Raw genomic sequence first — 72,089 nt, forward strand, 5'->3', positions numbered from 1 at the left:
TAAAGTTTATAACTACTAAGGCTTATTATATATAAGTAGTAGTAGTAATAAAGTGCACAACTTTATATTAAGGCTTATTATAACTTATTATAAGTTAAAAAGAACTAATCTAGCACTTTAAAACTTTTCTTAAATATGTAACAGCGTAGGCAAGACAATGGGTCTAAATGCAGTAGGAATCCACTTAGAGGCATATAGAAGTGCGTGGGGACTCTAAACCTAGGAATGCTATTAACACCTATAGGCGTTGTACAAAAGAATATTAGAAAACTACTAAGCTAGCTATAAAGGCAAAGTGCAACTAAATACATAAGAGAATAGGGGTAACTGTAGAGGACTAGGTTAAGTTATAGTTAGGGCGAATACAGGGACCCTTTAAATAGAGTCTAAGCAACCTAAGATAAAATAATTTATAGAATTATTACACTACTCCCCCTTTTATAGGCTAATAGTCCTTATCTATAGTGTTTAAAAAGTATTTAAAACTACTTTAAAACTAATTTAGATAAGATATAATAAGTATAACTATCTTAACTAAAATTTTCTATTACTAAGAAATAAACTAAAAACTTAATACTAATATAATGCCTTTATTATAATGTTTTTATTTAGTAGTAACTAGGAGTATAGTTGTTGTTAATATAGTAAATTTATTATTTATAGTAATAAGTGTTTACTTACTTTACTTATATAGTTTAGTTAATGTTATTAGTTTTTTCTTTAGCTATTATCTAAATCTCTACTTTATAGGTATTATTATGCACTTAACATTCTATAGCTTAGTCTACTAACTAATTATAGTATTAAAGAAAATTACTATACTGCTCTACCTCTTTTCTAAAGCCTTTTTAAAAGTGTTTTAAGTTATTTACTTTTAGGCTGCCTACGCTCTTACTTACAGCCTTTAAGTTAAGTTTTCTTATTAGTTCTTTAAATTAAAAAAATATAAATATTAACGTACCTAACAGGTTGGCCGGCCACACAGGTTAGCCAGCTACTTTTGCTAAGCCCCTACTAAACTCTACCTATCTACATAATGCCTTAACAACAACACTAGATTAAATCTTCTAAAAAACGTTAGATATAGCTTGCTTTTTAGGCTTTTAAATAAGACTTAAAACTCTCTTTACAACGCGCTACAGCTATCTATAATGTCTCTTACACAACACTAAGCAATTAACGCGCTAGACAGCCTTTATAAGTAGAATGCTAGCCTAAATTAAGAAATCTAACTAAGCTTAAAAAAAGGTAGTTATTAAGTACATACTTAAGCTTATTACACACAAATTTCCCTTTAGTCTTACAGCTGTAGCTAATATAGCTAATTCCTTGCCTGTAAAGCATAATCTATGCTAGGTTAGCTTAAACTAGACTAGTATGTAGGTTAAGCACTGCTCTAAGTTTATAATAAAGTTTAATTATAAGTTTAATTATAAAAGAGTGCTTTATAAAAATCTAGAGGTTATCTAAGGCTAGTTTTACTTAGTAGCTAACATAAAAGCTAAGTATAGTATCTAGAATAAAGACAGGTATAACTTTAATAAGTTAAGCTTTATAATAGGCTAGATATTAACTAGAGCAGTTATTACAGCTTTAGAAAAATAAAAACAGCTAAAGGTAATATAGTAAGGTAATAAAAAGTAAATAATAGTTATCTAAAGCATTAATATAATAAAGTAAGCTATAAGATTATAAAGCTTTAAGCAGCAAATAAAGCTGCTACACAACATAAATTACATAAAAGGAAGCAGATTTAGGCAAAAAAAACCTTAATAGTTAAGAATAAAGCTTGTCTAACTACTTTAAAGGAGTTTAGAGCGCGTAGTAATAGAAAAAAGCTAAAGACATAGGTGCACGCTAAAAGAGGTAAGCTAAGTTAAAAGTAATATAGGCAGTGTAATTAGACTAGGCATAACTTACATATATGTAAGTAAGTAGTAGAAGTAGACTCTAAATAATATCTTATGTTATATTACTTTATATAGGGCTAAAGTGGGCTGTTTTGCGAGAGAATGGGGTGGTTTTAGTAGGGGCTTAGCAAAAGTAGCCGGCTAACCCGTGTGGCTAGCCAACCTGTTAGGTACGTTATAGCTATTTATAAGGTTTTTTAAGAAATAATAAGTAACTAACACACTAGATAACTTTTCTAAGCTAATTATATAGCTAACTTATAAAAGCTAAATAATAATAAAAAGTAGGTAATTATTTAGCACATACTTAAGCTAGATGTGTAAGAATTTCCCCTCTAGCTAGTAGCTATAGCTAATATTACTAATTCTTTACATGCTAAGCATAATATAGGCTATATTAGTATAAACTAGCTTAATATATTTATTAAGTGTTACTTAAAGCTTAAAGTAAAGTTTAAGTATAAGTATAACTATAAAAAAGCTTTTTATAAAAATTTTATAGTAATTTAAAGCTAGTTTAACTTTATAAATAATATTAAAGCTAAGTATAGTATTTAGAATAATAACATATATAACTTTAATAAAATAAAGTTTATAATAGGCTAGATATTTACTAAAGCAGTTATTATAAGTTTAAAGAGATAAAGATAGCTAAAAGCAGTCTAGCTAAGTAACTAGAAGTAGACAACAGCTATCTAAGGCATTAATGCTAAAAAGTAGGCTATTTTACTTTTTATTATTTTTTAAGGTAGTAACTACCTTTTAAACTAGTATAAAAAAAATCTACTTTAAAATTAAGTTATTATAATTTTTAAGTGTAGCTAAACTACTAATTAGCTTAGTTTAGACTAGTTAAAGCACTTTAATGTGCATATAAAAAAGTGTACTGTTAGCAGCTACTATCTACTAGTTATTAATAGCTATTGTGATGACAAGCACTGTCTCTACTACTGTATAGAGCTGGGGAAGCAAGGCAGAGTAGGTCAGCTCTATTTCAGCTACACTAAGATAGGGAGGAGAAAGGGAGCTTTAAGGGCAGCTCTGCAGAAGAAGTGCTCACAGCGCTAAGGCGCTAGTAAGGACGCTAGCGCTAAGCAAACTAATAGCGTTGCGCTAGTTGCACCCCTTATATCCTAATTAGCTGCACAGGCAGCTTGTTATGTAACGCGCAACAGAGCTCTCTGCGTAGGACTGTTACATTACCCCCTTCTAAGGCAGTCTTATCTCTAAGACTAAGTAGTTTAGCGCTTTTATGTTAGTCTTTAAACTAGTTAAGACCTTAGCATAAGTTAATTATTAACTTTTATAAGTTTTATATCTTTACCTTTTTTATACACTTGCAACTAGGCGTCTAGTCGCGCTAGCAGACTAGGCTTAGTAGGATATGCTTAGTAGAAGTCCCTTACCTTATGTAGAGCTCTAAGGAATCTGTTAGCATTATACTAGGTAGGGTTAGAATTATAGCCTACTTATAAGGCTTAGTATTAGAGACGCCTGCAGTAAACGCAACTATCTAGAATGTTCTAAACTTACTACTTAGGGTAACTATTAACCTTAATTAGCTTCTCTAAAGGCTTAACCTAACCTAGTAGTGTTATAGGTGCTGCCTGCTGTAGGCAGTCTACATAGAAGATGTTATGCATTTTTATGTATAAGAGAAGCTTAAGCTAGTATAAATAACCTCTTATACCTATAATTAGATAGAGCCTGTACATCTGCTAGTTAAGCTTCTAGCTAGGGCGCTCTATAGTAAAGCTCTTAAGAGTTATGTATACCTTATTACTTACTATAAAGTTAGGCTTACGCTACTTTTTATTTACTTAAGCTACTTACTACTTTTAAGCTTAAGTAATACTCTTTTTTATAATTTTAATTACTTATTATATAGCATTATAGTAGAGCTTAGCATAGCTCTAAGCTTTCTTACGTAAAATCTACTCTAGCGCAGTTAGTAAGTGTCTTATACATGCCTTTTAGTTCTAGTAGTGTGTTAGACAATAGCTAAACTTAATTTTAAATAGTAATAACTTTATTATTTTATGTAGTAAAGATGCTTAAGCCTAGTCTATGTAGGGCAGCAGGTCTAACTAGTTATCCTAGAAGTAATTAATAAATAGACATAGTTGCTAGTTAATATACTAATTTAGCACCTCTATGTTACTATTAGTCTAGAGATAGTAGAGCGTAAAAAGCTTTTATTTAACACTAGTAAAGTAGCAAAGCTTGTCTATAAATGCAGAGGTAAACTATAGTCTATAGTTAGAAATAATTAATTAAAGGGGTCTATAGACGTGCTAGATATAGCAATAGTATAGGTCTGCAGCCCTTACAGCAGTAATAGTCTTATAGCATAGTAGTAAGAAGCAGCGCTTGCTTAGACAGTCTACTATAATAAACACATTATTATAGCTAGCTTAATTATGTAGAAATAACTTAAAATTTATAAAAATATTCTGCTATACTTACTTAAGTATTAGTAGTAGCTTAAGAAGCCCTAGAGTCTTATTTTAAAAAATATAGCTCTACTAACAAGCCTAATAAGCACTAATGTAAGTCTTAATGTCTTAGCTTATGCTTAGCTAGTAGTACTACTTACACAGCAGCTTAGTTATTTTTCTAGTCCTAGAATGTGTAGTAAGTTGCGTTACATAAACAGCGTAAATAAGGTAAGTTCTTAGAAACTAAATAGCTAGAACTATAAGCTTCTTTTTCTTTAGTAGTAGGCTCTTAGCATTAAGCTTTTATTATAAGCTAGAATTCTACACTTTATTATAGTAGTATTATAAACTTCTATAATTCTAATTAGCATTTAAAATTTAATTAATAAGCTTATATAGTTAATTTATTAGTAGCAGCTCTATAAGCTTTTTATTTAGCAAAAAAGTGCTCTATAAGGCAGCGTGTAATTAAGTAATAAGACTAACACTAATCTACTTTTAGCTTAAAAAAAAGTGTATATAAGTAGCTTTATTTTTTTTTTTTGTGTTTTAAGCTTCTTTTACTTTCTTAATAGCATGTCTGCAATAACATTAGCAGTGCCTAGGCAGTAGGTTAGCGTGAGGTTAAAGTCTACTATTAGTATAGCTTATTACATCTAGTAAAGAGTAAGCTTACGCTTAACAGTAAAGTACTTAAAAGCTTAGTAGTTAGTAATTACTATAAATAGCTTATTTTATTATAGGCCTATTAGCTATACTTACTACTTTTATAAGCTTTAAATAACTATAAGCATCTTTTTATTATATATGTTATAGTTTATCTGCAGCAGGCTTATAGTCTTAGAGTAGAACGCTATAGAGCGCTAGATGCTGTTGTTCTGTAGCTGTAATAGTACTTCTATAATAACTCTGTTGCTTATATTAGTCTTTATACACGTCTTATAATTTAGTAAGTAGTGCGTAAGAATGTTATTTAATAGCATAAAGTTTTTAGCGCGCTTAAACACAGCTAACTTATGCTCTTTTAAAGAATGCTAGGCGCCACACTTAAGCAGCTTTGTAAGTAGCTGTATAATGTAACTATAGTTCTTAAAAAAGGCGCAGTAGAAGTTGCAGAACCCTAGAAACAACTGCAGGCTTTTAATTAAAGTTAGTATAGGCTAGTCTTAGACAGTAGCTACTTTAGTAAAGTCCTTATAAATTTTATTTATGCTAATAATAAAACCTAAGAATTTTATTTTAGTAACTATAAATTTACTCTTTTTAAGGTTAATCTATAGGCTAGTGTCTTATAGACAACATAGAACCTTAGTAACATATACTTTATGCTATAAAAAGTTATCTAAGTAGATTAAAATGTTATTAAGGTAAGCTATGTAGAAGTTATTAAGTAGGCTATGTAGAACTTAATTAATATATTACTAAAAAGTTATAGAGCTGTTATAGAGTCTAAAGGGCAGTACATAATACTTATAGTTACTATAGTATGTTTAGAAGGTAGTTAGGTTCTTAACCTCTTTAGTAAGCTAAATATAATAGAACACCTATTATATATTAAGCTTAGTAAAGACTTTAGCTGCAGCTAGCTGCATAAGTGTCTTTTAGATTAAAGGTATTAAGTAAGTGTTCTTCTTTATAATTATATTAAGCTTATAATAGTCTACATAGAACTTTTACTTTTTTTCTAGCTTCTTAGTAAACAAGACTAGAGAAGCGTAGCTAGTGTTACTATGCGTGATAAATCTATGTTACAGGTAGTTGTCTAGATAGTCCTTAACTAGCCTAAGCTGCTCTAGAGACATGCTGTATAGCAGGCTGCTTAATAAGGTGTTCTCTACTATTAGCTTAATATTATAGTTAACACTAGGTTAGTGTAGCAGCAGTTTATCTAAGTCTCTTTTTAAAAAGTAAGCTAGCGTAGCTCTAGCGTACACAGAGAATAGTAACTTCTTAAGTATTAGCTGTTAAAGCTTATTTTTAGGATTAACTATTACAGGTGCTTAGCAGTCCTTAATTAGTTAATTAACTTTATAAACACTAATATGTCTAATTACAACATCTCTGCACCTTGCGTGTAGCATAAATGTGGCAGCGTTAATTACGTTTACCTCTAGCCCTACCTTAGCAAGTGCTTTTCTAGATACAGCTAGTTAACATTAGCGCGCTTAATTAGTGCTAAAAGGTATTAGTTAAGAATTAAGTTACTTCTTTATCTTTTTTAAGTTCTACTGCTAATTATGCTTTTAAGTTAATTAAAGTTAGTATTAATTAATTTTTAATATCTTTATAAACTTATCTTATTAGTTAGTGTTTACTTAATAAGATTAGTTAATCTGTAGGGACACACTACACATAAAGACAATAATATTACGCTTGTAGTCCTACATCTAATTATTATTTAGCTACTAAATTAATTATTCCTTATAGTTAATCTAGACACTAGCCTTTTTAAGAACTTTATAGCCTATAATTAAGTTGTAACAGCCTATGTTATAAAAGATAAAGAGTGTAGGCAGCTAGTAGCTGTTAATTACTAGATCTATGTAGAAGTACTTCTCTACTTATCTATTTAGTTAATTATTATATTCTATAATAAAGATAGACTTAATGCTAAGCATCTTAGGCTATAGGTGCTTTTAGATTGTCTGCAGGTGTTGCAGGTAGATTAGATTATAGCTGCTAGCCTCTGTGTTAATAAGACTATTTAAGCGTACAGTAATCCCTCTAGCAAAGACACAGTAGGGCAGCATAAAAGGCTTACTACTAAATAGCAGCTTACACAGCTCCTACGCTAGCACTTTATTTATTAACTCTAAAAAGAAGACTTTTTTTAAAGTAAGTTTTTCTCTAATTTACTGTTCTTACTAAAGCTTATAGTGTCTAGCTCTTACGCTGCTTCTATAGCCTTACTCTTAGCGTAGGCGTAAGAGCAGTTGCAACTTATATGTCCTAGCTAATAGTATAAGTAGTAAGTTATAGCATCTTTTGTTAAAGCTGCCTACACTTAGAGTGTTACTAGAGTTATTAAGGCAGCAGTAGTAGTAGCAAGTTAAAGAATATTTTAACGTGTAAGCTTTTTTTAACCTCTTTACACATGTTGTGCGCTTAACTCTGCAGTAGACCTCTGCAGTAAGAAAGATATTTAGTAGGCTTACTTTATATAATTAAAGAAGCTAACTATTAGGTTGTTATAGTAAGTCTTTATATATACTTAAAGCTAACTTAATAAGGTGTTATAGATTTTATCTTTCTACTGCTTAAGTAGCAGCTTAGCTTTATTTATAAGGCACATAAACTAAGCCTTAAAGTTTTTAAAATTCTAAAATAGCTTTATCTTAAGCTAGTAAAGCTTAGTTTTAGCTTTTATTTACTAGTTAGTATTTTTAAAGCTCTTTTTTAGAAAGCTTATAATATTCTTAGTTATTACTAGCTTACCTTACTACTTTTAGGCTTTAAAGTAAAGAACTAGTTAACCTAGCACTTAACTACTTACCTTACTTTTAGTATAGTGTACTTAAGTGTTTTTTTTTTATAAAGTTACTATCTATAGGTATAAAGTAGTCTATGTTATAAAGTAGCTTACTTATTAAAAAGTCTTTTTAGTAATTAAATTTAATATTATCTTTACTTATAAACCTAGGTAGATTCTCTGCTTTAGCTAATAGTTTTAGCCTAGCTCCCTAGCTTATAGTACTAATATAAAAAAGGTTAAGTGTTTTTAGTGTAGCTAGGTTAAATTACAGTTACTTTCTTAGTATAGTTAGTGTAGGTGTACCTCTTAGCACTTAATAAGCTTTATTTAAAAAGAATAATTAATTATGTGCTAGTAAAGTAGCAGCCTTAAGTCTTTTAACTTTATTCTTATAATTAGCTAGGTGTTTAAAAGTTTTATTTAGTAAGCTTTAAAGCTCTTATAGCTTTTTACTAACTTTTACTTACTTAGCTTTTGCTATGTTAACTACTTTAGTAAGAGTATTAGTGTAGTTTTAATAAGCTTATACTTTTAATAACTACTATAGTAGCTTATTTACTATAACTGTGTAATCTGCAGCTATAAGGTTTAGTAGGTCTAGGCAGAGGCTAATTAAATTATAATTAGTAGTACTCTAGGTAATAGCCTTTATTTAGAGTAATAGTGCTTTTCTAGCTTACTAAGCACGCGCGCGCGTAGTCTTAATAGCGTAGTCCTTCTTAAACACATTATTAGCGTAGAACTAGGCCTAGCATAGCAGCGTTCTTAGTTTAGGCGTATAGGCGTTGCTAGTAGGCTAGGTAGTAGAATTAACATGTATTTTAATTCTTAATAGCTTCTTTATTTTAGTGCTCTTAGCTTCTTCCCTCTACTTTAGGGTCTAGCAGTCTGCAGAGGTATAGTGTAGTGTAAGCCCTAGGTCTGGTAACAGTGGGGCTAATAGTTAATTAGTGGTGGGTTTGTACATAGGTTTGTACAGAGCCTGCGGCTCTCTTTGCGTTATTGCAGTAGTAGTTAGTACAGTAGGCCCCCCTCTATAGTTAATTTAAACTAGAGCAGCAGCGCTTCTAGCTTAAAGCTTTTTAATAAAGTGTAATAATTTAATTATTACTTAGTGTTACTTTTATAGTTGCCTAGCTTAACTAGGGCTTTAAGGCAAATAGCTATTATTAACAAACTAAGGCTTAGCCTAGTTATACTAGTAAATTTATCTAAGTAAAAGTTAGTTAGCAGATTAAGCTCTTAAAGCTAACTACATAGTAAACCTAGATATTATATTACTGTCTTTTAGCTAAATAAGATAATCTTAGTGTAATGTAATAATAAGTACTGTCTCTACTACTATATAAAGCTAGAGAAGTAAGGCAGAGTAGGTTAGCTCTATTTTAGCTATACTAAGATAGAGAGGAGAAAGGGAGCTTTAAGAGCAGCTTTGCAGAAGAAGTGCTTACAGCGCTAAGGCGCTAGTAAGGACGCTAGCGCTAAGCAAACTAATAGCGTTGCGCTAGTCGCACCCTCTATATTCTGATTAGCTGCACGGGCAGCTCGTCATGTGACGCGCGACAGAGCTCTCTGCGTAGGACCGTCACAGCTATAAAAGCTATAACTTACTTTATTTTTAGTAATACTATAAAGATAATAAAATTATTACTATTTATATACTTTTTTACTTATTATACTTTTTATAGCTACTTAATATAAGTTATTTTACTTCTTTAAAAAAGTATATAAGCGCTAAGCTAAAAACTTTATACGTAACTAAATTACTTATATTATAAAAATAAAGTTTTTACTATGCTTTAAAGTAGCCTATAATACTATAATTACTTTTAGTAATATCTAAAAAAAGTTTTAAAGCGCTAAATTAGTTCTTTTTAACTTATAATAAGTTATAATAGGCTTTAATATAAAGTTACGCACTTTATTACTACTACTACTTATATATAATAAGCTCTAGTAGTTGTAAACTCTAAATAATACTTTAAAACTTAAGTTATAATTAATGTTTATAAAAATAAAAATTTAAAAGTATATAAATTATTTACTAACTTTTATAGTTAAAGTGTTTAAAAAGGTCTTAAAAAAAGTAGTAATAATTACATATAAGCTAGTGTTAGTATAATAGAAAATTACTAAGCTTTAAGTAGCTAATAAAGCTACTACATAACATAAGTTATATAAAAAAAGTAAATTAAAGTAAAAAAAACTTTAATAATTTAAAAAAGCTTACACTTAACAGCTTTAAAAAAGTTTAAAGCGCGTAGTAATAAAAAAAAAGTAAAAAAGCAAGTATAAGCTAAAGTAAGTAAGCTATTTTAAAAGCGCTATAAATAGTGTAATTAGACTAGACATAACACACAAACATGTAAGTAAGAAGTAAAAGTAGTATCTAAATAATATTCTAAGCTGTACTGTACTATATAGTACTAGAGTAGGTTGTTATAGGCTATAATAGAGTTTGTTAGGGTAGGGTCTTGTCACGATTGTGCACGAGTAAGGTTATAGAGCTTCACGGAGGTCTAGTTTAATTACTATGTGAGGTATTATAGTAGGTATAAGACGTTGTGTAAGGAACAGAAAGGTTTAGAAGAAAATTAGTAATTAAATACTTAGCTTAAAAGTCTAAGAACTTTAAGTATAAATTAAGCTTATTCTAAGTTTAGTTAGTGTTAAAGCAGTTTATGCTTAAGTTTATGTCTATGTTGTGTTATATTTATGTTAGACGTGCACTAATAATACTCTAGTACACGTCTAATATAGTTATATCTAGGATCTAGGGAGGATACTGTGATAGTACCCCCCCCCTTATTAAAAAGAGAATCCTTTACATTAGTAGTTCTAGCATTAAGTTGTCTTTATTAGAGTATAAGTTTAGTTTAGATAGGTATTAGGTGTAGAATTAGGTTACTGTAGAGTTTTTTTATAAGGCTTTTATAGGTTCCTATAACAGTTTGTTGTATCTAGTCTATTTTATAAGGTATTTATAAATACATTTTTTCTTATTAAACTAGATTTATTTAACATCTTCTATAACATATTTTAGTTTGTTGTTTATAATAATAAGTTTAAGTAGCAGGTTTAGCTGTTTAAGTAGATAGTTAGATTTAGAAGCTACTTAGCGCAGTAATAATACATAGAACACAGGGTGTATCTTTATGCTATTAGGTAAGATTAATTAGTAAGCATGTAATAAAACTATATAAGCTACTATAAAGAGGCTAAAGTTCTTCTAATTAAGTTTCTTTAATTATTAGTTTATTTAAATATTTTTAGTGTCTAGCTAGACCTTCTTACTAGCTGCATACGCAGGGGTAAGAGTTTAGAATTAGTTTATGTACTCTTATTAAAAAGCTTAAGCCTATGTAAGCTTTTTATAAACATATTTAAATATATTTTAAATTTTATTAATAAGTCTATTTACATTTATTACTTATATAAATTAATAAGTTAGTTAAGGAGTATTTAAAAGTAGTTTAAATCTTATTTAAAGGTAGTATTTATAGTTTGCTAAAAACAGGGATACTTATGTTAATTTAAATGTTATGTTATTAGCTTTAAACTATGCTATAGCTAACTATTTTACCTAGTTATCTTACTAGTAGTTTATGTACACTTATAGAACTTATTTTATTATAGTGTTTATATTCTTAGTCTAGCTGTTAGTCTCTAAGTAAAAAGCTATAAATAGATAGAGGATAATTTAGAGCTGTTTATAGAGTTTGTTTTAGAAAGCTAAGACAAACTGCGTACCTCTGTCTAATATAATTATGTTAGGTAGGCTATAGTAAACCTATACATATTAGTAGAATAACTAGGCTATATTAGAGGCAGTTATAGAGAAACATAGTATTAAGTGTTAATACTTAGTTAAGTAATTAATAACTACTATAATATTTATATACTTTTTAAATAAAAGTAGGTTTATAATAAAATTAATTAATATATTTTTTTAAGCTTATTTAGAGATTAAAAGCAGTTTAAGTAGGCTATTATACTTTTCTTAAAAAGCCTTTACTTTACAGTAAGTATAGCAACATAATATGTATTAGTGTACAGTATAGAACATGCAGGGCTAGTAGTACTCTCTTTGTAGTAGGTTAAGAGTCTTTTCTCTGCCTAAGTGTCTTTTAACAGGCAAGTTATATATAATTTAAAGTATTTTAATTCTTAGTTTATTAAAATTAAAAATTATAAGTTAGTTATAGTAATACAGCTTACTATTTTAGTTTTTATAGTTAGCTAGTGTTACCTTTTTTAACTAACTAGCGCTGTTTTAAAGCAGGTTTAAAGTTTCTTAAATAAATTTATTATTTAAATACTTATTAGTAATAATTTAATTAATTATCTAATCTATTTTATTTAAGTTAAGGTCTAAAAATAGCTTAAGTTAAAGTAAAGTTTAGTGTTAAGCCTTTTACACTTCTTTTTAAGTAAGGACATTTTAGAATTACCTTATAAAAGCATCTAGTTTCCCTTTATTTTAACTAAAATAATAAGTAATCTTAAAATAAAAATAAAATAAGTATTTAAACTAATAAGCTTATTAGTAGCTAAGTTATTTTATAGTTGTAAAGTACTACAAGTTCTTATAGTTAGATAGGACCTATATTAGATGCGCTGCACCTTCTAGTTTAAATTACTATTATTTAAAGCAGTGTACTATAGTAAGTAATTTCTTGTTGTAAATTTTATAATTACTTTCTATAAGGCTTATTCTTTTTAAGAAGTATATAATAGGCCTAATAGTTCTATCTAGCTTAGTCTAGAAAAGAACTTCTACTACTATATAGTCTAAGGCATTAGCTTCTACAAGTATTAGTAGTTTAAAGTTAAAGTAGCAAAGTATTAAAGCTTTAGTAAACGCTTTTTTTAGCTAGTTAAAAGACTGTTAGTAATTTAAGTTAAAGTTAAATTAAATTTTTTTTTAGTAAGTGTAATTATAAAGCTTACTTACTATAAAAAGTTATTAATAAATTATTAGTAAAAGTTAGTAAATTTTATAAAAGCTTAAATATTCTTTATGTTTTTTAGGTATTGCTAATCTAGCACAGTCTAAACTTTAATAAGGTCTATTTAAATACTATTTATAAAAATTATGTATCCTAAATACATAACCTTTAATTAGTAGAACTTGCATTTATTTATGTTAAGTTATAGACCTGCTTTTTCTATAGCTTTTAGCACTAGGCGTACATGCTATTTATACTCTAAAAGGCTATTACTATAGATTAGAATATTATTAATATACATAGTGCAGAACACATCTAGGTAAGGTTAGAGCAAGTTGTTTATAAAATGTTAAAAAGTACTAAGCATGTTAGCTAAGCTAAAAGGCATTACTAGGTACTTAAATAGTCTATATTAGGTCTAAAATGCTATTAGCTACTTATTACTCTTTACTATCTTTAGCTTATTAAAGGCAGTAATAATATCTAACTTTATAAAATACTTTACTTTACTTAGTTAGCTTAAAGTTTTTTATAAAAAAAAAATTAAGTATTAGTTTTTAATAGTAATAGCATTTAGTTTTTAGTAGTTAATGCAGAATTAAAGCCTACCTTTAAGTTTTTTTTATAAATAGTATAAGTAACACTACTAGTAAGAAGCTAGCTTAAATAAACCTTTTTTTTAAGTTTTTATTAAAGTATTTTTTAAGCACTTTTAATTTATTTAGCAACATCTTATATAGTAGCCTATAACTAGGTTGTTTACTAGGCTTAAAAGTTATTTAGTAATTATATAAACATTATATTAAAAGCTTATTAGACTTATCTTAGAAAAAAACATGTAATAAGTTATAGTAGTCTTAAGAGACTATTATTCTTAAGTTAGTGTGTTTTTAAAAAGCTAAAGCTTAGTCTATATTAGAAATTATAACTGCGTAGATTTTATAATTTAGTTATTAAGCTAGAGTTATAAATAAGGCAGGTCTTATATAGTAGATGTCTATCTACTGTTTAAGTCCTAGTTTATGTTTAAATTAAGTAAGTAAAGATTTCTTAAAGGCTTTTTTTTTTAAGTTTAGGCAGTTATTAAATTATTTTATATAGCCTATTTTAGTAAGTAGCCTAGCTTATTAGCCTTACTTAGGTAGTTTTTCTCTAAGTTATTAAAAAGTAGGTCTAAAGACCTTCTATATTAAGTGCTACTTAGGTATTATTTAGGTGTAAGTGTAAGCATATATCTTAGCATTAGAAAGAGTTAAAGTTTAGAACTTACTTTTAGTAATTAAAGGCAACCTTATGCTAATATAGCTATAGTTGTTCTAGGATTAGGTTATAATATTCTATGTTTATTACATAGAGCTTAATCTGCTTCTTATAGTGTTAGTAGGTAATTATAATAGTTATAGTATAAAAGATAAAACTTTTTTAAGTTGTTTTTTATTAAATCTAGTTAAGTAAATTATTTAAGTAAGTAGTGTTAATTAAAGATTTAGTTTATACGCTAGTTTTTTATTAATGTAACTTATACTATTTACTTCTAAGTTAATAAGAGCTTGTATTAGAGCTAATATAGTTTCTTATTATAAATATATAAGAATATTAACTTAGTACTTTTAGTTATTAGTAGAGAACTTAGCCTATAAGTTAGTAAAGATTTAGTGTTAAATTAGTTCTAAAGGGCAACTTAGCCCTAGAACAAGCCTTTTTATAGGCTCTTACTGCTATAGCTACAGCTATGTTAAAAGTAGTAAAAAAAATTAAAGCTTAAATATAAGTTAAAGCCTTTATAAAAATAAAATTAAAATAGTAAAAATTTTTAATAAGTGCTAGCAGCGCTACTTGCGTAGACTTAAAAAAGAGGAATAAAGTAGTTTTAAAAAATATAACTATGCTTACTACACTTAAAGCATTAACTTTTTTTTTTATAATTTTTATACTTTTTAAAACTAACTAAAGCATAATTTAAATTAATTTTTATTATGTTAAAGTCTTTATTTATAACTACGCTAGTTTAGAGGTGTATTAGAGCTTATATAAAAAAAAACCTTATGTTATTATTATAAGTAGTAATTAGGTTTGCATACATGTTAAGGTTGTTTAGAAGGGGTTCTTCTACTATAGCGCGTTATAGTTTAGTTAAGAGGGAGTTATATAAAGCTATAATTAGACTTATTTTATTTAGGCCTATATTAGATGTAAGTTAGTAGAACTTAGTAAAGTGTAAAGTAAAGCTTTTTTTTATTATTATAAAGTGTTTAGGTAACTTAGGGCTATTAACTTTTTATTTAAGTCTTTATAAGTTACTTATAAGAACGCTATAAATTAATCTAAGTTAATAATATCTTTATTTATTAGTAAGTTAATTAAGGTTGTTACATTATAGTTAAGTTAAAAGTAGGCATATAGTAACTAAAAGTATTTAAAGAGAAATTAATCTATGTTTCTTTTAAGTTTATATTAGAGCTTATGTAGAAAAAAAGGTAAGTTTTTCTATTTTTTATTAAATAGTAAGAGATTAGAAAGTTAGTTAGATTTTATTACTAAGTTAGAAAGGTTATAAGTTATAAGTAGTGTTAGATAAAAAAAAGTTAAGCTATTTTTAGACTTTTAGGTAAGCTTTAAGGCTAGTAAGTTCTTAGTTCCTACTACTATAATAAAAGTTAAAGCAGAAATAAACTACTTAATAACATAAAGCTGTTTTTTAAAGTTTTTTTAAAAAGCTTTTAAGCTTATAACATAGCAGCTTTTTTATAAAGTAAGCGCTTTTTAAAAGGCTTTTTAGCTTACTTTAATAGCTTAAAGTTATGTAAGTACTAAGCTTATTAAATTAAATTTAGAGGCTATTCTTAGCTAAAGTTTTAACACAACATAATGTTATAATTATGTATAAGTAAGGTTATAAAGCTTTGCAGAGGTCTAGTTTAATTACTATGTAAGGTATTATAGTAAGTATAAGACATTATGTAAAAAATAAAAAAGTTTAGAAGGAAATTAGTAATTAAATACTTAGCTTAGAAGTCTAAGCGCTTTAGGTATAAATTAAGCCTATTTTAGGTTTAGTTAGTGTTAAGGTAGTTTATGCTTAAGTTTATGTCTGTGTTATGTTGTATTTATGTTAAACGTGCACTAATAATACTCTAGTACACGTCTAATACAGTTATGTCTAGGATCTAGGGAGGATACCGTGACAGGTCTTAGCAAAAGTAAGCAACTTAGGTGTGTGAGCAACTCGCCTGTGAAGTACGTTATAATAAAAAAACTTACACTTAAAAAAACTAAATAATAGTGTTTACTTATAACATAACTATTATGTTAGCTTACGCTAACTAAGTAAAGTTAAGTAAATTAATAAAAGCTAAAATATTAAGTATAGTGTTTTTAAAAGCTTATTATTTAAGTTTACAAGTAATAAAGAGCTATCTAGAGTTAGCCTAGACAGACTACGCGTAAATACGCTAGAAATAGCTAAAATACACACTTTAAAGCACTTTTTACTAAATTTAACGTAATAAGTACACTTAGTGTACTTATTTTTTTTATGCTATAACATAACTTATTATTTGTAAGTATATAATAGCTACTACTTTTATTTATAATGCTTTTATAGAACATTTTGTTAATATATTAAATATAAAAGTTATTAAAGTGTAAGTTTATATTAGTAAAAGCTAATTAATCTTTTTAAAAAAAACTATAGCTAGATTATAATAAAGTAGGCTATAAAAGTTTATTTTAAAGTTATTAAGTAAAGTTAAGTATAAAAAAAAAGCTAAGAGTAGATTATGTAATAAGTAAGCGTAAGTAAAGTAGAATAAGACTATTAAAGCTTATTAGCACCTTTTTACACTAAATTATGCTAAAGTAGCTTAAAATATAACGTACTTCACAGGCAAGTTGCTTACACACCTAAGTTGCTTACTTTTGCTAAGACCTTACCCTAACAAACTCTATTATAGCCTATAACAACCCACTCTAGCACTATATAGTACAGTACAGCCTAGAATATTATTTAGATACTACTTTTACTTCTTACTTATACATTTGCGCATTATGCCTAGTCTAATTGCACTATTTATAGCGCTTTTAAAATAGCTTACTTACTTTAGCTTACACTTACTTTTTTACTTTTTTTTTTTATTACTATGCACTTTAAACTTTTTTAAAGCTGTTAAGTGTAAGCTTTTTTAAATTATTAAAGTTTTTTTTACTTTAATTTACTTTTTTTATGTAATTTATATTATATAGTAGCCTTATTAGCTACTTAAAGCTTAGTAATTTTTTATTATACTAACACTAGCTTATATATAATTATTACTACTTTTTTAAACACTTTAACTATAAAAGTTAGTAAACTATTTATATACTTTTAAAATTTTATTTTTATAAGCATTAATTATAACTTAAGTTTTAAAGTATTACTTAAAGTTTATAACTACTAAGGCTTATTATATATAAGTAGTAGTAATAATAAAGTGTGCAACTTTATATTAAGGCTTATTATAACTTATTATAGGTTAAAAAGAACTAATCTAGCGCTTTAAAACTTTTTTTAAATATTACTAAAAGTAATTATAGTATTATAAGCTATTTTAAAGCATAGTAAAAACTTTATTTTTATAATATAAGTAATTTAGTTATGTATAAAGTTTTTAGCTTAGCGCTTATATACTTTTTTTAAAGAAGTAAAACAACCTATATTAAGTAGCTATAAAAAGTGTAATAAGTAAAAAAGTATATAAATAGTAATAATCTTATTATTTTTATAGTATTACTAAAAATAAAGTAAGTTATAGCTTTTATAGCTATTAATAACTAGTAAATAGTAGCTACTAATAGTACACTTTTTTATATGCGCGTTAAAGTGCTTTAACTAGTGTAGACTAAGCTAATTAGTAGTCTAGCTATGCTTAAAAATTATAATAACTTAATTTTAAAGTAGATTTTTTTATACTAGTTTAAAAAGTAGTTACTACTTTAAAAAATAATAAAAAGTAAAATAGCCTACTTTTTAGCATTAATGCCTTAAATAGCTATTATTTACTTTTAGTTACCTAGCTAGACTACTTTTAGCTGTTCTTATTTTTTTAAACTTATAATAACTACTTTAGTAAATATTTAGCTTATTATAAACTTTATTTTATTAAAGTTATATATATTATTATTTTAAATGCTATACTTAGCTTTAATATTTTTTATAAAGTTAAACTAGCTTTAAATTACTATAAAAATTTTATTAAAAGCTTTTTTATAGTTATACTTACACTTAAACTTTACTTTAAGCTTTAAGTAATATTTAATAAATATATTAAGCTAGTTTATACTAATATAGCTTATATTATACTTAGCATGTAAAAAATTAGCTATATTAGCTATAGCTACTAGCTAAAAGGGAAATCCTTATGTATTTAGCTTAAGTATGTGCTAAATAATTACTTACTTTTTATTATTATTTAGCTTTTATAAGTTAGCTATATAATTAGCTTAAAAAAGTTATTTAGTGTGTTAGTTACTTATTATTTTTTAAAAAACCTTATAAATAGCTATAGTATATTACTTAAAAAGTGTTATGTTTTATTTAAAAGCTTAAAGTATAAGCTATATCTAACATTTTTTTAACATGTTTAAGTAGTGTTATTAGAAATGCATTAGTGTAAAAAAAGTAGTATAGTAAAGTCTTAGTAAAAGTAAGCAACTTAGGTGTGTACGTAACTTGCCTATAAAGTACATTACTTATTTTAAAAAGTTTAAAATTTTTTAAATTTTAAGCTGTAAAAAGAGCAGAAGTGTAAAGAAGATAGACTTCTAGAATAGTTAGACCTGATATATACTGTCCTAACTGCTACTTTATTAGTGTAAGATATACTGCTAACGTATCTAACAGGTTGGCTGGCTACACAAGTTAGCTAGCTACTTTTGCTAAGCCTCTACTACACTCTACTTATCTATATAATGCTTTAACAACAACACTAAATTAAATTTTCTAAAAAACATTAAATACAGCTTAATTTTTAGGCTTTTAAATAAGACTTAAAACTCTTTTTATAACATGCTATAGCTATTTATAATGTCTTTTACATAACACTAAGTAATTAACACGCTAGATAGCCTTTAGAAGCAGAATACTAGCCTAAATTAAAAAATCTAACTAAGCTTAAAAAAAAGTAGTTATTAAGTATATACTTAAGCTTATTACACATAAATTTTTTTCTAAGCTTATAGCTATAGCTAATATAGCTAATTTCTTACACATAGAGTGTAATTTAGGCTAGGTTAGCTTAAACTAGCCTAGTATGTAAGTTAAGTACTACTTTAAGTTTATAATAAAGTTTAATTATAAGTATAATTATAAAAAAGTACTTTATAAGAATTTAAAAGTTATCTAAGGCTAGTTTTACCTAGTAGCTAATAGAAAAGCTAAGTATAGTATTTAAAATAAAAACATGTATAACTTTAATAAGTTAAGCTTTATAATAGGCTAAATATTAACTAAAGTAGTTATTATAGCTTTAGAAAAATAAAAACAGCTAAAGGCAATATAGTAAAGTAATAAAAAGTAGATAATAGTTATTTAAAGTATTAATATAATAAAGTAAGCTATTTTACTTTTTATTATTTTTAAAAGCTGCTATTACTTTTTTGCCTAGTATAAAAAGAAAAATCTACTTTAAAACTAAGTTATTATAGTTTTTAAAAATAGCTAAATAATAAATAAGCTTAAGCTATAGTAGTTAAAGCACTTTAATAAGCATATAAAAAAAGTTATAAGCGCTTATTAGCTTTTTATTATTAATAACGTACCTAACGGGTTAGCCGGCCACACAGGTCGGCTGGCCACTTTTGCTAAGCCCCCACTAAACTCTACCTATCTACATAATGCCTTAACAATAACTCTAGATTAAATCTTCTAAAGAATGTTAGATACAGCTTACTTTTTAGGCTTTTAAATAAAACTTAACACTTTTTTTATAACGCCCTATAGCTATCTATAATGTCTTTTACACAACACTAAGCAATTAACGCGCTAGACAGCCTTTATAAGCAGAATGCTAGCCTAAATTAAGAAATCTAACTAAGCTTAAAAAAAAGTAGTTATTAAGTACATACTTAAGCTTATTATGTGCAGATTTCCTTTTAAGCTTGCAGCTATAGCTAATATAGCTAATTCCTTACCTGCAGAGCGCAATCTAGGCTAGGTTAGCTTAAACTAGACTAGTATGTAGGTTAAGCACTACCCTAAGTTTATAATAACATTTAATTATAAGTATAATTATAAGAAAGCACTTTATAAAGATTTAGAAGTTATCTAAGGCTAGTTTTACCTAGTAGCTAATATAAAAGCTAAGTATAGTATCTAGAATAAAAACAGGTATAACTTTAATAAGTTAGGCTTTATAATAGGCTAAATATTAACTAGAGCAGTTGTTATAGCTTTAAAAAGATAAAGACAGCTAAAGGCAATATAGTAAAGTAATAAAAAGTAGATAATAGTTATCTAAAGCATTAATATAATAAAGTAGGCTATAAGATTATAAAGCTTTAAGCAGCAAATAAGGCTGCTATATAACATAAATTACATAAAAAAAAGCAAATTTAGGTAGAAAAAACCTTAATAGTTAAGGATAAAGCTTATATAACTACTCTAAAGGAGTTTAGAGCGCGTAGTAATAGGAAGAAGCTAAAAACATAAGTGCGCGCTAAAGAAGGTAAGCTAAGTTAAAGGTAATATAGGCAGTGTAATTAAACTAGGCATAACTTGTGTACGTGTAAGTAAGTAGTAAAAGTAGACTTTAAATAATATCTTATGTTATATTACTTTATACAGGGCTAAAGTGGGCTGTTTTGCGAGAGAATAGGGTAGTTTTAGTAGGGGCTTAGCAAAAGTGGCCGGCTAACCTGTGTAGCCAGCCAACCCGTTAGGTACGTTAGCTATAAAAGCTATAACTTACTTAATTTTTAGTAGTACTATAAAAAAAAATTTATTACTATTTATATACTTTTACACTTATTACACTTTTTATAGCTTTTTAATATAAGTTGTTTTACTTTTTTAAAAAAAGTATATAAGTGCTAAGCTAAAAATCTTATATATAACTAAATTACTTATATTATAAAACTTAAGTTTTTAATATGCTTTATACATACTTATAATATAGTAATTACTTTTAGTAATATTTAAAAAGAGTTTTAAAGCGCTAGTTTAGTTTTATTTAACTTAGAATAAGTTAAAATAGTTCTTAATATCTAGTTATATACTCTATTACTACTACTATTTATTAATAATAAGCCTTAGTAGTTATAAACTTTAAGTAATACTTTTAAATTTAAGTTATAATTAATGCTTATAAAAGTAAAAATTTAAAGGCATATAAATAGCTTACTAATATTTATAGTAAAGGCCTTTAAAAAAGGTTTAAAAAGGGTAGTAATTATTACACATAAGCTAGTATTAGTATAAAAGAAGATTATAAAGCTTTAAGTAGTAAATAAAGCTACTACATAACATAAATTACATAAAAAAGTAAATTTAAGTAAAAAAAACTTTAATAGTTAAAAATAAAGCTTATTTAACTACTTTAAAAAAGTTTAGAGCGTGTAGTAATAAGAAAAAGCTAAAGACATAAGTACACACTAAAAAAGGTAAGCTAAGTTAAAGGTAATATAAGTAGTGTAATTAAACTAGGCATAACTTATGTATGTGTAAAAAAGTAGTAGAAGTAGACTTTAAATAATATCTTATGTTATATTACTTTATATAGGGCTAAAGTAGGCTGTTTTGCGCTAGAATAGGGTGGTTTTAGTAGGGGCTTAGCAAAAGTGGCCAGCCAACCTGTGTAGCTAGCTAACCTGTTAGGTACGTTATTTTACTTTTACTTTTACTTTATACTTTTACTTTACTTTTACTTAATAACTTTAGGTTATTTTTAAATAAACTTACATAAAATTAACTAAAATAAGCAGAAGTAAGCCTTTAAAGTATTATATAACACTATATTATACTACTTAGGCCTATTGTTATCTGTTCTATCCTCTAAGTTATAGGACTACTATAAGGGGGGATAATGTAAGGCCAGATGTCCTAGAACAGGCTAGTATGGCCTCACCTAACCTGTTTAGAGGTCATATAACCTGTGCTTTGTATATCCTAACAAGCAAAGCTTAGCAGCGATTTGTCTCTCTTACAATACACTCCTATCTTTCTCTAAAAGCTTGCTCTCAGTGCTATCTGTGCTACCTACCATCCCATCTTTACATCTAACTAATTGCGTGCTAGTCTAACTTAGCTAGTAATTTAGGTGAGGATTCTAACGAAGCGAGAATACTAAGACATTTTAATGCGGTGGAACGCATCACATGCCCTCATGTTGCAGAGGAGTCACACCACGCGTCGTTTACCAAACGCACATTCACGCAATATCAATTCTCTCTTTTCTCCTGCGCTCTCTGTCTTTCTAGATATTCACATATCATTTGATCCCTCTCTTATTATTTCAACCAACCCCCATTCCTGAATCTAACTGCTCAAATATGTCTCCGTCATCTTCAAAGCGGACACTCTCAGCAACATGTCTGTGCCAAAACTCTACTCTCACGTTCACCGTATCGGCCACCTCCCTTCCCCTCCCAACGCACTTCTGTCACTGCAGCATCTGCCGTCATACCCATGGCACACTCTCCACTATTCACGCTCCCATTCCCACTCCAGTCGTTAATTTCACTACACTCACCGCGTACGCATCGTCTTCTCGCGTGGTTCGCTATTTCTGCAGCACGTGTGGGGCGCATATGTTAGACAGGGCTACAGAAATGGAACAAGAAGATGGGGATGGGGGAGAGGGGCAGTGGTACGTTGCCGCTAGTCTAGTCGATGCCGAGGAGGTTACTTGGAATCTTCATTCTCATATGAACTTAGCAAGCACCCTGGATGGAGGCATGAGCATTTGGCTTGAAGAGATCAACGGAAAGAAACTCGGAAAATGGAAGGGCTCCATCCAAGCGCAGTGGATTGAAACCGGTGATTGGGTACCGGCAGCGTCTACTACAATTGCATCCATGAAAGGACCTAAAGATGACGACAGGCTTTACGCGCACTGTCACTGCCGAGGCGTCGAATTCTACATATCTCGCCCCGGCCCTAACTCTTTCGACCACCTGCCGCAAAGTCTAACCCCAAAGGATAAAACCAAATGGTATGCCTCTTCTGATGTATGCACATCTTGCCGCCTGTGCTCCTCCTCCTTTTTAACTTCCTGGATGTTTACATCTACCGCTTCCCTCCGCCTCCCGGACGGCTCGCCATATAAACATGTCTTCGGCACCACCAAAGTCTATGAAAGCTCTCCCGGTGTTATGAGGACGTTTTGCGGAAAGTGCGGGGCGCTGGTCGTGTACGCTTGCGTTGAGAGATCGCAGATGGTCGACATCGGGGTTGGGTTATTGGATACAGAGAGCGGGGCAAGAGCGGAGGATTGGCTGGAGTGGAGGACCCATAAGGTCAGCTTCGAAGAGGATGCGGTGTGGAAAGGTGCAGTTGAAGCGCTCAAAGAAGGGTTGAGGAGGTGGGGTGAAGGAGAGGGCCAGGAGAAAGTGACGGTGTAAAGCACAATCAGAAGCCATAGTATTGTCTCAAAAATGTATAGAGGGCGTCCTAGTGTGAGAGTAGAACATTCAGATAGCAATAAGCTAAAATTGTTTACAAGGGATATAATGACAGTGCAGGGGGTATAATACCAAAGGCAGTATCAAACAGGGCGACATGAATTACAAAATGTATAGGTAAAGGTGCTGCCGAAGGGAATGGGAGACGTGAGAAGGTGGGTACAAGAGGAGCCAAACGCCAAACTACCTCTTTTCAACTGCTACCCAGTCTTCGTCTGCAAGCTTCTGGGCAGTTCGTGAGCTCTCGGCGATGGCGTCGTTGTTGAGCTCAGAAAGCTGGGAGAGAGTTTCTTGCATGGCCGCTAACTGCTAGCGGTACGTCAGCTGGTTGTCAAATTAACTTTGGTTAAAGGTTGGTTGGCTTACAGTTCCCAATACCTCGCGAGGAGCAGAGGTCGACTCCGCGCCTGAAGTAACCTGCTCGTCATCTTCCTCCTCTTCCTCGTCCTCCATAACTGTATCAATTTCCCGCCGTTCGCCAACTGTAGCGGCAGCGCGTGCTACTCGGTCACCTGCAGCAAGAATCGCCTCCAAGCGTTCAACTTTTTCCTTTAATTGCATATTTTCTTTCTCCAGTGGTTCGACGAGTGCTAAATGCTTCCTTACTACATCACCTTTCATAGTCTCTATCCGGTCCTCAGCGTCTTCCAGAGCGCGCACGGCCTGGGTTCGCTCAGCCTCGAGACTGCGGATGCTTTCGTTCAGACGGTCGATCTGCTGCGCATAAACTTCGGCGTTCGTGGAAACATGCATAGAAAGGGTTTCGTGCCGCGACTGTAGCTCTTGAAGTGTAACCTCGTGCTCATCCTGCGCCTGTTTCTTTGCTGCCTCAAGCGCTTGGGTGTGGCTGGCCTCTAGAGCTTCGAATTGTACCGCTAATGCATCATATTTCCTTTCCAATTGCTGAACCGCTTCAGATTGACTAGATTCCATGCCGAGCATCAGTTCCGAAATAGCGTCTTCAAGGGCTTTCTCCGTGGACGCTTTTTGTGCGGCTAGGTCGGTATATGCCTTTTGCAACTCGTCAAGGCTCTTCTGCAATGCGAGTAGATCGTTCGAGTGCCCTTCGCTCAACTCCTCTCGGAGTAGAGCAATGGCGTCGGCTTGCTCTTGATCCGTCTTAGCGAACTTTTCATTGAGTGTGTCGTACTTGGATTGCAATCCTCCAAGAGTGCGTTCATGCTCTTCATTGAGAGAATCTTTGAGAAGTGCGACCGCAGCTTCATGTTCTTGATCAGATGTAGACTTCTCGGTCAAAAGGGCTTCGTACTTCGCGGTCAACTCGTCTAGACCAGAATGTTCGGCGGATTGTAGTTCTTCCTTCAAAGTTGCAAGTTGGCGTGTATGATCGTCAAGTGCAGCCTGCTTTCCTTCAAGTAAGGTCTTCTTCTCCTCTTCTAAAGCTGCAGCAGCGCTCTGCATTTCTTCGAGAAGGTTAGCGAACTTGCTCTCGATCTCGACTTGCTGTGACTCGAGCGCTCTAGCATGAATCTCCTCAGCAGCTAGCTTTTCCGCGAGCATATTACCATGCGTCTTCTCTAATTCCGAAAGCTGTTGCGTTAAAATATCTCGCTCGATGCCCATACTTTCCATCTCAGTGGTGTGGCCGTACTCGGCGTTGATCTTCTCTTGCAAGAGTGTGTCATACCTGGCTTGCAGTTCATCCACAAGCTGCCTCGAGGCGCTGTCGGAATCCTGCTTAATAGCGCCGAGCGCACGCCTATGGGCATCTTCGGCGGTAGTCTTTTCTTCTAACAAACTGTCATGGCGAGCCTGAAGGTCGGCAATAAGCTTTTGTGATGTCGAATGGCCCTCCTCGGCGGCAGCCTTCTCCTGCAATAGACTGTGATGACGGGCTTGGAGCTCGAGCAAGATACTTTGTGAGGTAGCATGAGCTTCTTCAACAGCCGCCTTTTCTCCGACAAGTTGCTCGTGTTTTGTAACCGCGTCTAAGAGCCTTTGAGATGCGGATTCGGAATGTTCCTTTAGGGAATTCAGTTCTTGGGTCAGAGCTTCCAATGCCTGCGTTTTCCCGACCAAGGTCGTGAGGTGTTCTTCCTCTGATGCGTTTTTTTCCGCAACGAGGGCATCACACTGGGCTTGTAGCTGGTTTAAGCGGGTTTTCGCGTCACCTTCGAGATTCTCGCGAAGGGATTCTATTTTAGCTTCGTGATCTTCGCCAAGAGACCGCAAGTATTGTCGGTGTCTGTCTTGCTCAGCGTCAAGCTCAGTTTTAAACGAATCTGCTTTGGATTTCGCGTCCTCAAGCTCTGCTTTAATCTTAGCGAGGCTAGAGGAGTGCTGCCGTTCTTCTTGCTGTGACACGTCCTCGAGCGTCTGAAGTGTCCTTCTCAGACCCTCGATCTCCTCTTTCAAGTCTTTCATCTGTGTTGCATCCGATCCTAGCTGCTCGTTGATAACATCTAGCTGTTTCAAGAGCTCCTCGTTCTCCTCAGTTTTAACCCTAAGAGCGTCTGCGTGATATTGTTTGAGCTCCTCAATTTGCATATTAAGTTGCTGAGCGACCTGAACTCCATCGGTCTCTCCTTGTTGCAAGGTCTTGATCTGCTCTTGTAGCCCTTCGATGGCCTGGATATGGGCTGCAACCTCGATTTCTTTAGCATGAAGCTCCTCCTCTTTGTTCTGCTGCAGCTCGGCAATCGTATTGTGAACCGTCTCGGTATGTGCATTTCTTTCGTTTTCCAAGTCTGCGGCGGTCTGGTCGGCCCTCTCCTGGACCTTGTCCGCATGTTCCCGCAACTCGTTCGTGGCTTGGATGTGACTCTCAATTATCTCATCCTTGACGCGCAGATCATCGGTGTGCTGTTGGTGGAGAGATTCAATCTTGGCTTGGAGTTCTTCGGCCAACGTGGAGGATAGTGTGTATTTTGCCTCCAGCACCCTCTGAGTCTCTCCCAAAACGTCAGAGTGGCGCTGCTCTAAAGCAGCCATCTCGGCGTGCAAATCTTCGAGAGCGTTGGACAGTTCATCGACCTTGTCATCTCGCGATTTGAGCTCATCCGTATGGGCTTGCTCAACTTCAACCAATTCTACCTGTAATCCTTCGATGGTCTCGCGAGATTCCATACCCTGCTGTGCCAGAGCATCCTTCTCCTGTGTCAGGGAGCTGACCTCATCTGTCAGAGTGGCAATTTGGGCTTGTTGCTGGAGCACTCTCTCCTTTTCGGCATCCCACTCTTGGCCCTGCTGTTCAAGATCCCTGTTAAGTTGGCCGAGAAGTTCCTGGAGCTCAGCAGCACGTTGTGCTTCCTCTACTATTTTCGCTTGAGCGGCGGCCTTCTCCACCTTGAGCTGCTCGGCCTCTCGCTGGAGTTCTCTGGTCTCCCACGCAAACTTCTTTTCCATCTCGTCGACCAGTGATGAGTGCTTTGCTTGAGAGGCGTCGTTGGAAATTTGTGCTTCGGCAAGGAGTATATCTTTATCGGAAATAGATGCCTCTGCTTCGGCCAGCTGCTCCTTCAGCTTTGTCCTCTCCACCTGTAGCTTGTCTACTTCGCGGCTCAAGCCATCGCATTGCTCCTGCAGCTTCTCGCGGAGATTGGTCTCCTTGAAGAAGTCTTGCATAATCTGAGCGCTCCTGTGCTTCGTGTCTGACTCGAGGTCGCCGACAGGTTCGCTGGGGGCAATATCTAAGCGCTGCGCCTCCTCGCTGAGCTTGGCTAGGTTAGCTTTCGCCTGGGAGAAGGGCGTCTTTCGCAGGTCGGCTTCGGTATCGGAGGCGACCTTCTCCTTGCTTAGATCGGCGCTCTTGGGAGAGACATAGACGGTGCTGGTTCTATAGAGATTTAGTTAGGACAGGTAGACTTGTAGAGGGGTTCACTTCAGACACATACTCTTCCTCTGGGATCGAAAAGCTAGCCTCAGCCGCCATGGGAGTAATCGGGGGCACCGACGGCTTCTTTGCATGTGAGGCCGGCGTCTTGCTCGCAGCGCTTGGAGCTGCCCTCGAGGTGGTTGTTGGCCGAGTCGTCGTCACACGCGTTGAGGAAGCCAGCGACGGACGAGGGGTAGCTCGGGCTACCGACGTCTCAGCGGCAGAACGGGAGGTATTCGGGGGACGCTTTGTTGTTGTCGAGCTCGGGGGGGCAATGGTCGACCGCCGCTCCGTCGTGGCCGCCTTGCCAGGTGAGGACCGCGTGGCTGCAGTGGATAGGGTCGTCCTGCGTGAAGCTGCAGAAGCCGCAGGCTTCTTGTTCTCATCCCCCGACGTGACGGACGCAAGGTCTGGCTCGGCATCGGAGGTGGTTGACTTTGAAGCGGCCAGCCCCGTGCGCCTGGCAGCTGTGCCGGGGACAGGACGCGTCGGCGGCTTGTTCAAGCTTGATCCAAGAGTACTCGATCGGCTTGTCGAGCTCGCGAGCGGCCTGGACGCCATCGTCGAAGCTCTGTTGGGTGTCGTTGTGGCGGGGCGTTTGGCAGCGGCGCCCATTTGAGTGCTCATCGTGGGCCGTCGGGGAGGGACATGGTCCTTGGAGGGTGCGGCGGAGGCCATCTTCCGTCTCGCTGTGGTGGAGGGTAGTTGAGCAGGAGGCGGAAGCTGAGGTTGTGGGTGGGCGGGAGAGGGAGCTTCTGTGGTTGATGAAGCTGTCTCGCTCAGCTTAGAGTCAGCCATGCTGGCGACGCAGCTGATTTCTAGGGCCTGGACCTGGGCGGGTACAATTACGAATTACAATAAAGGACACAGACTCGGGGCTCGAATGGAGTCGCGAGAGTGAGGATGAAGCAAAGTGCCAGCGAACTCTCATACAGCAGGTGCAAGCCGCATGCAGCGAGAGTGTGGGGGTCCGGACATGATTCGTGCCGTGACCGGGGCCTCGGAGGCGACGACAGTTCAGTGTGCGTGCAGTTTGCAACCCTTCCATTGACGAGTGCACACGTTGGGCGCATCCTGTGGGCTCAGGGCACACATGACATAGAACTCGCACCGTGTCGCCAGACGTGCGTTATGGCTGCGTTTTGACTGCAACTCCTGCGGCACACGTCTGTTCACTTTCGACGCGCGACGCGACTCCGACACCCCCGCATCTCCCAGCCGCCGCAACCACCCCAACTGCTCTGTGTCATGTCCAGACTGCAGCATGCCATGTGTGGACCACGTCGCCCCTCACTGATTCACATCGACGATTGGTAGGCGGCGCAACGGACGTCGTATTCAATGGGCCATCACTGACCAGCCTGGCCTTCTAAGATGCAAGTGGAGTATAGCTTCATTTTCTTGTGTGCCCTTTCTCCCTTTTCAAAGTACAAGGTCACAGGTCGCTATCCCACAACTCTCCATCACCGTCATCATCATCATCACCATCATGCCCAGCTCGCTTTCACGCGGTCTCAATTGCGTTAGGTTCGCTCTTCCTCCGACCATCGTAGGGGTTCTCTCGCGAACTTCTCCCTTCGGTAACCGATGTATCGTACCCGTATAGCTATCCCCTATTCAAGTACAAATATTGAATGCATTCATCTTGATGAGCGGAATCTCGATTCCAACGGTGATCAGGCGTGTCGTCATTGTCTCTTCTCCATTGTTCCAACCGAGTCCCCAGACGTCAGGAACAAGTTCCAAAGATGGAAGCATCTCAGCAATTACCAGCGGCACAACTCAGCCCACTTAGTAAAGATATGGAATCACTTAGATCCTCCCTCATCGAGATGCCTGCCGTATACCCGAAGCCTTATCTCGTCCAGGAAGAGGGTGGGGATCCCGCAAATCCCGGGAATTGGAGTACCCCGTGCAAAATCCAGGTAACCTTGCAGTTAAATCTCTTAGCCTTTGCTTCCAGCTTGGGATTAAGTATCACTGTTTCTGCTGAGAATGACATATCGCGCGTCTTTAGGGTTAGTCGAAAGGTTTCCGTACTTTCCGTCTCGTTATACGTGTAAGTCTTTACCCCCTTCATCCCTTCCACATCAACGTACACTCATACTAGCTAGCATTGGGTTTGCTTGTGTCCCTCTATTTGGGCCCCAGTTTTGGATATCTGGGGCCGGCGATGGAGCCTTTTGCCGCCCATGTTCTGTCTCGGCCTCTTTTCCATAGGCACTGCAACTTCTAAAACGGCCGCCGGCGTCTTTGCCACACGCTTCTTTGCTGGCGTTTTCGGTTCGGCTCCAGTCAGCAACGTCTCCGTTGCATTAGAGGACATATGGCAGCCGCACGTTCGTGGGACGGGCCATGTGCTTTTGCCCTGTATGTGTAGTGGGCGGATTCACGTTGGGACCAGTGATAGGCGCTGCAGCAGCCGTGAACTCGGAGCTGAGGTGGCGCTGGACGGAATTCATCGAAGCCATCATCGTCTTTGCTGTCTTTAATCTCACAGCCTCCACCCTCCCGGAGCTTTACCACCCTGTATTGCTCGTGAGGAAGGCACACTAGATGCGCAAGGAAACAGGCAGCCCCTCGCGGTTCCACACTCATGAGAACCTAAAATTGGACTTCAAAAGTCTTGCCACCAAACACTTTGTAAGGCCGTTGAGGATACTGTTCACAGACCCAATTGTTACATGCATCGCATTGTATACCTCCGCTTATAGCCTTCTTTACCTGACTCTGGAGGTCTTCCCGATCGTGTATTTAGAGACTCGCCACTACACCCCAGTTCCTGCCTCTCTTCCATTCTTGGGCTTCTTCGTTGGCATTCTCTTCGCTGTCTTCATCAACTTAGCCAATGAACCCCGATACGCACGGCTGTTAGCTAAAGCCAAGGGGAAACCCCTACCTGAAGGCCGACTCCCACTGATGATTGTTGGTATGGTCCTTTTCCCTATCGGCCTCTTCTGGTTTGGCTGGACGGCAAACCCAAAATACCATTGGGCAGTTTCAGCAGTCGCCACCGCCTTCATTGGCAGAGGTTTCAACTTGATCTTCCAGCAATGTATTACTTTCCTCGTGGATTCCTACGGACTTTATGCTGCGAGTGCAACTAGTGCGAATACTTTTTTAAGGGGCTTAATGACAGCGGGACTCCCTCTTATTGCCAGGTCTACGTTTCATACCCTTGGAATTGACCCGGCAATGAGTATTATTGGTGCTGTGGCTGTGGTCGCAATCTCTGTTCCCGTCTTCTCAAGTATGTTATCGTATTACGTAAGAATAGCACCTTCACAATGGGACACGGGGATCACTGAGGATTCGAGGGTGCGGATTTCATGCACAAATTATAGAGGTGGAGTGAAAAATACTATGTAGGCTTCAAACTTATGATGGAATGTGGCGAAGTGAGTCCGCCAAGAGTTTGAAAATGCGGGAGGATTTCAGGCAGCAAAGAAAGCTAGATCCTCTTGACATCATTCCAACCAGAAAGGATCCAGTCCAGATTAATATAAGAGTACAACCCGTGGTACGACTTCTTCCTGGATCATCTCCATTTCCTCGACGAACACAATGGTCTACCTTCCTCGCCAACCTGGCCATAGGCTGACGGCTTTTCTAACAGCCGAGCTATCTCCTCAACAGCTCGACGCCATCCACAAAGCCTTTGAAAGTGGAGCATTCTCACAATTTCCTACCCCACTTGCAGAGCTCTATATCAAAGACAAGCCCGAGTATCACGGACTTACCCATGCGGAAATACGGAGAGCAGAGGAGCGCGAAGAGCCTTTCTTACTTATTGATAAGGAGACTCCGGATGACGGCGGAATCTGGTATATTGATGACTTCGCAGGCGAAGACCAGGTTGAAGACGAACAGGCGGAGAGTACGGATGTCTTGTGGAAGATTCGCATCAAGATCGAACACGTACCAATTCTGCATGCAAACTATGTAACGTCTCACCCCACTAGTGCAGAGTGTGATACTCATGTACTTAGGATATTGGGAACGCCGACATTGGAGAGGATCTCAGCAACGTCGGCGTTGATCTTCCTATCAAGGAAGACTTCGTGCAAGAGGAGCTTGTCACCTCAGGCATCGACCTCGAGGAGTTCAAGTACGAACAACACTGCTGGATTACCGCAGAACCTGGTGAGTATGAAGAGATAACAGACGAAGAGATCTTGGAGACCGCGTTGCCTAAAACGGACAAATTGTATCGACTGAAAGAGGATATTGCGAAGGCGAATGGGCTTCTTACAAGATGGACGGCCGGGTGCGATGCAGAATCCACACAACTCCCCGACGGCACAACGAGGGCATTCCCCAAAGGTAGCCTCATCCTGCAGTTGAGGTATAATCCAGATTTTCCATGGCCTCCATATGTGCGTCCAGAAGGGTCTTTGTGAGCTTCATCATATGTTGGTGCTAGAATAGGAACTGTTACCTTCCCGTCACATCCTCTCTTGAAGCTCGTTTGGAAAAGAATTTCAACTTTCGCTCCCATCACATGGCCTGCTCTACTGAGTCTGTCTTTGAATATGACCAGAGACATTGCGATCGGGTGGTGCTGATGCACTCTGATATCGCACCTGGCAACATGCTCATCTTACTGTAACGTACTTCACGGGCGAGTTGCTCACACACCCAAGTCGCTTACTTTTGCTAAGACCCCACCCTAACAAACTCTATTATAGCCTATAATAACCCGCTCTAGCACTATATAGTATAGTATAGCCTAAAATATTATTTAGATACTACTTTTACTTTTTACTTACATATTTATGTGTTATGCTTAGTTTAATTACACTATTTATAGCGCCTTTAAAATAGCTTACTTACTTTAGCTTATACTTACTTCTTTACTTTTTTTTTTATTACTATGCACTTTAAACTTTTTTAAAGCTATTAAGTGTAAGCTTTTTTAAATTATTAAAGTTTTTTTTACTTTAATTTACTTTTTTTTATATAATTTATATTATATAGTAGCTTTATTAGCTACTTAAAGTTTAGTAATTTTTTATTATACTAATACTAGCTTATATATAATTATTACTACTTTTTTTAAAACTTTTTTAAACACTTTAACTATAAAAGTTAGTAAACTATTTATATACTTTTAAATTTTTATTTTTATAAACATTAATTATAACTTAAGTTTTAAAGTATTACTTAAAGTTTATAACTACTAAGGCTTATTATATATAAGTAGTAGTAGTAATAAAGTGTGTAACTTTATATTAAAGCTTATTATAACTTATTATAAGTTAAAAGAAACTAATTTAGCGCTTTAAAACTTTTTTTAAATATTACTAAAAGTTATTATAGCAATATAAGCTACTTTAAAGTATAGTAAAAACTTTATTTTTATAATATAAGTAATTTAGTTATATATAAAGTTTTTAGCTTAGTGCTTATATGCTTTTTTTTAAAAAGCTACTAAAGAAAATACACTAAAGCTTTCTACTAAATATAATACTCTAGGTTGTATAACTCTTATATAGAGCTGCTAAATTAAGACTATATTAGTTTAAGACATACTATAATTACTATAAAAAAAAGCTATGTATGCACATCTTTTTATATAACCCTTACTTTTTAATTACTAATAAAGAAAAGCACACTTTTAGTATTACTAGCTTATAAATAGATAACACTTTAAGCATTATAATAAAAATTTTTACATAAAAAAAAACTATAAAAAGTAAAGTTTTATATAAAAAGTAAAACTATTTTAGTAAAAAAGCAGCTTATTAAGTTTAATAGTAAAAGGATTAAACTTACACACAACATAGTAGTCTTTACTTAAAAAAAATAAGTAAGCTACTTTTATATAATTAACCTAAAGAATAAGGATGCTATATAATAATATGTTAAGTAATATATAAAAGGGGCATATATTACATCTATATGTTAACTAGAGGTAGTATTTAACCTATCTATTACTGCATAAACTATAAACTTTTTATATAATAATATTAACACACTTAACATATAAATCTAATAGTAAATAGATAATAGTAAGTGTAGTCTTACTTTTCTACTATTATAGCTTAATAGTGTAAAGCTGTTTATTTTTATAGATAAATTATTTACTAATAATAAAAACCTTAGCTTATAGCTAGAATTTTTAACTATATTAAGTAATAAAACTATATAAAGTAAAGCAACTACTTTAAAATACTATGTAATATTATATACTAGAATTTTACTAAGTGTAAAAGAGTAACTAAGAGTGTCATTACTAGTAACATACTTTACAGGCAAGTTGCTTACACACCTAAGTTACTTACTTTTGCTAAGACTCTACTACACTACTTTTTTTACACTAATGCATTTTTAATAACACTACTTAAATATATTAAAAAAATGTTAGATGCAGCTTATACTTTAAGCTTTTAAATAAAATATAATACTTTTTAAGTAACATGCTATAGCTATTTATAAAGTTTTTTAAAAAATAATAAGTAACTAACACACTAAATAACCTTTTTAAGCTAATTATATAGCTAACTTATAACAGCTAAATAATAATAAAAAGTAAGTAATTATTTAGCACATACTTAAGCTAAATGCGCAAGAATTTCCCCTCTAGCTAGTAGCTATAGCTAATATAGCTAATTCTTTACACACTAAGCATAATATAAGCTATGTTAGCATAAACTAGCTTAATATATTTATTAAGTGTTACTTAAAGCTTAAAGTAAAGTTTAAGTGTAAGTATAACTATAAAAAAGCTTTTTATAAAATTTTTATAGTAATTTAAAGCTAGTTTAACTTTATAAAAAATATTAAAGCTAATTATAGCATCTAAAATAATAACATATATAACTTTAATAAAATAAAGTTTATAATAAGCTAGATATTTACTAAAGTAGTTATTATAAGTTTAGAAAGATAAGAATACCTAAAAGCAGTCTAGCTAAGTAACTAAAAGTAGATAATAGCTATCTAGAGCATTAATGCTAAAAAGTAAGCTATTTTACTTTTTATTATTTTTTAGAGTAGTAACTACTTTTTAAACTAGTATAAAAAAAATCTACTTTAAAATTAATTTATTATAATTTTTAAGCATAGCTAGACTACTAATTAGCTTAGTCTAGACTAGTTAAAGCACTTTAACGCGCATATAAAGAAGTGTACTGTTAGTAGCTACTATTTGCTAGTTATTAATAGCTATAAAAGCTATAACTTACTTTATTTTTAGTAATACTATAAAAATAATAAGATTATTACTATTTATATACTATTTTACTTATTACACTTTTTATAGCTACTTAATGTAGGTTGTTTTACTTCTTTAAAAAAGGTGTATAAGTGCTAACGTACTTTACAGGCAAGTTGCTTACACACCTAAGTTGCTTACTTTTGCTAAGACCCTACTAAACTACTCTTCCTACACTAATACATTCTCTATAACACTACTTAAATGTGCTAAAAAAAATGTTAGATACAGCTTATGCTTTAAGCTTTTAAATAAGACATAAAACTCTTAAAGAAATGTGCTATAGCTATATGCAAAGTCCTATAAAAAATAATAAATAACTATAGCACTAGACAACTTTTATAAGCTAATTCTACAGCTAAATTATAAAGGCTAGGTAATAAAAAGAAGTAAGTAATTATTAAGACTATACTTAAGCTATATATGTAAGAAATTTCCCTTTAAATAGTATTTATAGCTAATATAGCTAATTCTTTACGCGCTAAGCATAATCTAGGCTATGTTTATAGAAACTAGCCTAGTATGTTTATAAAGTGTTATTTAGAGCTTAAAGTAACATTTAAGCATAAGTATAACTATAAAAAAGCTTTTTATAAAAGTTCTAAAGTAATTTAAAGTAGGTTTAGCCTTATAAAGAATATTAAAGCTAAGTATAGCATCTAAGATAATAACATATACAACTTTAGTAAAATAAGGTTTATAATTAGCTAAATATCTTTTAACTATACTTACGCTTAAAACTTTACTTTAAGCTTTAAATAACACTTTATAAACATACTAGTCTAGTTTATGTAAACATAGCCTAGATTACACTTAGCGCATAAAGAATTAGCTATATTAGCTATAAATACTATCTAAAAGGAAATTCCTTACGCATATAGCTTAAGTATAGTCTTAATAATTACCTACTTTTTTTTATTACCTAGCCTTTATAATTTAGCTGTAGAATTAGCTTATAAAGGTTATCTAGCGCTATAGTTATTTATTATCTTTTATAAAACTTTATATATAGCTATAGCATATTTCTTTAAAAGTTTTATGTTTTGTTTAAAAGCTTAAAGTGTAAGCTATATCTAACATTCTTTTAGCACGTCTAAGTAGTGTTATAGGGAATGCATTAGTGGAAAAAGAGTAGTTTAGTAGGGTCTTAGCAAAAGTAAGCAACTTAGGTGTATAAGCAACTCGCCTGTAAAGTACGTTAAGCTAAAAACCTTATATATAACTAGATTACTTATATTATAAAAATAAAGTTTTTACTATGCTTTAAAGTAGCTTATAACGTACTTTATAGGCGAGTTGCTCACACACCTGAGTCGCTTACTTTTGCTAAGACCCCACTAAACTACCCTTCCTACACTAATGCATTCCCCACAACACTACTTAGACGCGCTAAAAGAACATTAGATACAGCTTACACTCTAAGCTTTTAAATAAGACATAAAACTCTTAAAAAAATGTGCTGTAGCTATGTACAAGGTCCTGTAAAAAAATAATAAATAACTACAGCGCTAGACAACCTTTACAAGCTAATTCTACAGCTAAATTACAGAGGCTAGGCAATAAAAAGAAGCAGGTGATTGTTAAGACTATACTTAAGCTATATGCGTAAGAAATTTCCCCTTAGATAGCATTTATAGCTAATATAGCTAATTCTTTGCGCGCTAAGCGTAATCTAGGCTATGTTTACATAAACTAGCCTAGTACATTTGTAAAGCGTTATTTAGAGCTTAAAGTAACATTTAAGTGTAAGTATAACTATAAAAAAGCTTTTTATAAGAGTCCTAGAGTAATTTAGAGCAGGTTTAGCCTTATAGAGAATATTAAAGCTAAGTATAGCATTTAGGATAATAACATGTACAACTTTAGCAAAACAAGGTTTATAATTAGCTAGATATCTTTTAACTATACTTACGCTTAAAACTTTACTTTAAGCTCTAAATAACGCTTTATAAACATACTAGGCTAGTTTATGCAAACATAGCCTAGATTACGCTTAGCGCGCAAAGAATTAGCTATATTAGCTATAAATGCTATCTAAGGGGAAATTCCTTGCGCATATAGCTTAAGTATAGTCTTAATAATCACCTGCTTCTTTTTATTGCCTAGCCTCTGTAATTTAGCTGTAGAATTAGCTTATAAAGGTTGTCTAGTGCTATAGTTATTTATTGTCTTTTATAGGACTCTACACATAGCTACAGCACATTTTTTTAAGAGTTTTATGTCTTATTTAAAAGCTTAAAGCGCAAGCTGTATCTAACATTTTTTTAGCGCGTTTAAGTAGTGTTGTAGGGAATGCATTAGTGTAGGAAGGGTAGTTTAGTGGGGTCTTGGCAAAAGTAAGCAACTTAGGTGTGTGAGCAACTCGCCCATGAAGTACGTTAATGCTATAATTACTTTTAGTAATATTTAAAAAAAGTTCTAAAGTGCTAGATTAGTTTCTTTTAACCTATAATAAGTTATAATAAGCTTTAATGTAAAGTTATGCACTTTATTAGTTACTACTACTACTTATATATAATAAGCTCTAGTAGTTATAAACTCTAAGTAATACTTTAAAACTTAAGTTATAATTAATACTTATAAAAATAAAAATTTAAAAGCTAATAAATAGTTTACTAACTTTTATAGTTAAAGTGTTTAAAAAAGTCTTAAAAAAGGCAGTAATAATTATATATAAGCTAGTGTTAGTATAATAAAAAATTACTAAGCTTTAAGCAGCTAATAAAGCTACTATATAATATAAATTATATAAAAAAGTAAATTAAAGTAGAAAAAACTTTAATAATTTAAAAAAGCTTACACTTAATAGCTTTAAAAAAGTTTAAAGCGCATAGTAATAAAAAAAAAGTAGGTGTAAGCTAAAGTAAGTAAGCTATTTTAAAGGCGCTATAAATAGTGCAATTAGACTAGGCATAACACATAAATATGTAAGTAAGAAGTAGAAGTAGTATCTAAATAATATTCTAAGCTGTACTATACTATATAGTGCTAGAGCAGGTTGTAATAGGCTATAATAGAGTTTATTAGGGTGGGGTCTTAGCAAAAGTAAGCAACTTAGGTGTGTAAGCAACTCGCCTGTAAAGTACCTTAAAGCAAGTTTTAATAAATAAGGTAAAGTATAAGCAGAATATAACTAGATAGACCTACATAAATAAAAAAGATGTAACTTGTATAAAAAGTAACTTTTTAAATAAAAATAAAAAGTTACTAGTGTCTATACATAGTAGCAGTGTTACAGCTTAGATATAAGTAATTACGCATAAGCAGAATTACATATCTATGTTACATAATGCTTATGTGTAAACCTTTATATGTAAACATCTAAATATTCTTTTTTTTCTATATAAAGGAAAGATAAGAGTAATAGAACTAGAAACATGTTACTCTTACTTTACCTACCCTGTACACTGTGCACACTATACACTACTCTTACTCTTGCTACTTAAACGCTTATACTATAAGCAGCTAGCTGTCAGAGCCTATTCAACACTACTAATATAACTCTGCATAACAAGAGTTTACACAACAAAAGAGAAGCTTCCCTTTATATAGAAAAGGATAACATAGAAGATCTGTCGCGTATACTGAGAGCCTTGGCTGGGGCTCGGAGCCTGGGACTGGGGCTCGGAGCCTGGGACTGGGGGCTCAGAGCCTGGGACGCAGCTCGGGATCTGGAGATATTATGTTCCGAAGCTCGGTGTATATAAGGAGAGCCTTCAGCTCTCTTAGATAGCAGAGTCACTTCATCCGATCTTCTGAACAGCTACTGCCAGGCTATTTTATCCTCCACAAGATCTCTATCTAAGTTTAGGCTATAATCTAGAGATAACTGTACATAGATAAAGAAGTGCTTTATCTACTATAAAAAAATGTTAGTTATTAAACTACTCTTATAATAACTATATATAAGTAAAAAACTAGTACATTACTTTATATAAATTTTTTTATAATAAGACTTTATTATATAAAGCTATTACCTTATACATCTAAGACTTTAAAAGTTACTTTAAAGAAAAGAATAATTTGTATAATATAAAGAAAATAAAATAAGAGAGTAAGAATGCTAAGAAAGCTATTAACTACCTTACCTCTTGTTAGATATGCGCACCTACTGTCAAGACAGGAGGAACGCTTGACGAAAGCTGCTACATAGTACGAGCAATAAGCTCAAACAGTATGTTGCTGCAAATTGCAGCATGTTGCAAGCTGGTCGCGCATAGGGCAAGTGCGTGAGGGACTCAGATCGGAAAAACAAAAGCCGAGCAACACAAGTAGAGCAGAAAAAAGAATCAATAAATTAATACAATTAATAATCATCCCATACATCATATCCAAACCCATCATTCATCTCAGGAAGCCTAGAAACAGTGCTTTAATCTAACACCTCTACTGCCTATTTACACTATGCAACAGAAAAGGACATCTACAGCATTAAACCTAAGAAGTATGCTAAGTAGTTTATCCTTAATAACTAATACTATATAGTATACTAAGGCAAACTATAGGACATAGGTGTAGTAAAGATCTCTACTATTAGTAAGTTTTAACTTAAGGTGTATATATAAGAAAACCCATGTATAAAAATTAATTAGACACTTAGCTAAATAAATATTAGCTTTAAAAGCTAAACACTAAAAAAATTAATTAGTACTATATAAATCTAAAACTTAATTAGTCTAGTTATATACTATATTTTAGAAACTTTAACACTATTTTTACTATTACTAGCAGATGCTAACTAACTTAGAGCATACTTTAACAACATTTTAAATATTATTATACATAAAAACAAAACTACTAACTATTCTTATTATATAAAAATAAAGATACTTTTTTTAATATTAGTAAAAAAAAATCTATGTTCTTTTTTACTAAATTAAAACTTTACTGCCTTTACTACTAATTTAGACACTCTTGTATAGAGAGACTCTAGAAGATGCTAACTAGCGCTAGCTATAACATTAATGCTATAGTATTAGAAAAGATTAAGAAGTTTTACTACTTTTACTAATTATATAACTAAGCTTTAACGTACTTCATGGGCGAGTTGCTCACACACCTAAGTTGCTTACTTTTGCTAAGACCCTACTAAACTACCCTTCCTACACTAATGCATTCCCCACAACACTACTTAGACGCGCTAAAAGAATGTTAGATACAGCTTACACTTTAAGCTTTTAAATAAAACATAAAACTCTTAAAGAAAGGTGCTATAGCTATGTGTAAAGTCTTATAAAAAATAATAAATAACTATAGCGCTAGACAACCTTTATAAGCTAATTCTACAGCTAAATTATAAAGGCTAGGTAATAAAAAGAAGCAGGTAATTATTAAGACTATACTTAAGCTATATGCGCAAGAAATTTCCCCTTAGATAGCATTTATAGCTAATATAGCTAATTCTTTACGCGCTAAGCATAATCTAGGCTATGTTTACATAAACTAGCCTAGTATGTTTGTAAAGCGTTATTTAAAGCTTAAAGTAAAGTTTTAAGCGCAAGTATAGTTAAAAGATATCTAGCTAATTATAAACTCTATTTTGCTAAAGTTGTACGTGTTATTATTCTAGATGCTATACTTAGCTTTAATATTCTCTATAAGGCTAAACCTGCCCTAAATTACCCTAGGACTCTTATAGAAGGCTTTCTTATAGTTATACTTACGCTTAAATGTTACTTTAAGCTCTAAATAACACTTTACAAACATACTAGGCTAGTTTATGTAAACATAGCCTAGATTACGCTTAGCGCGCAAAGAATTAGCTATATTAGCTATAAATGCTATCTAAGGGGAAATTCCTTGCGCATATAGCTTAAGTATAGTCTTAATAATTACCTGCTTTTTTTTATTACTTAGCCTTTATAATTTAGCTGTAGAATTAGCTTGTAAAGGTTGTCTAGTGCTATAGTTATTTATTATCTTTTATAAGACCTTACACATAGCTATAGCACATTTCTTTAAGAGTTTTATGTCTTATTTAAAAGCTTAAAGTGTAAGCTGTATCTAACATTCTTTTAGCGCGTCTAAGTAGTGTTGTAGGGAATGCATTAGTGTAGGAAGGGTGGTTTAGTAGGGTCTTGGCAAAAGTAAGCGACTTAGGTGTGTGAGCAACTCGCCTATAAAGTACGTTATAAAGATTTAAGTTTATAATTAAAAATAACACTTACTTTAACTATAAAGTTATTATTAATATTATATAAATTAATAATAAAGATATTCTATATGTTATTAATGTAGATATATTATTTTAGACTGCTACATTTTTAAAATCTATGTCTACATAAAATACCTAGAATGCACTATGCAAATGCTAGATTAACACTTATTAAAAACCTCTAAACTACATTATACATAACTTTAGTATAAACTTTACTTTAAAATTTTTTAAGCTTATGTAAAGATTATAAAAGCTACATGTAAGCAGATGCTTATAGAAGTACATTAAGTAGTTAAAAAAGTTAAGTGTGTACACACACCTTTTTAATAAGTGTTTAACATTTTAAAGACTAAGCTAAATAACTATACAGATAATAAGGCTATTCTATAGATAGCAGTTAAGGCTCTAAATAACATAGCTAGCCTACATAGTTTAGTACCTACACTACTAGTCTTTAAAGCATACCTAAAAATTAACCTAAACTTTTTACTATTACTAAATATTATTACATAAGTAAGCGCTATGTAAAAAGTAATAAAAATACTTTAAAAAAAACTATGTAAAAGTAAACATTAATTATATAATTAATACTTATAATAGCTTTATAACATATAAAGTTCTTAACCTTTCTCTTAGCTTAGAGATTATAGCATAGAAAGAGAAAAAAGGCTAGACTAGCCTATATAAAATTAAAAGTATTAAAGAGAGAGATGTTATTATTAAAAAAGAAAATAGCCTACTAAAGCTCTAATGTACATAGGTTAAACTATACTATTAAAAAAAAGATAACTTACTTATAATAAATAACTTAGATAAACTAATCTCTATATAAAAAGATCTTTTAAAAAAAAAAAGAAGAAGACAGCTTTATAAAAAAGCTATAAAGGCAGAACTAAAGCCTACTATAGACTAAGCTCTTTAAAATAGTAATGCTGCACTAGTGTAAAAAAAAGATATAAATACTAGAAAAAGTAAAAAGTAAAGAAAACTTATATAAAGTCTAAACTAAGTATTCTTAACCTAGAAAAAAAAGATAATTAAGCCTTATCTATTAAGCTTTAACGTACTTCACGGGCGAGTTGCTTACACACCTGAGTCGCTTACTTTTGCTAAGACCCTACCCTAACAAACTCTATTATAGCCTATAACAACCCGCTCTAGCACTATATAGTACAGTATAGCCTAGAATATTATTTAGATACTACTTCTACTTCTTACTTACACATTTATGTGTTATGCCTAGTCTAATTACACTATTTATAGCGCCTTTAGAAGAGCTTACCTACTTTAGCTTACACCTGCTTCTTTGCCTTCTTCCTATTACTGCGCGCTCTAAACTCCTTTAGAGCTGTTAAGCGTAAGCTTTTTTAAATTATTAAAGTCTCTTTTGCCTTAATTTACTTTCTTTTATGCAATTTATGTTATGTAGTAGCTTTATTAGCTGCTTAAAGCTTAGTAATTTTCTATTACACTAACACTAGCTTATATGTAATTATTACTACCTTTTTTAAGACTTTTTTAAACACTTTAACTATAAAAGTTAGTAAACTATTTATATGCTTTTAAATCTTTATTTTTATAAGCATTAATTATAACTTAAGTTTTAAAGTATTACTTAAAGTTTATAACTGCTAGAGCTTGTTATATATAGTTAGTAGTAGTAATAAAGTATGTAACTTTATATTAAGGCCTATTATAACTTATTATAAGTTAAAAAGAACTAATTTAGCGCTTTAAAACCTTTTTTAGATATTACTAAAAGCAATTACAGCATTATAAGCTACTTTAAAGCATAGTAAAAACTTTATTTTTATAATATAAGTAATCTAGTTGCGCATAAGGTTTTTAGCTTAGCACTTATATACTTTCTTTAAAAAAGTAAAATAACCTATATTAAGTAGCTATAAAAAGTGTAATAAGTAAAAAAGTATATAAATAATAATAATTTTATTATCTTTATAGTATTACTAAAAATAAAGTAAGTTATAGCTTTTATAGCTATTAATAACTAGTAGACAGTAGCTGCTAACAGTACACTTCTTTATATGCGCGTTAAAGTGCTTTAACTAGTCTAGACTAAGCTAATTAGTAGTTTAGCTGCGCTTAGAGATTATAATAACTTAATTTTAAAGTAGATTTTCCTTTTTATACTAGTTTAAAAAGTAGTTGCTACCTTAAAAAATAATAAAAAGCAAAATAGCCTACTTTTTAGCATTAATGCCCTAGATAACTATTGTCTACTTTTAGTTACCTAGCTAGACTGCTTTTAGCTGTCTTTATCTTTTTAAACTTATAACAACTACTCTAGTAAATATTTAGCCTATTATAAACCTTATTTTATTAAAGTTATATATGTTATTATTTTAAATACTATACTTAGCTTTAATATTCTTTATAAAGTTAAACTAGCTTTAAATTACTATAAAAATTTTATAAAAAGCTTTTTTATAGTTATAGTTATACTTAAACTTTACTTTAAGCTTTAAGTAACACTTAATAAACATATTAAGCTAGTTTATGCTAACATAGCCTATATTATGCTTAGTGTATAAAGAATTAGCTATATTAGCTATAGCTACTAGCTAAAAAGGAAATTCTTGCGCATTTAGCTTAAGTATGTGCTAAATAATTACCTACTTTTTATTATTATTTAGCTTTTATAAGTTAGCTATATAATTAGCTTAGAAAAGTTATTTAGTGCATTAGTTACTTATTATTTTTTAAAAGACTTTATAAATAGCTGCAGTGTGTTACTTAAAAAGTGTTATGTTTTATTTAAAAGCTTAAAGTGTAAGCTACATCTAATATTTCTTTAACACATCTAAGTAGTGTTATTAAGAATGCATTAGTGTAGAAAAGGTAGTGTAGTAGGGTCTTAGCAAAAGTAAGCAACTTAGGTGTGTAAGCAACTTGCCTGTGAAGTACGTTATATAAATAGTGTAATTACTATACTTAAAAAACTATTTAAAAAATTAAACTGCATAAAGATAGACACTTTAATTACTAATAGCACTTTTAAAGTTATAGTGTATAACTTAATAAAGCATAAAAGTTAGATTTTTAACTTTTACTTTATATAAAAGTAAAAGGCAAAACAACTTAACTATATAAGAAATTCTGCCTAGTGTTCACTAGCTACTTAGATAAAAAGAAAAAATCTTTACTTAATTACTAACTATTTAAAGAATAAGCTAAAGACTACTTTTAGCTATAAAAGTAAGCTTAAAAGCTATATATAAAATATATTTTAAACTATGTAATATTATATAAGTATATATTTAATTAATAAATAAGCTTATGCGCACACTATACATAAAGCTACTAAAAAAAATGCACTAGAGCTTTCTACTAAATATAATACTCTAGGTTGTACAACTCTTATATAAAGCTACTAAATTAGGACTATATTAGTTTAAAACATACTATAACTACTATAAAAAAAAGCTATGTATGCACATCTTTTTATATAACCTTTACCTCTTAATTACTAATAAAAAAAGTATATTTTTAGTATTACTAGCTTATAAATAAATAACACTTTAAGCATTATAATAAAAGATTTTATATAAAGAGAAAAAAAAAACCTATAAAAAGTAAAGTTTTATATAAAAAGTAAAACTATTTTAGTAAAAAAGTAGCTTATTAAGTTTAATAGTAAAAAAATTAAACTTACACATAATATAGTAGTCTTTACTTAGAAAAAATAAGTAAGCTACTTTTATATAATTAACTTAGAAAATAAAAATGCTATATAATAATATATTAAGTAACATATAAAAAAGGTATACATTATATTTATATATTAACTAAAAGTAGCATTTAACTTATTTATTACTGCATAAACTAAAGACTTTTTATATAATAATATTAACATACTTAATATATAAATTTAATAGTAAATAGATAATAGTAAGTGTAGTCTTACTTTTCTACTATTATAGCTTAATAGCGTAAAGCTGTTTATCTTTATAAATAAATTATTTACTAATAATAAAAACCTTAGCTTATAGCTAAGATTTTTAATTATATTAAGTAATAAGAACTATATAAAGTAAAGTAACTACTTTAAAATACTAAGCAACATTATACACTAAAATTCTACTAAGTGTAAAAGAGCAACTAGAAGTGTTCTTACTAGTAAACTATCTAAAATAGTTAGAGAGTTTAATAATGTAATTACTTTTAGTATAACTTTATAGTAAATTATATAAACACTTAAACTACTACTAATTTTAGTAGTAATTTACATAGATTTAAGGTTTTTATATAATTACCTTATTAAGCTAGGCACTACTAGTAAAAAGTAACTTATAATTAACTTTATATTACTTTATAAATTATATAAGAAAAGAAAAATTACTAAAATAAAGTAAATTAATAGTAAAGATAACTTAGTAAATATATATATATATATATAAAACACTAAATTAGGCTTTTTAATTATTAGTTCTAACTAACTGCTTCTCTGTCTAGATAGAAGCATCTATAGACTAGCTAGATTTTATGCGCAAAAATGGTTTAAACTAACTAAACTAATAATACTTTTATATAAGGTCTATTTTTTGTTTTTTTATACACACTTATTTTTTTATTAACGTACCTAACGGGTTGGCCGGCCACGCGGGTTGGCTGGCTACTTTTGCTAAGCCCCTACTAAACTCTACCTATCTACATAATGCCTTAACAACAACACTAGATTAAATCTTCTAAAGAATGTTAGATATAGCTTACTTTTTAGACTCTTAAATAAGACTTAAAACTTTCCTTACAACGCGCTGCAGCTATCTATAATGTCTCTCACATAATACTAAGCAATTAACGCGCTAGACAGCCTTTACAAGTAGAATGCTAGCCTAAATTAAGGAATCTAACTAAGCTTAAAAAAAAGTAGTTATTAAGTATATACTTAAGCTTATTACACACAGATTTTCTTTTAGGCTTATAGCTATAGCTAATATAGCTAATTCCTTACCTGCAGAGCGTAATCTAGGCTAGGTTAGCTTAAACTAGACTAGTATATAAGTTAAGCACTGCTCTAAGTTTATAATAAAGTTTAATTATAAGTATAATTATAAAAGAGCGCTTTATAAAGATCTAGAGGTTATCTAGAGCTAGTTTTACTTAGTAGCTAATATAAAAGCTAAGTACAGTATCTAGAATAAAAATAAGTATAACTTTAATAAGTTAAGCTTTATAATAAGCTAGATATTAACTAGAGTAGTTATTATAGCTTTAAAGAGATAAAAACAGCTAAAGGTAATATAGCAAGGTAATAAAAAGTAAATAATAGTTATCTAAAGCATTAATATAATAAAGTAGGCTATAAGATTATAAAGCTGTCACGGTATCCTCCCTAGATCCCAGACATAACTGTATTAGACGCGTACTAGAGTATTATTAGTGCACGTCTAACACAAACACAATACAACACAGACATAAACTTAAGCACAAACTACTTTAACACTAACTAAACCTAGAACAGGCTTAATTTATACCTAAAGCGCTTAGACTTTTAAGCTAAGTATTTAATTACTAATTTCTTTTTAAACTTTTCTATTTCTTACATAACATCTTATACCTACTATAATACCTTATGTAGTAATTAAACTAGACCTCTGTAAAGCTCTATAACCTTACTTGTGCATAATTATAACATTATGTTGTGTTAAAACTTTAGCTAAGAATAGCCTCTAAATCTAATTTAATAAGCTTAGTACTTATATAACTTTAAGCTATTAAAGTAAGCTAAAAAGCTTTTTAAAAAGCGCTTACTTTATAAAAAAGCTACTATGTTATAAGCTTTAAAGCTTTTTAAAAAGACTTTAAAAAATAGCTTTATGTTATTAAGTAGTCTATTTTTACCTTAACTTCTGTTATAGTAGTAGGAACTAAGAACTTACTAGCCTTAAAGCTTACTTAAAAGTCTAGAGATAGCTTAACTTTCTTCTACCTAACGCTGCCTATAACTTATAACTTTTCTAACTTAGTAATAAAATCTAACTAACTCTCTAATCCCTTACTGTTTAATAAAAAATAAAAAAACCTACCTTCTTTTTTACACAAGCTCTAATATAAACTTAAAAAAAATATAGACTAATTCCTCTTTAAATACTTCTAGTTACTATATGCCTACTATTAACTTAACTATAATATAATAGCCTTAATTAACTTACTAATAGATAAAGATATTATTAACTTAGATTAATTTATAGCGTTTTTATAAGTAACTTATAAAGACTTAAATAAAAAGTTAACAGCCTTAAGTTACTTAAACACTTTATAATAAGAAAGAAAAAGCTTTACTTTACACTTTACTAAGTTTTGCTAACTTACATCTAATATAGGCCTAAATAAGATAAGTTTAATTATAGCCTTATATAACTCCCTCTTAACTAAACTGTAACGCGCTATAGTAAGAGAACCCCTCCTAAACAACCTTAACATGTATGCAAACCTAATTGCTACCTATAATAATAACATAAGGTTCCTCCCTATATAAGCCCTAATACGCCCCTAAACTAGCGCAGTTGTAAATAAGAACTCTAATATAATAAAAATTAATTTAAATTATGCTCTAGTTAGTTCTAGAAAGTATAAAGATTATAAAAAAAAAAGTTAATACTTTAAGTGTAGTAAGTATAGTTATATTTTTTAAAACTGCTTTATTCTCTTTTTTTAAGTCTACATAAGTAGTGCTGCTAGCACTTATTAAAGATTCTTACTATTTTAATTTTATTTTTATAAGGGCTTTAACTTATATTTAAGCCCTAATCCTTTTTACTACTTTTAACATAGCTGCAGCTATAGTAGTAAAAGCCTGTAAAAAGGCTTGTTTTAGGGCTAAGTTGCCTTTTAGAACTAATTTAACACTAAATCTTTGCTAACTTATAAGCTAAGTCCCCTACTAATAACTAAAAGTACTAAGTTAATATTCTTATATATTTATAATAAAGAACTATATTAGCTTTAATATAAGCTTTTATTAACTTAAAAGCAAACAGTATAAGTTATATTAATAAAGAACTAGCACATAAACTAAATCTTTAATTAACACTACTTACTTAAATAATTTACCTAACTAGATTTAATAAAAAATAACTTAAAAGAGGTTTTATCTTCTGTACTATAACTGTTACAATTACCTACTAACACTATAAAAAGTAGATTAAGCTTTATGTAATAAACATAGAACATTATAACTTAATTCTAAAATAACTATAGCTGTATTAGCATAAGGTTGCTTTTAATTACTAAGAGTAAGTTTTAAACTTTAACTTTTCTTAATGCTAAGATGTATGCTTACACTTACACCTAAACAACACCTAAATAGCACTTAATATAAAAGGTCTTTAAACCTACTTTTTAATAACTTAGAGAAAAACTACCTAAGTAAAGCTAATAAGCTAGGCCTTTTACTAAAATAAGCTATGTAAAATAATTTAATAACTACTTAAACCTAAAAAAAAGAAAGCTTTTAAAGAACCTTTACTTACTTAATTTAGACATAAACTAGGACTTAAACAGCAAATAGACATCTGCTACATAGAACCTGCCCTATTTATAACCCTAGCTTAATAACTAGATTATAAAATCTATGCAGTTATAATTTCTAATATAGACTAAGCTTTAGCTCTCTAAAAACACACTAACTTAAAAATAATAGTCCTTTAAGACTACTATAACCTATTATATGTTTTTTTTAAGATAAGTTTAATAAGCTTTTAATATAATATCTATATAATTACTAAATAACTTTTAAGCCTAGCAAACAACTTAGTTATAGGCTACTATATAGGATGTTACTAAACAAATTAAAAGTGCTTTAAAAATACCTTAATAAGAACCTAAAAAAAGGGTTTATTTAAGCTAGCTTCTTACTAGTAGTGTTACTTATACTATTTATAAAGAAACTTAAAGGTAGGCTTTAATTCTATATTAACTACTAAGGACTAAACACTATTACTATTAAAAACTAATACTTAATTCTTTTTTTATAGGAAACCTTAAGCTAACTAAGTAAAGTAAAGTATTTTATAAAGTTAGATATTATTACTGCCTTTAATAAGCTAAAAATAGTAAAGGGTAATAAGTAGCTAATAGTGTTTTAGACTTAATACAGACTATTTAAGTACCTAGTAATACCCTTTAGCTTAGCTAACGCGCCTAGTACTTTTTAACATTTTATAAATAACTTACTCTAACCCTACCTAGACGTGTTCTGCACTATGTATATTAATAATATTCTAATTTATAGTAATAGCCTTTTAGAGTATAAATAGCATGTACACCTAGTGCTAAAAGCTATAGAAGAAGTAGGTCTGCAACTTAACATAGATAAATGTAAGTTCTACTAATTAAAGGTTACATATTTAGGATATGTAATCTTTATAGATAGCATTTAAATAGACCCTATTAAGGTTTAGACTGTGCTAGATTAGTAATACCTAAAGAATATAAAGAATATTTAAGCCTTTATAAAATTTACTAACTTTTACTAATAATTTATTAATAACTTTTTACAGCTAGTAAGCCCTATAATTACACTTACTAAGAAAAGGGTTTAATTTAACTTTAACTTAAATTACTAATAGTTCTTTAACTAGCTAAAGAAAGCCTTTACTAAAGCTCTAATACTCTACTACTTTAACTTTAAACTACTAATACTTATAGAAGCTAATGCCTTAGACTATGTAGTAGCAGGAGTTCTTTTCTAGACTAAGCTAGATAGGACTATTAGGCCTATTATATACTTTTTAAAAAGAATAAGTCTTCTAGAAGGTAATTATAAGATTTATAATAAGAAATTACTTACTATAGTACACTGCTTTAAACAATAGCAACCTAAACTAGAAGGTGCAGCGCATCTAATACAGGTCCTATCTAACTATAAAAACTTATAGTACTTTATAACTATAAAATAACTTAGCTACTAATAAGCCTATTAGTTTAAATACTTATTTTATTTTAATTTTAAAATTACTTATTATTCTAGTTAAGACAGAGGGAAACTAGATGCCTTTATAAAGTAATTCTAAAACATTCTTACTTAAAAAGAAGTATAAAAGGCTTAATACTAAACTTTACTTTAACTTAAGCTATTTTTAGACCTTAACCTAAATAAAATAAATTAGATAATTAATTAAATTATTACTAATAAGTATTTAAATAATAAATTTATTTAAGAAACTTTAGACTTACTTTAAAACAGCGCTAGTTAGTTAAAGAAAGTAACACTAGCTAACTATAAAAACTAAAATAGTAAGCTATATTACTATAACTAACTTATAATTTTTAATTCTAATAAACTAAAAATTAAACTACTTTAAATTATACATAACTTGCCTGTTAGAGAACACTTAGGCAGAGGAAAGACTCTTAACCTACTACAGAGAGAGTACTACTAGCCCTGCATGTTCTATACTGTACGCTAATATGTATTATGTTGCTATACTTACTATAAAGTAAAGGCTTTTTAAAAAAGGTATAATAGCCTACTTAAACTACTTCTAATCTTTAAATAAGCTTAAAAAGATATATTAATTAATTTTATTATAGACCTACTTCTATCTAAAGAGTATATAAATATTATAGTAGTTATTAATTACTTAACTAAGTATTAACACTTAATACTATATTTCTCTATAACTGCCTCTAATATAGCCTAGTTATTCTACTAATATGTATAAGTTTACTATAGCCTGCCTAACATAATTATATTAAACAGAGGTACACAGTTTGTCTTAGCCTTTTAAGACAAACTCTATAAATAGCTCTAAATTGTCTTTTATTTATCTATAGCTTTTTACCTAGAGACTAACAGCTAGACTAAGAACATAAACACTATAATAGAATAAGTCTTATAAGTGTACATAAACTACTAGTAAAATAACTAGGTAAAATAGTTAGCTATAGCATAGTTTAAAGCTAATAATATAACATCTAAATTAACATAAGTATCTCTGTTCTTAGCAAACTATAAATACTACCCCTAAATAAAATTTAAACTACTTATAAATACTCTCTAACTAACTTATTAATCTATATAAGTAATAGATGTAAATAGACTTATTAACAAAATTTAAAACATATTTAAATATGTTTATAAAAAGCTTATATAAGCTTAAGCTTTTTAATAAGAGTATGTAAACTAATTCTAAACTCTTACCCTTGCGTATGCAGCTAGCAAGAAGGTCTAGCTAGACACTAGAAATATTTAAATAAACTAATAATTAAAGAAACTTAATTAAAAGAACTTTAGCTTCTTTACAGTAGCTTATATAGTCTTATTATACGCTTACTAATTAATTCTACCTAATAGCATAAAAATACACCCTGTGTTCTATATATTATTGCTGCGCTAAGTAGCCTCTAAATCTAACTATCTACTTAGACAGCTAAACTTACTACCTAAACCTATTATTATAAACAATAAACTAGAATATGTTATAAAAGACATTAAATAGATTTAGTTTAATAAGAAAAAATATATCTATAAATACTTTATAAAATAGACTAGATACAACAAACTGTTGTAAGAACCTACAGAAGCCCTATAAAAGAACTCTATAGTAACCTAATTCTACGCCTAATACCTATCTAAACTAAACTTGTACCCTAATAAAGATAACTTAATACTAAAACTACTAATGTAAAGAATTCCCTTCTTAATAAGAGGGGGGGTACTGTTACAGTATCCTCCCTAGATTCTAGACATAACTATATTAGACGTGTACTAGAGTATTATTAGTGCACATCTAACATAAACATAACACAACATAGACATAAACTTAAGCATAAACTGCCTTAACACTAACTAAACTTAAAATAGGCTTAATTTATACCTAAAGTGCTTAGACTTTTAAGCTAAGTATTTAATTACTAATTTTCTTTTAAACCTTTCTGTTCCTCACACAACGTCTTATACCTACTATAATACCTCACGTAGTAATTGAACTAGACCTCCGTGAAGCTCTATAACCTTACTTGTGCACAATCGTGACAAAAGCTTTAAGCAGCAAATAAGGCTACTACATAACATAGATTATATAAAAAGAAGCATATTTAAGTAAAAAAGACCTTAATAGTTAAAAATAAAGCTTATTTAACTGCTTTAAAGAAGTTTAGAGCGTGTAGTAATAAAAAGAAGCTAAAGACGCAAGTGCGCGCTAAAAAAGGTAAGCTAAGTTAAAGGCAATATAAGTAGTGCAATTAGACTAGGCATAACTTGCGTATATATAAGTAAGTAGTAAAAGTAGACTCTAAATAATATCTTATGTTATATTACTTTATATAGGGCTAAAGTGGGCTGTTTTGCGAGAGAATAGAGTGGTTTTAGTAGGGGCTTGGCAAAAGTGGCCAGCCAACCCGTGTGGCCGGCCAACCCGTTAGGTACGTTATAAGATTAAAAAAAAGATATGTAAAAAAAAATAGTTTCTTTATCTAGTATATAAGAAAAGAAAAGCTACTAGCTCCCCCCTCTAGAACACACTACCTCTTATATGTAGTAGTTATAATGCAGACTACAGCTCTACTATATGCATAAAGTGTAGGCATTAGCCTAGAAGTTAGCTAGTATATAACACTTAATAAAAAAAAGGCACTAGTAGTAGTACTATAATAATAAGTATATAAAGTTACTAAGACTTAACTATAACTTTAGACTAAAACTATATAAAAGTACTTTTTATAATGTATAACTTTTGCTGCTTATAGCTGCAGATTAGTGCTAGTAAGTAAAATAATATTAATATTATAAAATAGTAAAGCTGCTATATGCTACTTTTTAACTTATTTATAATTAGCATTTTATATAAAAAAGAAGTAGAAAAGCTAAAAAATTTATATATTTATACTAAAACACTAAATAAACTACTAATTAGTAGTAAAACTAGTTAAAAAAGTAACACAAATGCGCTCTAGGCTGCTAGACTACATAAAGACGTTAAAGACGCCTGCACTAACAGCGCTAGAGGTAGAGAAGGAAGGCTAGAAAGACATCTGTGTGTGTGTCTATATGTGTGTGTAGGCAGAAGTATCTATTACTATTAGCACTATATAAAAAGAGAAAAGAGCTAGGGAATTATACAGTAAGGCTTAAAAAGTAAAAGATAAAAAAAAAAAGTAAAAAAAAAGACCTTATTATATACACCTTCTTACACACTTGCTTATATAAAGATTGTCGCGTACAGCTATCCGTCTACATATATCCTTCTGCTGTGCTAGCTGGGAGGTTAACCTTTTAGTAAACACAACAGTTATAAGCCTAGTTTACAGCGTAGTGTAGATAGTTAGCGCACAAAAATTTTCGCATCCCTGCTCTCCCTACTCTACTAGTAGGATTGTATTATCTCTAAGCACTGCGTGTTTAATTCCTACGCTTAGCAAAGAGCATTTAGGCAGTGCGTTTATTATAAAGGCTACCTTACTAGATCTGTCTCTAAGTTCTGTTGCTTAGGCTAGGGAGAGTGTGTTAAGGTTGTTTTACTATGTTTTACCTCTTTTGTTCTACAGTTTAAGCTAGGGGGTGTGTCGCGTACAGCTATCTGTCTACATATATCCTTCTGCTGTGCTAGCTAGGAGGTTAACCTTTTAGCAAACGCAACAAAGATTTTACACTATTTTAGCATAAAACTCTGTATAAAATAGCTTATATACTACTAAAGTACTTATAAAGTAAGTGTATAAAAGTTAGATAATAATAGCTTAAAATACTTTATACTATTTATAAAGCTATTTATATAGTGTAACTAGCTTATCTTAATATATAGTATTACTAAGGCAAGTTCTAATAAATAAAGTAAAGTATAAGTAAAATATAACTAAATAGACCTATATAAGTAAATAAAAAAGTAACTTAACGTACTTTACAAGCAAGTTGCTTACACACCTAAGTTGCTTACTTTTGCTAAGACCCTACTAAACTACCCTTCCTACACTAATGCATTCCCTATAACACTACTTAGACGCGCTAAAAGAACATTAGATATAGCTTACACTTTAGGCTTTTAAACAAGACATAAAACTTTTAAAAAAATGTGCTATAACTATGTGTAAAGTTTTATAAAAGATAATAAATAACTATAGCACTAGATAACTTTTACAAGCTAATTCTACAGCTAAATTATAAAGGCTAGGTAATAAAAAAAAGCAGGTAATTATTAAGACTATACTTAAGCTATATGCGTAAGGAATTTCTCTTTAAATAGCATTTATAGCTAATATAGCTAATTCTTTGCGCGCTAAGCATAATCTAGGCTATGTTTATATAAACTAGCCTAGTATGTTTATAAAGTGTTATTTAGAGCTTAAAGTAACATTTAAGTGTAAGTATAACTATAAAAGAGCTTTTTATAAAAGTTCTAGAGTAATTTAAAGCAAGTTTAGCCTTATAGAGAATATTAAAGCTAAGTATAGCATCTAAGATAATAACATGTACAACTTTAGCAAAATAGAGTTTATAATTAGCTAAATATTTTTTAACTATACTTACACTTAAAACTTTACTTTAAGCTTTAAATAACACTTTATAAACATACTAGGCTAGTTTATGTAAACATAGCCTAGATTACACTTAGCGCATAAAGAATTAGCTATATTAGCTATAAATGCTATTTAAGAGGAAATTCCTTATGCATATAGCTTAAGTATAGTCTTAATAATTACCTGCTTCTTTTTATTACCTAGCCTTTATAATTTAGCTGTAGAATTAGCTTATAAAAGTTGTCTAGCGCTGTAGTTATTTATTATCTTTTATAAAACTTTATATATAGCTATAGCACATTTCTTTAAAAGTTTTATGTCTTGTTTAAAAGCCTAAAGCGTAAGCTGTATCTAATGTTCTATTAGCGCATCTAAGTAGTGTTGTAGGGAATGCATTAGTGTAAGAAGGGTAGTTTAGTAGGGTCTTAGTAAAAGTAAGCAACTTAGGTGTGTAAGCAACTTGCCTGTGAAGTACGTTATATAAAAAGTAACTTTTTAGATAAAAATAAAAAGTTACTAGTATTTATACATAGCAGTAGTGTTATAGCCTAGATATAAGTAATTATGCATAAGTAGAACTACATATTTATGTTATATAATGCTTATGTATAAACCTTTATATGTAAACATTTAGATATCCTCTTTTTTCTTTATATAAAGGAAAAACAAGAGTAATAGAACTAGAAACATGTTACTTTTACTTTACCTACTTTATACACTGTGCACACTGTACACTACTCTTACTCTTGCTACTTAAGCGCTTATACTATAAGCAGCTAGCTGTTAGAGCCTATTTAACATTTTTACTTATTATACTTTTGTCGCAACCGCTGATTAGGGAGCAATGAGGAGCAAGTCTATTGACTATGAGAGGCTCATAGGGAGCCTGCCTATGTAGTGGGAGCTCCGGCGCCAAGTGTCTCAGGCTGCTCGTCCGAAACACAGGTGCGACACTAGAACCATGTGCTCTCTTACGCGACAACTTTTTATAGCTACTTAATATAAGTTATTTTACTTTTTTAAAAAAAGTATAACGTACCTAACAGGTTAGCCGGCCACACAGGTTGGCCAGCCACTTTTGCTAAGCCTCTACTAAACTCTACTTATCTATATAATGCCTTAACAACAACACTAGATTAAATCTTCTAAAGAACATTAGATACAGCTTACTTTTTAGGCTTTTAAATAAGACTTAAAACTTTTTTTATAACACACTATAGCTATTTATAATGTTTCTTACACAACACTAAGCAATTAACGCGCTAGATAGTCTTTACAAGCAGAATGCTAGCCTAAATTAAGAAATCTAACTAAGCTTAAAAAAAAAGTAGTTATTAAGTATATACTTAAGCTTATTACACATAAATTTCTTTTTAAGCTTATAGCTATAGCTAATATAGCTAATTCCTTACCTATAAAGCATAATCTAGGCTAGGTTAGCTTAAACTAGCCTAGTATATAGGTTAAGCACTGCCCTAGGTTTATAATAAAGTTTAATTATAAATATAATTATAAAAAAGTGCTTTATAAAGATCTAAAAGTTATCTAAGGCTAGTTTTGCCTAGTAGCTAACATAAAAGCTAAGTATAGTATTAAGAATAAAGATAAGTATAACTTTAATAAGTTAAGCTTTATAATAAGCTAAATATTAACTAAAGTAGTTATTATAGCTTTAAAGAGATAAAGACAGCTAAAAGTAATATAGTAAAGTAATAAAAAGTAGACAATAGTTATCTAAAGTATTAACATAATAAAGTAAGCTATAAAATTATAGAGCTTTAAGCAGTAAATAAAGCTGCTACATAACATAGATTACATAAAAGAAAGTAAATTTAAGTAAAAAAGACTTTAATAGTTAAAAATAAAGCTTATCTAACTACTTTTAAGAAGTTTAGAGCGCGTAGTAATAAAAAGAAGCTAAAGACATAGGTGCACACTAAAGAAAGTAAGCTAAGTTAAAGGTAATGTAAGCAGTGTAATTAAACTAGGCATAACTTATGTATATATAAGTAAGTAGTAAAAGTAGACTTTAAATAATATCTTATATTATATTACTTTATATAGGGCTAAAGTAGGCTGTTTTACAAGAGAATAGAGTGGTTTTAGTAGGGGCTTAGCAAAAGTGGCCGGCTAACCTGTGTGGCCGGCCAACCTGTTAGGTACGTTATTGTTACAATCCTTGCTTCGTGGAAGCACTCAGGTCTGGTGATATTCCTAGGGGATGAGTAGGACGGGTGGAAGGGGCCAATCCGGTAGGGTGTACAGTCCTACGTACAGGCTATTAGGCTAATAGAGAATGAAGGGTGACTAGATTGTAGTTTGCCCTATGTGCGGCAGTAGAGAGGCTAGGGTTAAACAGTCCTTTTAGACAGGGTTAGAGGTATATATAGTGTAAGATATATAAATAGTATTACAGCTCTTTAGAAAGCTAAATGCTACTTAGTTTATGTAATAAATAAACTAAATGTTAAACACGCCTTCTAAAGGTTGTTTAATGTGGGAACTATATACATGTGCAAAGGGCGCTAAGGGAGTAGGAGGAGCTTATAGGAGCCTGCTAAGGAGAGCTCCTTAAGCTTCTTTAAACTCCTATTGTTACGCAGCTTGTTTTCTTACTAGATAATGCATTCTTTCTAACTTTAGGCAGCTAGGCTGCCTCTGTGCCCTCTAATTAGTCTGTAAGCGAGCCCTGCCCTAATCTAGTAAGACTGTGGAGCACTGCTAGTGGGGTTACGCTGGTCTAACTATAGACTGTAACACGCTGCCCCCTCTCCCTAGCAGCGTCCTCGCCGCTCTGCTCACACAACTGTGTTAGTAAGGGTTTGTTTATAAGGTAGGCATCTGCCTACCTAAAGGCATCTCTAATGTCTATTCTTTTTATACTAAATAGCTTGTTAGTTTTATTTATCTTACTGTTTTTATGTTGCTTATTGTTTTAATCCTTTTTACTAGACAAAAATAAGGCCTTATAGCGCTTGCTAATTTTTAGAGTTGTCTTATATGTTAACTTTATCCTTAGATAATTATGTTAAGTGTGTAAAAAAACATAGTAGATGTAATGCCTTTATTTCTAATGCTGCGTAAGATTGCTTAGAGAAGGAATAGAAAGCTCTCCTCTAAGAGGCCTTTATTATAAAGGCTTATAAGCAGAAGCTTAATAACTAGATGTTACGTTAGGTTTAGAAGACTCTAGAGGCAAAGGCTAGGGAGTGTTCTAAACAGAACTGTATCTAAAAATTACTAGATCTGTTAGAGGCTTGTTGTGCAAAGTACTTAGAAGGGGATTTTTCCTCTTTAGACAAGATAGAAGCTTTTAAGGCTAAAGTAAAAAGCTATTCTTTTCTTTAACTGTTATTAGCAGGTACTTGTCTCTAAAGGCTGCTACTATTTAGTAATAACATAGCTGTTTCTTTTAATATAGGTGCTTTATTGCCTAGCTAGTTTCTTTTAAATAAGCTTAAAGGTACCTTTATACTAACAGCTATGCATTCTGCAAATTCTTAGCTAGTTTCTATGTATTTTTACTAGTAAGCTACTTTTTTTATTTTACTAAAAATTCTTTCTAGTTTCTTTAATTACTTATAATGTGTTTAACCTTATATTTTATTTCTTTGTCCTTTTATCCTTATGTAAATAAGGGGATCTCTTTAAGTGCTTTTTCTAATCTAGAGATATAAAACTATAGGTGTATTTTTATATATAAAGGAAGCTTAAGCTTACAGTTATCTTATTAAGTTTAAAGGACTTTATATAGTCTTATCTTTTTTTTTACTAGCTTTCTAGAGGGTCTTAGTATCTTTAGGTTTTTAGTGTTAAGGTACACATAATTCTTTAGGTAAATTTTTAGTCCTAGTTATTATAATTTGTTTGTATATTTCTCTATTATTTCTCTGCTAGTCCTAGCTTCTACAGCTAACTTTTTATGTATTTAATGTAGGTCTGCTAGCTAGTCTATTAACTCTTATAAATTTATAGGTTAATTTCTATGTAATGCAAAGTAGAGGTTATATCTAAAATTAGCCTTATATAGTGTTTCTTTTGTTATAGCTAACTCTACATTATTAATAGCTAACTGCGCTATTAGAAGCTATTCTACTTAATCCTTTTAAGTGTAGGAAATGTACTTCCTTAAATATCTCTTTACTTCTGCATTTGCTCTTTTAGTCTAACTATCTGTCTGCAGGTGGTAGGCTATTAATAGCTTGTGTGCTATACTAAGGTGCTACATTGCTGCTTTTTAGAAACTGCTAGTAAATAGCTTATCTTAGTTAAAGATAATAATCTTAAGGCATCTATATACTAATATTACATTTTATTTTAATTTATAAATAAATTCTTTAGTAGTTATTATTTTTTCTAAAGGCTAAGTGTGTAAGTACTTAGTAGTTTTATCTAGAGCTACTGTAATTATGTTGCACATTCTGTCTATCCCTAGTTCTTTAAACAGGGGTAATTCTATAATAAAATCTATTATAATTATTATCTATAGTAATTTTAGTGCCTTAATTAGTTAGAGGTATTTATAGGTTTTATGCCTTCTTAGGTTATTTTTATTGCAGGTATTACATTCTCTAAGCACCTCTATACATAGTTGTTTTACTTTTAGTATTTATTATAGTATAGCAGCCTTTAGCTTCTTTTAAAGAGTACTTATTCCTAAATGTCTAAACATTAGAGATTTATAATATTCTTAGATTAAGTTCTTTTATCTCTACTTACTAGCTGTAAGCCTGTAGAATTCTTTTATAAGTTAGAGTCTATTATAGACCTATTCTTTATTAGTTTTTTTAAAAAGTGTAAATTTCTTAGTTTTTTTCTTTTTACTATTAAAGTAGTCTAGTCTTTAGCTAAGGGCATTAGCCTGCTAGTTTTATGCTCTAGGTACATGCTTAATAATATAGTTAAACTATGCAAGTTTTATTGCTTATTTTACATGCATTAGTAATAGTTTTTTTACTGTTAAAAACATAACTAAGTTTACATAGTTAGTTATAATATTAAATAGCTTTACTATTCTATATAGCTCTATAGCCTATACTTTTATAGTGTTTAATATTGCTTTTAGTTCTTTGTTAGGTATACTATAGCCTGCTTTAGGTCCTAAGAACTTAGCAGAGTAGTACGCAACTAGGTGCTATTTTCTGTCTTCCTGCTTTTAGTATAACGCAGCTCTGCTAGCTCTAAGGGATGCGTCTGTGTGGATCTTTGTATCTAATTATAGGTTGTACATTCTTAATACTAGTTTGTCTGTTATAGCTTATTTTAGTGTTATAAATGCTTTATTTATTTCTAAGGTCTAGATAAACTTTACTATTGCCTACTCCTTAGTTATAGCGTTTATTAATAGTATAGTAATTTTTAAATAGTCTCTAATTATCTGCCTAACATAGCCTAACAGTTCTAGAAATTCTTTTACTTTTTTAACTAACTAAGGTTTTAGCTACTTAAGTACCTTTTATACTTTAGCTAGATTAATTTTTATTTTTTTTTATTAATTATAAATTCTAAGTATTTTGTCTTAGCAACATAGAACTTATATTTAAAAAGCTGCAGGTAAAGTTTATACTTTCTAAGCTACTCTAAGACTTTTTATACCTTCTGTACGTAGTCTTCTAGGGTATCTTTTAAATAGATAAGGACGTTATCTAGATATACTAGAGTAAAAACATCTAGATATAGGTTAAGAGCTGTATTAATAATTCTTTAAAATGTTACTAAGGTGTTTATTAGGCTAAACAGCATTACTAGTAACTTATAAAGTCCCTATAAAGTTCTAAACACTGTAAGCTACTTATCTTTTTCTTATATTCTTATTTTATTAAATCTGTTTTATATGTTAAACTTTATAAAGTACTAGGTTCCTTTTAATTAGTTTATAATGTTTTATATAATTAGTAAGAGAAATTAATCTTAAATTATATTATTATTAAGAGTTTTATAGTTTTAGTAGACTTAAATTTTTTTTTCTTTCTTTTTTACAAAAACTACTGCTAAGGCTACTAGGCTGTAGCTCTCTTAGATATAGCCTTATACTAACATCCTGTTAACATACTTTTATAAGGCCTCTTTTTGTACTTTTGTTAAAAGGCAAAGCTTATAGGTTTTTAAGTTGTAATTTTTTATTAAGTTAATAGCGTAATCTTAAGGCTAATGCAGTAGTAGTTCTCTTAGGTTTTTTAGTGTTTTAAACATATCCTTATAATCTTTATACTTAGTTAGGATATAACCTTTATTTTAAGTTTAAATAATACTAATCTATTTTATATTCTTATCTACTTTAATTTTTTTATAAGAGACTTTTTTAAGCTTTTTTTTATTATTTTTATTACTTAAGCTTTAAGTTCTTAGTAAAGAAACTTTTAGAGTTTTCTTTTTTTAGAGTAGTAACTGCTACCCTGTTTTACTTGTTTATAGACTAGGCACCTGTTATTATAGCATGCTAACTAGGTTATGTGTGCGTGGTTGTTAGGAGTTTCTATAGTTATAGTTCTTTAATTAATTATAAGGTTATGTATTCTAAGCTATTTATAGCCTAGAATTATGTTATATTTGCCTTTTAGCTTAAGTATGTTTATAGATCTTTAATCTTTTATGTTAGAAGTTTTAAGGTCTTTTTTATAAGTTTTTAGGTTAATCTATCCTCTACTATACTTAATTAATAATATGTTAGTAAGAGTTACCTTAAACAAGTTCTTTTTTATGTAAAATAGTATACTTTACTTATCTACTTAATTCTTATCTATAGCAGTAAAGGTGCATCTGCTGTCTATAAGAGCTAGTCTAGGCCATCCTTTATACATAAAGGTAGTTGTTAGGCTGTGTCCTGCCTCTTACCTAACTATAATTACTGCTAATATGTTATGCTTAACTTTTTTATTTAAAAAAAGATAAAGATTAATATCTTATAAGTTATTATTAAACTTATCCTTTTTTTTTTATAGATTTAATGTTTTTAATTATAGTAGTTAGTTGCTTTACATTTATAATCTTTAACTAAGTAATGTAATGTTAGGTAGTCTTCTTTTCTTGCTGCCTTTTACTAAAAGTAGTAGAACTTATAATTTTTTTACTTATTACACTTTATTTATGCTTCTTATTTATAAGAAGAAGCTGTTTAACAAGTGTAGTAATTTATAGTTTTGCAGGCTAAGGCTGTTTCTTGCTATAGGCAACTATTATAGTTCCTTTCCTATGTAGGCTACTATCCTGCTTAATGTTTGTTGTCCTAATGCTTAATGCAATACTGTTGCGTGCATTAGTACTAGGGATATAGACAATTATTAGGTCTATGTAACGTGTTAAGGGGACTTTCTTAGGTCTACTAAGGGTATTCTTTTGTTTGTACAAGCTGTACAGGGTGCTCTTTCTATTAGCAACTGTTTGTGCTATAGGTGCTGCTTCCGCAGAGGACACATTGTCTGTAATTCTGTTGTACTGCGAGAGCTTTTCTAGAGATTGCTAGGCTTAGAAGCAGTGTCTTAGGTTTCTTAGGCGCTAGTTATAGTACTTTAAACCTAGCAGGTTTGCCTAGCTATTCTAGCTTTTAATCTTTAATTTTAGTAAAAAATTACTATTACTTTTTTTTATTTATAATGTTGTATTTAACTTTAGCTATTCTTTGTATAATGTTAAATATTAAGTAGTTATTACTAATGTTTATTTAGTAAAGTAAGACTATATAATTACTTAAGTAGTTATGTTATAACCTGCACTTCTAGCATCTACATCTCTAAAACTGTTAGAAAAGCTCTTTTACTAAAGTACTAGAGGTTTAGTCTTAAAAGAGGAACCTTTCTTCTTCTTTTTAAATGTTTATAATATATTCTTAGATTTAAGTCTCTTCTTTATATCTCTTAAGAATTGCAAGGTCTTATAACACTATATTAAGGCTACTAAAATTTTAAATAACTACCTTTTAATATAGTTTAGAATAGTTGTTTAAAAAGTAGTTTTTTTTACATTACTAGTAAAGTCTATTATTTAGTCTTTCTTATATTTCTTTATCTATAAGGCTATATTTAGCAGTAATAGCTTTTATTATTATAGTAGTATTTTTATTCTCTCTTTTCTAAAAGTCTAGGCAATTTTAGCAAAAATGTCCTACTTTTTTATAGTTTAGGTAGGCCTTATTCTCTAGCTATTTTTATTATTTCTTTATTAAAGGCAGCTTATTATGTTCTAGAACTTAGCTCTTCTTAAAAGAGGGGCTTTATATATGCTTTACATAACTAAGGTTTATTAGCTTTTTATTTTATTATAAAAGCTTTTTCTTTTTAAAGACAAATTCTAGCTTTTAAAAGGTTCTTTTTAATTTCTTTTCTTTTTTATGTTTCTTATAGTAATTATTATAGGTTGTTGCTTTCTTAATATAGTTTTTAAAAGTAGTTAGTTAGTCTATGTGCATAAATTTATCTTTTACTTTATTATTTAGCTTATTATAAAATATGCAGCATAGGGCTTTCTAGTTGTTCTATCTACATATAGCTATTTGCTCTCTAAAGCGTGCTGCATAGTTTTAGACTAGTCTGCTGCCCTGTCTTATGTTGTCTAGTCTGTTAGCTGTAATTCTTTTTTTGTCTAAGGTTCTATAAATAGCTAATAAAGCTACTTTAAATTTTTTAACACTACTAAATACTTCTTTAGTTTTAGAGTTAAGTAGTGCACTATTAGCTTTAAAGTCTATTTAGTTATTAGCGTAGAGTTAAAACTAGATTATAGAAGAGCTTTCTAAGTGTAATTTTATTTAAAAGATTATTTCTACATTAGTCTAAAATGCTCCCTTATTATACTGCATGTAAAGGTAGCATTTAGTAAAAAATAGTTAGAGGTCTTTTAGTAATTTTTTAAAAGGCTTTAAAGAAGCTAGTCTTAAAGCTTTTTTAGCTATAACACTTACTTTATTTATTAAAATATTTTAGACTTTTACTAGCTCTACTTATAATTTATGTATCTAGTAGGCTTAAGTAGTTATTTTATAAGAGTTAGTAAAAGGCAGGAGGCCTTATAAATTTATAAATTTTTAATAAAGGTTAGCTATTTTTTACTTAAGTTTTAGTAGCTTACTAACTTTATTACTAATCTGCTATAGTTTCTTAATGTTGTCCTAGATTAAGTTAATCTGTTCTGTAAAAATAGCTTTACTTTAAGTAGAAATTTCTATAGATCTAGATAGCGCAGTGTAGGCTATGTTAGAATCTAAATTATGTTAAGAGGTTACTATACTTTTTAAAGGGGTAGTGTTTAATATTATAATCCTTACTTTATAGAAGCACTTAGGTTTAGTAATATTCCTAAGGGATAAGTAGAACAGGTAGAAAGGGCTAATCTAGTAGGGTGTACAGTCCTACGTACAGGCTATTAGGCTAATAGAGAATAAAGGGTAACTAGATTGTAGTTTGCCTTATGTGCGGCAGTAGGGAGGCTAGGGTTAAACAGTCCTTTTAGACAAAGTTAGAGGTATATATAGTGTAAGATATATAAATAGTATTACAGCTCTTTAGAAAGCTAAATGCTACTTAGTCTATGTAATAAATAAACTAAATGTTAAACACGCCTTCTAAAGGTTGTTTAATGTAGGAACTATATACATGTGCAAAGGGCGCTAAGGGAGTAGAAGGAGCTTATAGGAGCCTGCTAAGGAGAGCTCCTTAAGCTCCTTTAAACTCCTATTGTTACGCGGCTTGTTTTCTTACTAGATGATGCATTCTTCCTAACTTCAGGCAGCCGGGCTGCCTCTGTGCCCTCCGATTAGTCTGTAAGCGAGCCCTGCCCCAATCCAGTAAGACTGTGGAGCACTGCCGGTGGGGTTACGCTGGTCCAACCATAGACCGTAACAGTTATAAGTGCTAAGCTAAAAACTTTATATATAACTAAATTATTTATATTATAAAAATAAAGTTTTTACTATGCTTTAAAGTAGCTTATAATGCTATAATTACTTTTAGTAATATTTAAAAAAAAGTTCTAAGGCGCTAAATTAGTTTCTTTTAACTTATAATATGTTATAACGTATCTAACAGGTTGGCTGGCCACACAGGTTAGCTAGCTACTTTTGCTAAGCCCCTACTACACTCTACCTATCTACATAATGCCTTAACAATAACACTAGATTAAATTTTCTAAAGAATGTTAGATATAGCTTACTTTTTAAGCTTTTAAAAAAAACTTAAAACTTTTCTTATAATACACTGCAGCTATTTATAATGTCTTTTACATAACACTAAGTAATTAACGCGCTAGATAGCCTTTAGAAGCAAAATGCTAGCTTAAATTAAAAAATCTAACTAAGCTTAAAAAAAGTAGTTATTAAGTATATACTTAAGCTTATTACACATAGATTTTTTTAAGCTTATAGCTATAGCTAATATAGCTAATTCCTTACATGTAGAGCGTAATCTAGGCTAGGTTAGCTTAAACTAGCCTAGTATATAAGTTAAGCACTACCTTAAGTTTATAATAAAGTTTAATTATAAGTATAATTATAAAAAAGTGCTTTATAAAAATCTAAAGGTTATTTAAAGCTAGTTTTACTTAGTAGCTAACATAAAAGCTAAGTATAGTATTTAAGATAAAAACACATATAACTTTAATAAGTTAAGCTTTATAATAGGCTAAATATTAACTAGAGTAGTTATTATAGCTTTAAAAAAAATAAAAATAGCTAAAAGTAATATAGTATAGTAATAAAAAGTAAATAATAGTTATTTAAAGTATTAATATAATAAAGTAAGCTATTTTACTTTTTATTATCTTTAAAAGCTGCTATTACTTTTTTACCTAGTATAAAAAAAATCTACTTTAAAACTAAGTTATTATAGTCTTTAAAAATAGCTAGATAATAAATAAGCTTAGGCTATAGTAGTTAAAGCACTTTAATAAGTATATAAAAAAAAAGTTATAAACACTTATTAGCTTTTTATTATTAATAGCTATAAAAGCTATAACTTACTTAATTTTTAGTAGTACTATAAAAAGAATAAAATTATTACTATTTATATACTTTTAGTTATACTTATTACACTTTTTATAGCTTCTTAATATAGGTTGTTTTACTTCTTTAAAAAAAGTATATAAGTGCTAAGCTAAAAATCTTATATATAACTAAATTACTTATATTATAAGACTTAAGTTTTTACTATGCTTTATATACACTTATAATATAGTAATTACTTTTAGTAATATCTAAGAAGAGTTTTAAGACGCTAGTTTAGTTTTATTTAACCTAAAATAGGTTAAAATAGCTTTTAACATCTAGTTATATACTTTATTACTACTACTACTTATTAATAATAAGCTTTAGTAGTTCTAAACCCTAAGTAATACTTTTAAATTTAAGTTATAATTAATGCTTATAAAAGTAAAAATTTAGAGGTATATAGATAGCTTACTAATATCTATAGTAAAAGCCTTTAAAAAGGTCTTAAAAAAGGCATTAATTATTACGCATAAGCTAGTGTTAGTGTAAAAGAAGATTATAAAGCTTTAAGTAGCAAATAAAGCTGCTACATAATATAAATTACATAAAAAAAAGTAGATTTAAGTAAAAAAAACTTTAATAGTTAAAAATAAAGCTTATCTAACTACTTTAAAAAAGTTTAGAGCGTGTAGTAATAAAAAAAAAGCTAAAGACATAAGTGCACACTAAAGAAAGTAAGCTAAGTTAAAAGTAATATAAGTAGTGTAATTAAACTAGGCATAACTTATGTATATATAAGAAAGTAGTAGAAGTAGACTTTAAATAATATCTTATGTTATATTACTTTATATAGGGCTAAAGTGGGCTGTTTTGCGCTAGAATAGGGTGGTTTTAGTAGAGGCTTGGCAAAAGTGGCTAGCTAACCTGTGTGGCCAGCTAACCTATTAGGTACGTTAATAAGCTTTAATATAAAGTTACACACTTTATTACTACTACTACTTATAACGTACCTAACGGGTTGGCCGGCCACACAGGTTGGCCGGCCACTTTTGCCAAGCCCCCACTAAAACTACCCCATTCTCTTGCAAAACAGCCCACTTTGGCCCTGTATAGAGTAATATAACACAAGATATTATTTAGAGTCTACTTTTGCCACTTGCTTACACATACGCAAGTTATGCCTAGTCTAATTACACTGCCTATATTACCTTTAACTTAGCTTACCTTTTTTAGCGCGCACCTGCGTCTTTAGCTTCTTCCTATTACTACACGCTTTAAACTCCTTTAAAGTAGTTAGATAAGCTCTATTCTTAACTATTAAGGTCTTTTTTACCTAAATCTACTTTTTTTTATGTAATCTACATTATATAGTAGCCTTATTTACTGCTTAAAGCTCTGTAATCTTATAGCCTACTTTATTATGTTAATGTAAAAAACAGGGTATACACTTCGCAATCAAGAGGTGTATTGACCAACAAGGGCGTGACTGTGACATAGGAGTACAATTAGTACCCGCCTAATTCCTAAGGCAATCCTCTGCTATCTAAAGAGGGCTTCTACAACTAGCTATATACTTCTCTAGAGAGCCAGGCACGGCAGCGCTGGTAGCGACAGATCTAGTATGCTGTAGGTCTAGTTTAAAGTATTACCTGTCTAGGATGCCTAGCTTTTTAGGCAAGGTAGGCATTGTCTAGGAAGTGTAGAGTTAACAGCACAGTTTAGGAGTTATCTAGGACTGCCTAGTGCAGTCTAGGCTAGTCTACAACAGCCTAGGAAACACCTAGATAGCTAGTTATTACAAAGCCTTATCTTTTTCTAAGGCGTAACTTTACGCCTAAATCTAAGCCCTTTCTTAAGGTTTAAAAGTTATGTAATTTTATGTTACTCTAAATTTAATCTAAGGGGTTAAATACTTTCTACTAAGCTAAATTTTCTATTACACCTACACTCTACTCTACGCTTCTAGTACGTATTTTAGAGAGATTTTCTGCGGGAGCCCCTAGGCCTTCCTAGGGGTTCCTAGGGTGTTCTAGGGCCCCCCTAGGCCAGAGGACCCCATATAAAGCTCTGTCTGTCCTAGAGAGTCCCTATTCTAACTGCCTTTAGATTCTTCCTTAGCCAGCCACCCTAGCTAGCTATCCCCTATCCTATTTTTAAGGCCTCTAGTCCTGTCTATTCTAATCTAGGCCCCTCTAGGCCCTCTAAGCCCTGTCTTGCATATTTTACTACTAATAATGTCTTTTCTAGCTAGTAAGCAGTTAGATAGGATTACTTTAGCTATAAAAAAAGCTTTAGCTACTGTTAATCTCTACTTAACTTGCCTTAATAAAATTATAAGCAGGATTATAGCGCATAAGCTAGGCATAATTCTACTATGCTGTTTCTTTATTAAGAAGGATTACAATATTTAGACTTATAATACCTACATTTGTTAAAGCTTATTAGAGCCTAAGCGCACTAATAACCTCTTAAAGTGCAATAGCTGCTATAAGGGTAGCAAAGACTGCTATTAAGTAGGTTATTCTAGGGCTGTTTATAGCTATCTAGGGGTCCCTAGGGTGCTTCTTAGTTCTTTTTGCTAATTTTTAGGTTGTAGTGCCTAGAGAACTATTGCCTAGCAATTATAACTATTATAAGCACTATTTTTAGTAGTTTTTTTTAGCTTAAGACCTAAATTAACCTTAGCAACACTTAAAAGTACCTGCTAGACATTATTAAGAGTCTTTATAAGAAAGTTAATAAAGTTGTTATTTATCTTAATAAGTTTATAATCTCTAGCTACTCTCTAAACTCTCTTAAGTTTCTCTAGAGGTCTCTAGGGCTTTCTAGGGGTTTCTAGACTAATTTTTGCTAGGCTTATCTACAGCAAAATAGCTAGTAACACCTTAACCTTTTTTTATATTAGCAAAAAAGTGTTTAGGGACTTAAGTATTATTAGTCTTAGTAAAGCAAAGAAAAGGGCATTAGTAAAGTGTAAAAGAGAAATAAGTAATAATAATAGCTTAAGACCCTTTTCTCTAGTCTCTAAGCGTGTCTACACTATATGTTCTCTAACCTGTACCTATCTAGGCTCTTCTAGAGTAGTCTAACCCTATCTAGAGTACTTAGCTTTCTACTACTAATTTTAGTGTTCTTTAGGCTTAAGTCCTCTTCTTTGCTAAGAAATTTTATAAGAGTAAGTAAAGCATATAAAAAACTAACTTTACTTATAATTTTAACACTTTTAACTTTAAGTAAAACATTTTCTAAAGATAAGGCAGGTTATCTGCCTTTATCTTTAGTCTTTTTAGCATTTTTTTTTTTTTTTTGCATTAGTCTAGCAGATCTAGGGGTCTCTAGGCCTGTCTAGGCCCCCTAGAATAAGTTTTGCCTTTTCTAGGTTTCTACCTACTATTCTCTCCTCCTCTAAGACAGTTTAGTCTATTTTTGCATAGCAGTAGCTTCTTTAGAAATAGTTATAGTACTTTATACTTTTTTTATATTTTTTTTAGTAGCTTACTTTTCTTTTAAGTTTCTCTAGTAAAGTTTAGGCTTTATAGTGCATCTATTCTTTTTCTTAGGGGTATCTAGGCTAGTCTAGGGGTAATCTAGACTAATTTAGTAGTATTTAAAAACAGGGACAGTAAAAAACAAGCTAAGTTTTTAAAGTTTATAGTGCTTAAAAGTTTTTTTTAAATGTTCTAAGCTTTTATAGAGTTGTTTAGTCTAAGTTTATTTCTTTTAGTCTAGTCTCTCTTAGCCTAATTTAGCCTTTCCTTCCCTCTTCTTGTTCTTCTTTGTACTAGTAGTTCTACTTGTCTTTAGAATTTATTTATAGCCCTCTTAGATATGTCTTTTACTAGAAGTAGTTAGTTATTTTCCTCTCTAAACCCTTTTTAGTGTACTCTGTATAGCTATATTCCCTTATGCAGCTTTTAGTCTATAATGTAGTCTACATCCTATATATCTGTTCTTGCTTAGGGTATTACTACCTTAGCTAGAAGTTATTTGCAAGGTAACAAGTAACTTAAAAGTGCTAGCTTAAAAAGGCTAACATAAAATACTAGGTAGATCTAGAAGCTAGCTAGTAAGTCTAGGCAGTAAAATTAAGTTCTATGTATAGTAGAAACTTTTTAAGGGCTTATATATTTATTATCTAGCTTCTTTTTTAGCTAAGAGGTAGTAATATTCTTAGTGCTAAAGTATACTTAGTCTTTTACTAAGTATATTTTATGTTTATGTGTCTTGTTATGCTATTACTTTTAGTACTTTTACGCTGTCTTAAGGTGTTTAGCTAGCTTTTACTTAGTCTAGGCTAGTTTATTACTATCTTAAAGTACTTATAAAGAAATACTAGCCTTCTTTACTTATTTTAGCACGTCTGTGGACAGCAGATCCTTCCTATAGACAGCCTAGAATAGTAATATCCCTGTAAAGCTGTAGACAGCATTGTTATAGACATATTCTGTGTTAAAAAGAATCTTTGCCTAGTTATCTTACTTATAGTTACAGTATATTTAGAAATACTACTTTAATGTTTAGTTTTAGCGCTTAGTCTAGCTATTAGTTTATAAGTAAAAAGTAGTAAAAAAAAGTCTTTTTATTTCTAAGTAAGCTATAAACATTTTTTAATAAGTAGACATAAATAAGGCTCTCTAGTCTATTATAATAGAAAAAGAAGGGCTATAGAGTTTTAAGATTTTCTGCCTAAAGGTCTTAGCTAAGGCTGCTGCCTTTAAGGTGCCCTTACTAAAAATGTAGTAGGCTATTTTAAAGAAATAATTAACTATAACTAAGATACTATTATAGCTCCTTTTATTTAACTAGCTAGGTAGTAGCTCTATAATAAAATCTATAGAGATATCCTTCTAGATTCTAGAGGGGACTAGGAGGGGCTAGAGTTCCTTGTACAGGGCATGTTAAGGGGATTTTGCGCGTTAGTAGGCCTAGCATGTGCTAAGGTAGTCTTTAGTGTATTGCTGCATGCCTAGCTAATAAAAGTCCCTTTATACCTAATAAAGAGTTTTGCTAAATCTAAAATAGCCTACTAAGAGATAGTTATAGTAGGCTTAAAGGGCTTAGATTTTTACTTTTTTAGGTATATAAGTCTTTTTTTTATAAGTAAAAAGTCTCTTCTTTTCTTCTAACTACCTGCCTGCCTAGTCTAGTTAGTTTTTTATATCTTTTTTTTAGGCCTTTCTTACGCCTTTAGCGTGTGGATTTTCTCTAAGCCCCTTTGTAATTACTTTTATTAAAGAGCTCTCTAGGCTTTAGGTTTTATTTACTATTCTAGTAGTACTTAAGGCTTTTATCCTAGTTGCTTAGGTAACAGCTGCTATTCTTAGCTGTTTTAGGCCCTTCTAGGGTAATCTTGCCCTGTCTAGCTCTAGTTTACGCTGCAGATTATAAAGTGCCTACTCCTGTAATTCTAAGCTGTCCTTATTATTACCCTCTTTACTTTTTTTATAATTAGGCCTCCTTAAGGGCTTGTTAGTAGGGTTAGTTTTACTTAGTTAATAATAAATTTAAAAGTTAAAAGTAGCTACTTACTCTACTTACTAAGCTTACCTTTTAGTTAGGGTCTTAGTAGTTATAAACTCTTAGAGGTTAGTGTAGTCTATTAAAAGTTTTATTATGTAGGCAGCTCTCTTTAGATAGTAGCGCTAGTGTTTAAAGCTCTCTACTATAGTAAGTAGCTTACTATTATAGGTGTTATAGTTACATTCTACTACTATAATTTTGCGCAAGAAAAAGGCTATAGAGTGCTACTAGTCTTTTTTTACCCTATCTAGCTTAGGCTAGCTTAGAATTCCTAAGATTGCATATCCTAAGGCATTAGTTTTAACCTAGTAGTATAGGTTAAAATTAAAATGTACTAGTAGTAGTTCTTTAGCAAATCTACTTTTTAGTTTATTAAAGGCAAACACTACTTAAAAACTTAGCGCTAGGAAAATAGACTTCTTTTTATATTACTAATAGCCTTTTTTAGCTAAACCTTAAAGTTATTAAGTAAGCTAGTGTAAAGAAGTAGTAATCTATAAGAATCCTTCTATAAAGTGTTAGTAGTAGTTAGTAAACTCTAAAAAGATCTAGATCTTTCTTATAGTTCTAAGGATTAGCTACCTCTAGATAGCTTTAACTTAGTCCTTCTCTATCTAGACTCTTTCTAGAGTAATAATAAAGCCTAAGTACTCTACTTTATCTATGTAAAATTTATATTTTAAAAGCTTAGCATATAGCTTATGCTAAAAAAGCCTAGATAAAACTAAGTAAACATGCTTTTTATACTTAACTTTATTTTAAAAGTAAATAAGTATATTGTCTAAGTAAATAATATAACATATGTTAAAAAAGTCTAATAGTGTAAAGTTAATGTAACTTTAGAAGACTACTAAAGCGTTTATAAGTCTAAAAGGCATTATAGTGTATTTAAAATAGCTATAGTAGGTCTAAAAAGTAGTTTTCTACTTATCCTTCTTCTTAATCTAAATGCAGTAGTAGGTGTTACACAGGTCTAGTTTAGAGTAGATTTTAGCGCAGCTTAATTAATCTAAAGATTCTCTAATTAATAGAAAAAAGTATTAGTTCTTTACTATAATAGTATTAAAGCTTTAGTAGTCTATATAGAGTTAAAGTGTCTTATCCTTTTTTTTTGCAAATAGAACAGGGGCCCCTGCCTTTAACATTAAGCAGCGTATCTATCCCTGTTCTAGGTTTGTCTAAATATACTTTTATAAAACTTCTACCTTAGTAGTAAAAAAACTATAAAGAGAGCTATATAAAAGTTCTTTTTTCTTATCTAAGTTAATTATAAGCTTATGTAGGCTATAGTTAGGCAAAAAGAAGGTGTTATGTTCTAAAAATACTCTTTAAAACTTCTTAAAGTATGCTAACAGCAGCCTAGGCTTCTTTAAAGTTAGTTAGAATATGCAAGTAATTACTATTATAAACATGTTATTATTAAGGTCTATTAGTACCTTTATAAATACTTTTAAGCTGTCTAGACTAATTTTTTTATAAAGTTAGTAGTGTCCTTAAAAATAGACTATTTTGCGTATAAAGTTAAAAGTTAAGTTCTATTTTTCT

At 30.8% G+C, this 72,089-nt stretch overlaps 4 protein-coding genes across 4 annotated transcripts; 3 read left to right on the top strand and 1 right to left on the bottom strand.

Moving 5' to 3' along the window:
• Nucleotides 1-22,117: 22,117 nt before the first annotated feature.
• On the top strand, nt 22,118-23,362 carry BDR25DRAFT_392895 (uncharacterized protein; the record flags this gene model as incomplete). The annotated part of the gene is made up of 2 exons (XM_033698231.1): nt 22,118-22,153; nt 22,220-23,362. 2 exons carry the CDS (start codon nt 22,118-22,120, stop codon nt 23,360-23,362), a joined length of 1,179 nt encoding a protein of 392 aa, XP_033549385.1.
• Nucleotides 23,363-23,505: 143 nt separating this feature from the next.
• Nucleotides 23,506-27,662, bottom strand: BDR25DRAFT_392896 (uncharacterized protein; the record flags this gene model as incomplete). The annotated part of the gene is made up of 4 exons (XM_033698232.1): nt 27,277-27,662; nt 23,789-27,218; nt 23,610-23,728; nt 23,506-23,548 (listed from the first exon to the last, which is right to left on the bottom strand). The coding sequence occupies exons 1-4, from the start codon at nt 27,312-27,314 to the stop codon at nt 23,506-23,508; spliced, it is 3,630 nt and encodes a 1,209-aa protein (XP_033549386.1). The 5' UTR covers nt 27,315-27,662.
• A 1,399-nt stretch (nt 27,663-29,061) lies between these two features.
• On the top strand, nt 29,062-30,676 carry BDR25DRAFT_366533 (MFS general substrate transporter; the record flags this gene model as incomplete). The annotated part of the gene is made up of 5 exons (XM_033696960.1): nt 29,062-29,314; nt 29,372-29,627; nt 29,662-29,795; nt 29,859-30,507; nt 30,627-30,676. The coding sequence occupies exons 1-5, from the start codon at nt 29,090-29,092 to the stop codon at nt 30,674-30,676; spliced, it is 1,314 nt and encodes a 437-aa protein (XP_033549387.1). The 5' UTR covers nt 29,062-29,089.
• Nucleotides 30,677-30,738: 62 nt separating this feature from the next.
• Nucleotides 30,739-31,960, top strand: BDR25DRAFT_302686 (uncharacterized protein). The gene is made up of 2 exons (XM_033689848.1): nt 30,739-31,199; nt 31,247-31,960. Exons 1-2 carry the CDS (start codon nt 30,822-30,824, stop codon nt 31,655-31,657), a joined length of 789 nt encoding a protein of 262 aa, XP_033549388.1. The 5' UTR covers nt 30,739-30,821; the 3' UTR covers nt 31,658-31,960.
• The last annotated feature ends 40,129 nt before the right edge of the window (nt 31,961-72,089 follow it).

The sequence above is a fragment of the Lindgomyces ingoldianus genome (assembly GCF_010093535.1).
Source record: "Lindgomyces ingoldianus strain ATCC 200398 unplaced genomic scaffold BDR25scaffold_11, whole genome shotgun sequence".
In the NCBI taxonomy this organism is placed as follows: Eukaryota; Fungi; Ascomycota; class Dothideomycetes; order Pleosporales; family Lindgomycetaceae; genus Lindgomyces; species Lindgomyces ingoldianus.

Coding starts and splice junctions, on each gene's coding strand:
- BDR25DRAFT_302686 (XM_033689848.1), top strand. CDS start 30,822: ATGGTCTACCTTCCTCGCCAACCTGGCCATAGGCTGACGGCTTTTCTA. Junction 31,200..31,246: donor CAATTCTGCATGCAAACTAT/GTAACGTCTCAC, acceptor TCATGTACTTAG/GATATTGGGAACGCCGACAT.